This window comes from Lepeophtheirus salmonis, chromosome 4, assembly GCF_016086655.4.
Source record: "Lepeophtheirus salmonis chromosome 4, UVic_Lsal_1.4, whole genome shotgun sequence".
Taxonomy (NCBI): Eukaryota; Metazoa; Arthropoda; class Copepoda; order Siphonostomatoida; family Caligidae; genus Lepeophtheirus; species Lepeophtheirus salmonis.
Genome location: NC_052134.2, coordinates 46,239,698 through 46,311,260, shown reverse-complemented (window position 1 = coordinate 46,311,260; position 71,563 = coordinate 46,239,698). Strand labels below are relative to the sequence as shown.

General features: G+C 30.0%; 1 protein-coding gene and 1 long non-coding RNA gene across 3 annotated transcripts; one reads left to right on the top strand and one right to left on the bottom strand.

The window, feature by feature from the left end:
* Positions 1–23,137: 23,137 nt before the first annotated feature.
* Positions 23,138–50,017, bottom strand: LOC121116068 (protein Wnt-5b). The gene is made up of 6 exons (XM_040710284.2): positions 49,750–50,017; positions 32,979–33,238; positions 31,089–31,272; positions 30,902–31,010; positions 23,723–23,825; positions 23,138–23,638 (listed from the first exon to the last, which is right to left on the bottom strand). The coding sequence occupies exons 1-6, from the start codon at positions 49,869–49,871 to the stop codon at positions 23,283–23,285; spliced, it is 1,134 nt and encodes a 377-aa protein (XP_040566218.1). The 5' UTR covers positions 49,872–50,017; the 3' UTR covers positions 23,138–23,282.
* LOC139905078 (uncharacterized) lies at positions 41,166–41,952 on the top strand. 2 transcript variants are annotated; one of them, XR_011779556.1, is made up of 3 exons: positions 41,166–41,237; positions 41,331–41,468; positions 41,529–41,952. It is a non-coding gene; the product is annotated as an uncharacterized lncRNA (long non-coding RNA). The 2 variants fall into 2 exon arrangements; XR_011779555.1 differs by having other exon boundaries at positions 41,331–41,474.
* Positions 50,018–71,563: the final 21,546 nt, after the last annotated feature.

Genomic DNA, 71,563 nt, shown 5'->3' with positions numbered 1-71,563 from the left:
TCTCAATCCTCCCTTGCTTTGGTGCTTTATGTAATCTTTGACATTTTATGACTGATAGTGACGAAAAAAATGATTATTGAAAGCTTATATTGTAATATTCTAAATGATTCAACATTTTGAATAGCTCCTGCAAGTTTAATGATTTTAGGACACTGTGCCGAATGACCACTTTGGCGAACGTAAAGTTGGCCAAAATACTACTTTGCCAAAATAATAAAAAATATATTTAATGATGATTCAATACTGTGTGATTATGAATTCCACTAATGTAACTCCAATTTTAAAAGATTATTTATTTATTTGATACGAATTGCAATTAATAAATGTTCATTAATTAATTAATTATTAACTCTAATTCCATCATTCTCAAGTTCTTTTTTTGTCTTTGAACGATAAACATACACTACTTAGGATCTTAGGATACAGTAGTCCTTGCAAAAAGCAATATGATAAATATTCATCCAAAAATCAAAACATTGACAAAAGACAACAAAATATACTGTATATTTTTGTGTTAGCGGGGTAACGCCGTGATTTATTGGACAATCGTCATTAGTTTAGTTACAATGGTTCTATCACATGGGCGGAAAAGTCCCGTGCTTCAAACATAGATGACGCTATTTTCTTTAAATGACTTCATTAAAAGTTTGCAGAAACCTTCAAATGTCAACTGTCAAAATTTGTTAATTTGAAACTCCTGTCCAAAGTCAGTCTACTTTTTTGTGTTAGTTATGCCTTTGGCTGTGAAGTACTCCTCTATGAAGGTTACAATAGTAATGTTCTTTTAATATGTTAGAAAGCAAAAATTTAGCTGAACATTGCTCCTGTTTTAGTCTAATTTTGCCAATGGATATGCCCACCAGCTCCATTTCAGTTGAAATAGTAAGAAAAATCAAATTTCAAGTTCTTTAGCCATATTTTTATGATTCTACAAAAACAAGTTTGGTCATCTTTAATTTCAACATTTAGAACAGGTAGACCTTGATTTTTTTTTTTATAAGTTTATTGATATCCAACTTCAGTCTAGAGATATGGAGGGAAAGAGTTGTAGCCCATCTAAGAGCCAATTTGTCAATCTCAAAGATAATGGACAAGGGGAAGTGCTCCAGAGCATTTATTTATAAAGTCAAGGCTATGGTCAAGTCCGGAAATGTCCTTCAGAGGGAAAAAAAAAGTTGTGGTGGACAAAATATAAAACGTACAGAACCTAAATTGGTCGAGATCAAGGCCACAATCCATGAGAACCCCGAAATATCTATGGCCAACTTGGGAAAGGCCACAGGGTTGCCCAAGATGACTATAATTGATGCAATAAGGGGCCTTGGGGTCAAAAGCTACACTAGAGAGATTGGCAGCTTATTACCAAGGCTATCATAGAAAATAGAGTGACCACAGGAAAAAGACTTCTGAACTGGATAAGTACATTTCTCACGTTGTGTGCATCTTCAGTGATAATAAGTTTTGAACTGTTGACTAGGCCAGAAATGCAGAAAAAAATTGCTATTTGGCCACAAGTCCCAATGAGGTTCCCCCTATTAATGAAACAAAGCTGGGGTCGTGATGTGGTGTGTAGTGGCATATGATGGCAAGGTAATTCCTCCGTACTGCTTCCCAAAGGGTCTCATAATCAACACGGAGCAGTATTTGAAGGTCATGAACGAGGTCATAAAGCCTTGGCTGGACCAAACCTATCCTTGGGAGGTTACGTTTAGCAACAAGATTCACCACAAAGCTGCTAAAACTCAAAAGTGGCGTGAGATGAATTTGGACGATTTTTGGCCTTCGTCAATATGGCCACCTTCTTCTCCAGATTGTTCGTGTTTGGACAATGGGATTTAGAAAAATGTAGAGAGAAAAAGCTTGACACACTCATCATGCAAGTGTTAAAGCTCTAAAGGCCTCTGTTGAAGATGTGTGGGCTAACATCTCGAAGGAGTATGTTTTCAACCTTCTAGTCCTTACTGTTCTTAAATAAAACGTTCATATCAGTTACGTATATATTTGTCACGATTTGCTCGACCTCACTGTATAATTCTTGTTTTTTTTTGACCATGTGTCTGTTTGGGAAAATAGGTTGCGGCAAAAAGGCTTTTAGAAAAGTTTGTGCGCACGCAATTTAGTACATACAATAATTAGAAAAAAACAACAACACACACACAACAATTTTCTTCGTTACGCTGATACATTTACTTATATATTGGCTAACTTTTGGTCTTAGAACAAATCATATAACTAAATTTAAGTTTGGCCCGTTATGAATATAAAAATAATGTAGTATAATTAATTAATTCTTGTAATATAGCTGATGTTTATAATCTTTTTGTCTTATGAGGGCTGGGGAATATGGAAAAGTGAGGTAAAATAATACGGCCTAGAGCTTTTTTTTTTTTTTACGTAATAAATCTTTTCTTTAACTCTTCTAACTCTGTTACTTGCATATCTTTACTTTAATTTAATGCATACAAATGATATACTTATTTGCAATAACTTTTAACTTTGACGATTTATAGTTCTGATTGAATTTTTAGGGTGTAATCTACATATATATACCTAATTTTCTTAATAATATATGTGTGAAATTATGGTTTCCCCAAAAGTGCATCGGGTTGGTTTTTTACACAACATACACGGACAAAAAAAAAAAAGGTAGAACTTGCTTCAATATTCTACATAATTAGTTTTAAAGTTATAATTTGGGATGATAATCTTGTCTAAATTGCGGTGAACGTACATATTAAAAAAAATTGTATCTTTTCGTAAGAGTAAATGATATGAATACTTGTTTATTAATTATTCATCTCTATTTTAAAAAGGCTAACGTATTTGCAAACAAGGAGTATTATAGTTGATGATGTAAATCACTGGTCGTCAATGCCTGCTTTGCCTTCCGACATCGAGTGGAAACTGCTATTCAGGCTGAAGTCATTTAATTGTAGATAAAAATAAAACATCAACATACCTTTAATTTAGATCTAGTTTCAGCTCTCTAGCACTATATTTAAGCCATATCCAAACGTCTGAAGTCAGTCTTTGTTTATCTTCGAAGCCCTGTAGATATTAAGGAGGTAGGAATTATTATAATGATAAAAATTCACATGCTAAAGTAATTTTAAGATTAATTATCGATTCGTTTTGAAGACACAGGAAATTGATATACAACCAAAGTCCTTCAATTAAAAGAGGAAAGTAAGGTCGTAAAATAATCATATTTTAATGGAGGAAGATCTAGATTAGAAGGACCTATATTTTGAAAAGAATGATATTTTTTTGTTCGCCACGGGATTTTGATATACCTTTGAACAATAATAAGAAAACTTTTTTATTTTATTATTTTTAGTTTCATCTTAAAGGCTGCGTGAATTTCACAATGAAGATGCTATAATAGTTTAATCAATTTTTTTAGTAAAATTTTTCCCGAAGAAAGTTGAAAAAAATACATAGTTTATTTTTTTTTTTTTTTAAAAGTTATCATTTTGTATCGTCGTCGTATAAGTAAGGAGATAATTTTCTCCTGCATTTTTAATCGAATTGCATTTCATCTTCCAATGTATCCTAGGAAACATATCCAAATCCACACAGTACATCTAAATCTTTCCTTCTCTGAACGTTAGAAATTATCTGCCCAGAAGAATGTGCTTCATTTTCAAGTGTATTGTGAGTCATCTTTAAAAAAGTTCGACAAAAGATTATTCTTTAACACTAGACTTCCCCCTATAAACTAATTATATATAATTGGTGATAATTATATATATCTTTCCTGTGCATTTCTCTAGTTTAATGCATTTATTCTACTTAATTAAAGTATCGTCGACTTTGATGAATGGAGTCGGTTCTACGTAGTGATGAAAATTGTGTGGATTTTGGGTATGTTAAAAAAAGAAATCGAAGATCAACATAGTAACCTTGACAATTTGAAGAGTGTTTTGGATGAAGCAGCTTAGCTGTCATGATATTTCTTAAGATCAGCTAAAATCAGCTGTCACAAGAGAAGGAAATAATAAAGGACATATGCAATAATTGTCGATCCCCAATTCTACTCTGAGTCCAACCAGTACTTGCAATTATAACTCTGCAAAAATCCTTAAGGTCTACCCCGTCTTTTATTATGACACACACGAATGCTCTTTTAGTTTTTGAAAATAATTGAATCTAGCAGAAAAGAAAGTTCACTACTCAGGAGTTAAATAATAATTTCAATAGCTTAGCAAAAGAAAATGCATTCCTCAGATTACCTAGACACGATTTACAAGTTCTATCATTGTATGTACTATGTAGTGATGTAAAGGATCTTTAAATAGCAGTTACGGATTCAATGTGGTTATTTGCTATAAGTATTTTTAGCAAATCATGATCTCAATTTCAGATGTTCTGATCTGGTTCCAAAAAGCTTTTTTGATTAGGTTGAATATTCGGTTCTTTCTTACCCTTTTTTCTTGTAAAAATAGTCAAGGGGAAGAGACAGGCTCATCACTATTGTTATACCGAGTGTTCAATTGAAATCTGAACTCTGACTAATTCAATAATTAATGAAGGCTGAGCAATTAAAATTAATTCATATTCCAATATACTAAAGCGCCAAAACAAATAGTTACAAAATAAAAAAAAAACCTTAGCTCGAGAAAATGACAGTTGAACGTTATGGACGAATTTCCATTAGTCATCTCCTGGGCTGGACCACCGTCTACTCTGTCAGCAAGTCCAAATCGTTGGAGAGAATGAAAAGGTATGTCAAAAAAAGCCAAACTGGATCTGGAGGAGTTACAGAAAATAGCCAAGGCCAATCCCCTTAAGGCTTGGGGACCCATATAAGACATCTTGGGATTTCACATCAGATTGACAAGAGGGCTATAAAAAAGTGGATGGAAAGAACCTTGTGAGTGTAAAGAGGCCACTTTTGACACCAGTAGTGAAAGAAACACGTCTCCTCCGTTGCAAGACTCTTTTTGAATGAGTCTTTGAGTTCTTTTGAACTCTTTTTTGACACTTTTGGTTCCCCACATCCCTGATGCAAATCCCCTCTACTGAACCTTTTGGGTCCATGTCGAGGAGAAGAGCTGCAGAGTCCATAATCCAAACACTGAGCCCCTCAAAGTCACTGCCATCCCGTATCGGGACGCCATGCCAGAGGACTACATACGCAGCGGGTACCAGGCCTTCCACTGGTACCTGGATGCCACCATTTCCACTAAGGGCGACTACATGAATGATGAAGAGAGCTCAGACATTATAATATTAATTTTGTTGAAATTCTATGGTTAATTAATACATTACATCTTGTTGAAGTTTAAAATTCAGTGTTCATATTTTAATGGACCATTCGGTAGGGGAGTTAGACGTTCCAAAGAGGACTGTAAAGTTTTTCCTTAATAAAGTAATTTGTTATTTTTCTTAAATTTGGGCGCCACCTGGTAGAGGATGTTTGTGCTGGTTCCCTCTGGTCTGATAGAAGAAGAGCACATAATAGATTAATAATGACACCTTATTATTTTTCGTTGGTGATTACAAATTTAAAAATACACGAATCGTTTCATTTTGCAAGAACTTATTCTTTTCCTCATGATGAAAAAAGGTTGGGGAGAAACCCGCTTTTATAAGTCTAGCTATTTGCAAACCGGTTTGGATCCGTGATTTGTGACATATCTAATATGTACTGAGGAAGTCAAATGAGGACATGAGAGTTTCCAGACATATATGTACGCATAAGGAAATTAGTTTTAAGCCATCAGTAAAAGGTCAATGGTATAGATTTTATTTTCAAATGGTTTTTTCTTCTGCTAAGAGCTTTTATGAAGGGAAGAGATAAGGCCTCTCAGTACTAGGTACACACTTGTAGTATTTATTTTGTTGTCTTTTTAATGGGTTTATGACTTGACTCTGAGGGAAGAAGAGTCGGTTCATATCTACAATAAATGGTTCGAAAATTGACTTTGTAGATCTTTTAAATACTTAATTATTTTGCCAGTATGATTAGTATAGTCCAGAGGTCTGCAACCACCGGGAGCTCGACTAATGTTTTGAGAAAAGTGTTTTCCTCTCGTTTTGCTATCTTTCGAAATATAAAATTATATTTCAATTGTTTGGTACTCCTTACGAAACAGATGTGGAGTAAGAGTCAGAAGAATATCAGTTGGAATTAATTGACTTGCAATTTAATGAATCTTTGAAATTTCATTTCGAATCCACCTGACGATCACCTGGATAATGTTTTGCTCCTGTCATGGACAAATATTTCGCCGGGTATAGAAAAAATATCAAAAAATTAGCAGAAACAAGTCTCTCATTAAAAATAATTAGTATTTTCCTACTTTTTTTTTCTTTGTAAAATATAAATTTTTCTTTTAAATTGTGTTAATATTTCATTTCTTTATTATAATACCTGTACTAAAAAATAAGGGTATTGCTTATATAAAATTATATTGAATACTAGTTTTCTCTAAACATCCAGAAAATCAATAACAGGTTTATCCACCACCACTCTGCAGCGATAGCTGTTTGGTCCTCTGCCATGATACTACATAGCTATTTGGTCTCTACTCTCCAAAAGGTTGCCGATCCCTTGGATAGTTTAACAAAGTTAAATAATCTTCATAAATACATATAATATGTGATTCTTAAATTATTAGTTTTTGAAATGTTGGGGGAGGTAAAGTTAAAAAAAAAAAAGATAAAAAATGAAGAAACATTAGGTTTGAGCCATATTGATCAATTTTTAGAAGTTGTGCATCGTCCTTTAAGTATATTAATTCCACGTTTTTGCTTTGAAATAAATAACATTCTTACCTAAAAATAGACAATATTAGTCAAAGCTATTGATGTACCGCGAGCTGAATTTTGCTTTATGTGTATTTTCGAGTTTCTAAAAAGAAAGTCGATGAATTACGAGCTTAGCTTGTTACTCTTCTGAATTCTTGTTACTCATCCTAAACCAATCAAATCATTTTATACTGATCCTAAAAATATTGATAGAATTGGTAGTTTGAACCGAAACTCTAAAAAAAAAAAGAATTGGGCTAATCTAGCTGCAGGAAGAAAGAAAGAGACAAGAAGCAAAACAATAATACAATAATTTGAAATCGTATTGTAATTGTTCAATTCAAATCAAAGATTCTGACGGATTCGTTTTTGTAAATCGGAGCAGTCGTCATGTGGTAGGTGGATTACAGATAGAGATGGATGAATGATCATGTTTACTGCCTACCTATGCGAGTAGTATGCATTGCCAACAGATGAGTTGTGAACATGTTAGTAAGTTTCTTATCAAATAGAACAGTTCAAAAGCAAGTTTTCCTCGAGTGAATTTCTATCCTGTGTCTCATATTCCATTAGGATTCGTCTCCATCCGAAGATGTCTTGCTATGGATTGCTCTCAAGCAGAGTTTCTTTTAATGACCACCAACTAGAGCGGATTTAAAAGGATGTGAATCATTTTGTTCATACCTTTTATATGCCCTCATGTCAAACTGCATAGTGAACATAACAATCATAGCAATAAGAACTGTGGAACTATATCATAAGGACCTTCACACTGCCTCAGGTGTCCACAAGGTTTCCCCAAATTTCCCCGTGAGATTAAATTCCCAAAGTTTCTCCGTCGAGGTGACTTCTGACTAGATATTTTTAATTAGTTGATTTCTTTTTGTTAAAATTGATTTACCTGACCCGGATTTTTAAATGGTATCTTTTTATTATTACGAATTATGCCTATAGTTTAAATCAAATAGTAACACAATACAAAATTTAAAGTAAATAAAAATATATCTATATTTTTTTCATACGTTTATGGATCCTTTCTTCCCAGTCGTGAACTCTATAGGCGTAGTACTATCACGAAGAACAGGAGCTGTTGGTGCTTCTAGGAGAGGAGGGTCACAAAATTGGGGTGGAGGAAGAGGTACTAAATCAATTATATTGAGGGAATCGTTGTGGAAGGACATTTTGAGCTTTATATATTATATACGAGTGTTTTTCGTACTTATAATTAAATAATTATTTCAACAGCTAAACTAATTGTTGTTATTGTATCCATAAAATTATTCCGTGTAGGATAATTTGCCATGAACATTTTTGTTAATATTGAGCGATTTACTTAAATGATAAATACAACTTCTTTTAAAAGATAATTTAATTTTAAATATGCCAGAATTTGTTATATTATACAAAGGAATCTTAATGAAACTTTTGAATTTTTTTTAAATTGAATCTTCTCAATCCCTTTACAAATATATAATTTCTATTAAAAATATGTTATTTTCAAATAACTAGAGGTTACAAAAATGACATTGGAAGACTAAAACTTTTCAAATATATATTTCATCAATACATAACAGAAAAATAAAAAAAACGTTACCCCTAGTACATACGTTAAGATAAAAAATTAGAAACTTAAGAATATTAAATAAAAATCAAAAAATAAGCGTAAATGTGAAAATAAAAACTAATAAGGACTGATTTGTTCAAATTCATTATTTATTTTCAGTTCTTTTAATTTTACTATGGAAGAATAGAATCTCAAGCCAATCTATTGTTTTATATATCCGGATACATAGACTCTTCCATCATTAAGAAAATTAAAGATAAAATTTTTGATTTCTGAGAAATCAATCTATTGTTTTTAAGATATCCGGATACATAGACTCTTCCATCATTAAGTTTTTTCAAAATTAAAGATTGCAAACCTTTTTGATTTCTGAGAAATCAATAACACACGGTGTGTGAATTTTCTGGCGAAGATCGAGATCTCATCGAAACTTATGAAGATAATGTTAATAGAGGTTATCTTAAAAGGGCTTCAGATTTATTATTATATTTAACTACGTTACATGCTAGTCAGCTTAAAATAATAATACATTTTCATAATAATATAGGTATAAATCAAAGAAAAGCAGGATAAAATATAAATAGTTAGCTTTTAATTTTGAACCACTGTATTAATGATTATTATATTATCTGTATTAATGTCATTAATGAGAATTTTTAAAATAAATAATAATTAAATATAAGAACTGTTATGGGAAACATTTATGAATAATTTTTTTTAGTGTGGAGATCCTATATCTTCATGGGGGATATATTCCAATATGATGATAAGCAATAAAGTTTTTTTTTTTTTTTTGAATGATTGAGACTAACTAAGTTTCAAAATTGCAAGTGTACAGGTTTAAGTGGTCACTTATAATTTGGTAACACATAATCACTTAGTACTCAATAATTCTCAAACTCTATTTATGCAGAATAGCAGCAAAATACATATATGTATTGCAGACACAAGTATCTAGAAAAAAGGGTGCATATTCATTGAGAATCTGAGATTGACTTCTACTTTTTTTTCCTAGGGATTTATGCATTATTTACATCAAGGAAACTGAAGGATTCATAACAATTATATATTTTTCTCAGAATAAAATGACGAAACAAAAGGTCAACTTTGGAAGGAACAAGATTCAAGAATTTCAACGAAGGAGCTGTGGATGAGAAATGAAACTCTTTTTTCCTCACTGGGTAATTTATTCGGAAACTATTTCTTATTGTGGAACTCTCCAGTTCTAAATAACTATTTATATGTAATATCAGAATAGAATATGCATAGTAGACCAAAATATCGAGAAAAGAGAAGCACATTATCTTTACGAGTCGCGAATTATCTTGCATTTGTTTTCCAATGACAAAAGAGACTCAGTAGTAATAAAGAAGTATACGATGATTCCATAGAGGATCTGGAGGAATTTATGTATAGGACAATGATTAACGAGAACCAAAGTCACTATCACAGACCTTGACATGGAGAGGCACTTGCAAAATCAACGATCTTTCCATTAAAGGATACAAGATCCACCGACCAAGTGAAGCACATGTTCAAGGGATCTCACCTTAAAAATTAGTTTAACTTATTTGAATCGTGGTCATAAGGGTTTATATAACCACACGTCATTATTTTATTATAGTCTGGTTATAACTTATAGGTTTTTAGTGGCACTGATGCTTATCAAAATGAATATATATTAATTAGAATATTTATAGAAAAATAAAAGTTTTTAGACAGCTTGGTGATTCCAAGCAATGTCGAGTACTCCCGCTAGACTTAAAAAAATCAAAGGAAGATTACTTTTAAAACCAACTGGGATTATAAGTACACATTGGAGAAAAGTCAACATATATTCTAAATTTTGCAGAGAAAAACACGGCAGTCTGGGAGGATTTACAGGTTATAATGGGCTCGAAAAAGGCAAACAAAGAATCCCAAGTTTCGACGAGTTCCGAGCTTTTGACAAGTTCCAAATTACACTCAGCTTTTTATAGCCACAAACCGAGTTTTTTGTGTCTTTTTTTATTTATTTAATAGAACTCGAGTACTATTTACGAGTTTTTCTCGTGGTACATCACTAGTCAAAATAGACATTACATTACATTACATAATACATTTTGTGCTAAATAATCACAGTCTAACATTGAATAACGGCCACCGGTTTTTAAGGGGTCATATCCAGCATTCAAATTTTGAATGATTACAAAATATGAATCTTGGTTTTAGAGTTTATTTGTACGAGGTTGTCACTTCTTCCGTTTTCTTGCCTGACCGCTTAATACAGGATGGACTGTAATTTAGATAAATAAACTATCTTTAAAAAAAAATTTCACCCCAAAATGATTATTTTTAAGAAAAAAAGGGAAAAGTTATAATTTACTGCATATAGCGCACTATTTTGTCCTACACATACACACATGTACATATAGTATCTAAACACTTTTTGAAAAGCGTTTTTAAAAGTGTAAAAGTCCATTTTTCCATATTATACATTTCAACCTCAAAAGCAAAAACGTATAATTTAATAAAAAAATATGGACTTTATCACTTTCAAAGAAAGTTAACAGGACGTCTACAGAGGGTGGGCTAGAGGGGCTATAGCCCCTCCCCCAAATTAAGGAAGCTTTGATTTTTACTAGAAAATGTAATATTTGAAATTTAATTTAATTTTTCAATTTTTTTTTCCAAAAAAAAAAATAAAATAAATTTGTGAATAACTATCCATTTTTGATATTTTTCTCTAAAAATGTTTATATTTGATATTTTTTCCCAAAAATATCCTACTTGAATTTTATTTTTAAACTGTTTTTGAACTGTTTTTTTGAAATTATATTACAAAAAAATTAATTTTTTTAAACTTTTGATTTTTCATTTTTTTACCAATTTTTTTTTTTTTCAGAAAAATTAAATTTATTAGAAATAGCCAAAGGTTTTTGATATTTTTTTTGCAAAACAATTAATTTTTTGTAAATAGTTATGGATTTTTGAAATTTATTGAGAATAACTTTGAAATTTTTTAATTTTTTTTCCAAAAAATATAATATTTTGAGATTAGATATGAACTTTGAAACTTTTCTCCAAAAAATTTAATTTTGTTAAAAGCTGTAGATTTGTGAAATTAAAAAAAAAAAAATTCTTTTTCGTATATTTTTAAATAAAAAAATTAATTTGAAAAAAAAAAATCAAAAATAAATAAATATATTATATATATAATCCTGTGGACGCCCCTGGTTTATATCGTTTAGAGTTGGGCCCCAACACTTGCAGTAGCATTACTAAAACACAAAAACGTAATTTTATTGAATTAAGAAAAAATTACTCAAAAAATTTGTGATAAGTTTAAACACTATATGTAGCTATATTTTGTAGTCAATATGTCCTCCTTCACAAGCTATAACAGGTATGAAACGCCGGTGAAACAGATTGGCGGCTCGGGACGACGAAGATCGCGTTCATAATACAAATTTGGATTACAGGTTTGGCGCACATTCTTCTCCAAGACACTCCAAACTGCAAAGTCCATGGGGTTGTGATCAGACCAGGAGGATGGCCACATGCAGGCAGGCCAGAAGTCAGCCATATTGTTGCTCGAGTAGTTTTGATTATTTTTGCTTGTATGGGGATGTAATGAATATTTTGATGTTGGAGGCAGTCTTGATGGAGATGCCAAGGGTTTCTGCAGTCTCTTTGGCACTGACACCTGCTCAAAAAGATTGCACACGTTGCCTCTTTTGTTGTTGCTCCGACCTTTTTACACTTATACAGATGGGGGTTAAAACAAAACTTATTTATTTTTGTTTCAACTGTCGCTTGATTGGTTAATGAAACATCGTAATAAAAATAATGAGGATAAAATCGTAATTAAATGGTAGTGCAAATTTTGGGTCCCTAGTCTTTACTTTTTGAAAAAAATAATTTAAGGACTTTACGAATGTATAGGATGGGGGTTAAAGGATTTAATATTTTGCCACAGTGAATGAATCAGTCAAACAAAGCCAAATAAAAATATCTTCATTATGAATTTTGTCTCATCCATTAACGTCAACCATAGAAATGTCAAATACATGGCTTGTGACATGATTTATATGTACGTAGGTTTATAAGATTTTACAAGCTTTTGACTCCTTAGCTCATTTCCCTTTACATAACGTGCCATTTGCCACTCCTACAAAATGTAGGACCATCGCATACCAAATATATATTTGTAATATTTACTATGACTTTCTTTATTTGCACCATCTAGCGTCTATGAGTGTAATCTCTATTAGCATTGTGTAAGTTGGCCATCTTTGGAAAAGGTACACACAACCAAATTTTGTAAGAATAGCATCCCTTGTTTCTATTTGATTCAGGAAAATGATTAGTTATACAAACACGGATCATCAAGAGCTTCCTACTTAGAATGCTGGAGGCTGCTGTTGTGGCACATAGGTATTTCGCGTATTAAGTAAAAAATAATAGCAGGGTGTATGAAAAAAATGGAATTGAATGATATTAGAATAAAAAGATTTGGAGTTTTGTTTTAATAAGTTTTTTGATTAATTTTGAATGTATATTCATTTTTTAAATATCAACAAATATAAAAATTTGGTTTTGTGATATTTACTATTACTACCAGCGACAGCTAACTTGAAAGTGTACTTTTCACACCTGGGTTCACCAAACTTGAGCACTCTAACAGTTTTCTAAGGTACTGATCAACATGACGGTACTTAAACCTTTATCGTCTATCAACAAAAAATAATAATAATAATATAATAAATCTTTATTTAGCTCTATAATTTTTTAAATTTTTTTTAGAAATACATTTTTTAATGACCTTGATAATATCCTGGAACCCTGTATGTTGCACTACGGCCTCTTTGGGAATCACTGACCTGCATCCTAATCTGAATATATATAATACAGTTTGTGTACGTGTGTCTTTTATGGGTGCCCACACTCTTGGGTCTAGGAGTGTGAAACTTTGCATGGGTGCCTCTTTTGAACATGGCAAGGGTTATTCGGGGTTGCTGATTTTTAGGATGTAGGAGGGTCATATATGGGAGGCTTATTCTATAACCGAAGCGCAAAAATTGTTTTTGGAGCTCAATTAGACTAGATAAGGGGTTGAGTTACAAATCAACAAGTGAATGGGGTCTTAAAAATCAACTATCCGATTAAGGACTTTTTTTAAATGTATTTAAATCAAAAAAGTTATGTTCATAATAAAAAATTGGTGAAAGTTGCATTTTTTTTTCTAGCTGCAAAAAAATGGGGTTCCAATGGAAAATTGGATTCGTAGATGAAATAAAGTTTGTAGAAATTTGTCTGAAAATTTGTTTCCATATAAATTTGACGGATAAAAATCGACTTTTAACTTAAATATCTCTCATTTTCTGAATAATTTATAATGTTTCCTTTTTTTTTTCATTTAACGTTAATTGTCCATTTTTAAGAAGAAATGACATAAAACGATGTTTTTTCGCCATAAAATTATCAAACTTAACATATAGTAGCTATATAGTTTTTTACACGAACATTTTATTTCAAAAAATTTGCAATATTTGCGAAAATTAACTGGCTATCAAGGGTTACTTTTTCAGCAACTTTATTCTCCATAACTTGTTTCATTTTGCAGGTACGAAAAAATCTTGGTAGGTTTGTTTTCCTCTTTTTAATGCAAAAAATGCTATTAACTATTTTTTTTTTTGCAATTTTCTTCACAAATTTCGATTGGGCAATTTTTGACAAAATAAAAGATGGAATTATCTTCAAGTCAATTTTATTCATGGATAATTGTTGGTATATTATTTGAAGTTTATAACAAATTTAAAAAAAATCATAATAATACATTTCATCTAATATACAGGAGCTATATTATAATGCCTGTAAGAATCCCGTAACACTTGCCCTCAAGTAATGCCGGGTAACCCTTTGCTAGTATATATATGATTTTTTATAGAATTATTGTACATTCGAAAGTTCAGAATTGCAATGTGTCAACTTACCCGTATGCCAACTAGATTCGCTCTCCTTTATCTTTGCAGATATTTGATTAAATTCACGTATCAATGTTTTTTAACTAATACCGATGTCAAAATGGGACCAACATATAAAATATCCTTTCTGTCCATCAAAATCTATTTTTCTGACGTCTAGTTTTATTATATATCATATCCCAATAACATTGTTACCTCTATTTGATCTTTCAATTTTATTTTTTTTGCTTAACAAAAGCTTTTTTAAAATAAATCAATCCATGTTCAGAACAGTAATAAGGGGAGAAGAAGTAGAAAAATCTACAGCTGATAAAAAAATATAGTTTAACTTTTTATTTTATTGAAGAAATGCTGATATAATATGTATTAAAAATAATTTACTATACGAGGACGGTCCCAGAAGTATCCGACCCAAGAAACAAAATAAAAAACATTTATTTTTCAACATAATGTCCTTTATATTTATACACTCTTAAGTAAATAAAAAAATTCAAAAATGGAATTGTAGAATTTTTTTCTCCCAAAAATTTAAAAACTTCCAAAAAATCTGCTTGTTGCTGTAAAAATTCACTCAACGTTCGATTGAAACTTATTTACACCATTGTTTTTTGATGGAGTGTAAGAAAACACAGCATTCTCATGTACAAATTTTCAAAATTATGTGCTGTACTGCACTATTTGAAATGCCTATAATGTCTACTGGCTCGTGTACTTTCAGTTGACAATCCATCAGTACTGCTTTCTGAAGTCCTCAGCTCATTTGGTCGATCACTGCGATATTTGTCTTGGCTCCTTCAGAGTAGAATCCTGTTCAGCTTTTGATATTGGTTTGGTTGAGGCCTTTCATTTTATTGTATCACATAATGATTACCAAATTTCCTCAATTTTCATTAATTCACTAACAACGATCCCGATTGATGGCTGCCAAACAAATACTAAACAACGCAGTCCTTTCAAACTTAAAAAATATACATTAAAGATTGTTTACTTTCCAATAAAGGGATTTTTTTAAACAACTTCTGCCATCTCTTAGTCAGGCCAGGCACTTCCGGACCGCCTTCATATAATTAAATCTTACATTGTTATTTACATGATGTAGTCAATATGTTAGCTGTTACTTTTGCAAGCGTCATATATTCTTCTCCAAATAATTATGCTATAATAATAAAAAAAATTCTGAACATTATTAATTTGAACTGACGTCACAAATAAATAAACACTGCTACCAAACAAATACAAAAGCTAACATCTAAGATTGGTACATTCCCACCAGTTTAGTTGCACTGTCTGTTCATTTTGACGTCAGTGAAAGCCCTCTATTCATTTGATTTGATTAAAATATCTTTGTTTTTTTTTTAACCTCAAAGGGTTTTACGTATTTTTTCTATTATGGCCATTGTGCGGCCGTGAATATTTTGGTACCTTTTCTCATACCCTATTTCATCATAATTCAAATTCATTTTGTACCTATGTTTCTCAGCGCATCAGTTTAATGATGATAATGTATGAGATGACACATATAACCTTTTGTCCTCTAAATGACCTTCAAAAAACATTTTTCTGGACATATGTACTACAGCATATCATTTTTATTTTAAATTTGTTTGCTCTTTTCTTGTCGACAGAGAGTCAATTCCATGTGTGCTACGTGACTCATAGGTATTTTTTGAAAATTACCATGAGGGATTAAGAGGTATTTTTCATGATTAGAAGGAGGCTGAACATAACAAAGGGGAAAAAATACGTTTCCTCATTATGAAGCTTTGTTTATTCGGTCGATATGTATGACTGCTAAAAGTTATAATTTCCTTTTGAGATCCAAAGAAAGTTCATCCAAGAATAATCCTATTAATGTTTTCGATCGAGAAGTATCACCATCAATATTTGGACATCATTTCAAATTCATTATCGATATTGGTGTTGAGGTTCGTTTACACACAAAATCGATCTTGATCTGTCTCAGAAACAAAACCACTGGATCTGGTTGTCTACCACACATCACAGACAGTCTCAAAATTATGAAGACAATTTTAACATTGCGGAAGCGACCGGATAGCTGCTTTAAATGTTCTTTTTATTATTTATTGTGCAAGTTTTTAGGAACGTAGTAGTTCGGGGTACTACTGCACGCCCATTCATCCTTCGCAGCACTTGATCCTTTCCATAAAAAACTAGATCTCTATACGGGAAAACTCAAGCGCGCCCACTACAAAGGTGGCAGAAGAACTTAGAAAATACTAAAATGACGTCAAATAAGTTCATAAGGTTATTTGTCATAATTTAATATTAAAAAAAAACAAAAAACAACACCAATTATTAAATTCAAGTAGTCGAATGTATAATTAAACCTAAAGAGAGCTGTGATAGGCTTCATATAAACTTTTAATTATGAATTTCACAATCTTGATTTTTTTATGTAGGTATATTTTTGACTATTTAAATCTAATAAATACTTTTCTTCCCATAAAAATATGACAAATGACCTTTTGAACTTATCATATGTTATTGTTGTAATTTCTCAGTTCTTTTACTCCATTTGTAGAGGGTGCACCTTGAGCCTTCGCTTACAGGTTTCCAGTATTATATGTCGCTTCCGTCTCCTTCGAAGTGAAATATTTTAAAAAAGATCGTTTGAAAAAAATAACATACAAAGGCCCTTCATTGTATTTTCTAAAAAAACCCACAAAGATTTGATAAAAACAAAACGAAACATACACCTTCCCTCTCAAATAGTTTTAAAACCAGGGTTGTGGAGTTGGACTCGTTGGAGTAGTATATGTTAGCTAGGATTCGAATGTAGTTGGAGTCGTAGAATTTTACATATTTGGATTTTGGAGTCGAAGTTGCATATTTCTAAATAGTTGGACCTGGAAGAGCTAAAGAATGCTTCAAAAAGAAGAACAGATTCAATCTATGTATCTTAGTATTTGATGACGTCACTTACACTTTTTACACACATTAGGACGATAGATTATCCAGAAATCTTTTTATTCTAAAACATTTATTTTCCCCTCAGGTAAATATTATTTATCTCATAGTTGAATGACTCACGTCTCGTCAATATAATGTACCTAATAATCAATGATGGGCAACTTAACTTATCTTTTTAAATAGTTAAGTTAAAGTTAATTATTATTTTATTTTTTTATAACAAGTTGAATTAAAGTTAATTTCGATTTCTATGAAAATTAACTAGTTAAGTTAAAGTTAATTTAGAGATTTTTTTTTAACTAGCTAAGCTTAAGTTAATTAACTTTACAGTAATTTAAGTTAAATTCACTCACCCAACCTTCGTTAAGTTAAAATTAATTTTGATATTAAAAAATAACCATATCTCCATTGGGGAATTTATCAACGCTTCATAATAAAGATTATTCTGTCTGTCTCTCTGCCTGAAATTTTTTCCATTTCCAATTGAACGATAAAAAAAATACGGATTCAAGTTACTACTAAAATGAATGTCAAAGACTGATAAAATTGTAGATTTTTGATTTCTCTGTAATTTTAAACTATACGTAAAATTATAAAAATATCGAAGACAATATAAGAACAACATTTTCTACGATACTGTAGTATTTCATCTTAGAATAACAAAATAAATTTAATTTCAACTAATTAACTTAATCAAGTTAAGTTAAAATTAAGATAATTCAGCTTAAAAAATTAACAAGTTAAGTTAAAAGTTAATTTTGATAAATTAAAAATTTACTAGTTAAGTTGAATTTAAGATAACGCTGTTGAAATAATTAACTAGTTGAGTTAAAAGTTAATTAACTTTTTAAATGATAAAAGTTAAGTTACGTTGCATTAACTTGCTCAACTCTGCTAGTAAGTGATAACTGATGAGTATACGAATTCTGAAAATTTAATTTATAATTCTCGTTTTCTCTAAGTAAGGAATAACATATTTAATTTAATTATTGTATATATTATTATTTTGGCTTTAAAAGCAATCATTTTAACGTCAGTAAAAATGGCAAGATTAAATATGCTAGTTTAAAGCCAAGATCAACAGTGGTGTTGAAGATGATGAGTGTGGCCAAAATATACGATGGTTAAACTAAATGCACCTTCAAGAGTTTCAAATTTGATAAGACATCTTAGCAGATTACATATGAACTTCTTCAAATTATCAAAGATTTAAGATACATACTGCGTTTACAAAAAGCAAGCATAATCTTTGGGAAGTGATCAACTAGAAATCCGTTCCTTTATGAAGACATCTAATGTTAGTATCAAAATGACCAAAGAAAAAGTTTAAAATCCTCTATTATAAAAATGGTTGTGCAAAATTATATCCCTCTCAGTTTTTTTCGTTGCAAGCTTTTCAAGATTTAAATGCTGAGCCTGCTAGTAAGCATGGAGTGTCTTTAGGCGGAAGTAGTATCAGATCATTAATAATAAAAGAAGCGAGTAAAAAGATCCTAAAAAGCCTAATTCATGAATTTTTTTAAATTGATGCCTGTACAAGAATGAGAATAAATAACTTGGCTTTAAATATTCAATTTCTTAGTATGATAATTTTTTAGACAATACAGAACAGTCAAAGAAACGACAAAAAATAGATGAAGAAACAAACTCTATGAATTTTTCAATGATTTCATTAAAGAAAAAAATTATATGTGGGCCTTTCGGAAATCGAAACTTTTGACTGAAGGTCTACATTAACTATTTGTGATGCCATACCGTGCTATCCAAAAATATTCAACCAGTTGCACGCTGTTTTGGGGTTGCCTCCAACACAGGTCAAAAATTAAATCTTTTTTTTTTTTCAAAATATTACATTTTTTTAGGAAAAAAAAAAAAAAATTCAGAGCTATTAACAAGGAATTAAATTTTTTTTTGAAAAAAAAATAATATCAAAAATCCATATTTATTATCAAAAAATGAAGTTTTTTTTGAAAAAAAAAATCAAAATCCACATCTTAAAAATTAATTGTAAATTTTTTGGGAGAAAATCTCCAGCCCCTTCATCCCATCCCTGAGGACGCCCCTGAATTATGTACCACTTGTAAAAAAATCTTTCAAAATTTCAAGTACCCCCTGAAGTGCCTCCAAGTACTGCTTTAGAGTAAACATTATCCTACCAAACATAAACGTCTAGTAATAGGCTTTTCTCTAAGGCCTAATTGATTGGCCTCTACTGTTTTTACAGTTTGAGTAGAATCTCTTGTAATTTTTCTAAAAAATTACGAATATCCAAAGATAAAAAGTCTTTCAACATACCTTTTGACTATATTTTATCCTTTACTACAATAGAAAAATTAACTATTGTAAGTAAATAAACTAAAAAGCCTCAAGCAATTTCTTTAATATAATAAATTGGAACAAAAGTCCTTTGTACCACCACTTCTCTTTATTGAAAAGCCTTTTCATGAAAAATTCCAGATTAGTCATTGCCTGGATAATAAAGCTTCGATACAATAAATGATTATTATTTGACATGCATCAGGATGAATGTGACTATTGACCTTCTCAAACTATGAGGCACTCCCAATAAGTGGAGCGGGAAATGGTTCTTAACAAGTATCTATATAAAACAGAGCCACTCGCCTTGTCCACCTTCACCCGGGACAAACATGTCCTCTAATCCCATCCTGTTGGGATATTTTTTTATAAATTCATAAAATGATCACTTTAAAAAAAAGTTTTACAAACGACAAGAATCAAATCGGGTCTTTAGTAAATATTCCAAATGTAAATTCTTCTTGATATCCCTAAACTGCTTTAAAAGACTCTGTTTTTTTTGTGACTTTACCCTTCTAAAGTAAGCTGACACTGGTTTTTCCAAGTGTCCTTTTTTTTTTTTGGAAGTAAAAATGACGTCATTAGTGTTGCATTGGTCCAGTCCAGTCATAGGATTTTTTTTTTTAAATGTCGATGGTATATTAAGGATAATAGGATATATGAGATATGTATTCAGAGAATTGCACTTTTCTTGCAAAAATATTAATGTGTACATATCATAATGCAATATAATACGAAAATGTACTATTTTTACTTAGTTATATTATTTAGTCTATTATATAACAGAATAATTAAATAAAGGAAACACACGCTCAATGACGTCACAAGGGATCGATTTTACCTTCCTTTAGGCCCGTGCGGTGCAGTCCTTGGTCCTAAATAAAGACTGACAAAACACTAGTCATCACCCTCACAAGTTTCTTTGTTAGAATGGATGACTAATAAAAGATGTTCCGATGCTCTCTGAATGGCTGCTAATCCAAAAGTTCAAGAAGCACTGATTAGAGGGCCTTTGCTGAAATTTGTGAGTCTCAAATAACAAAAGGGTCCTTATTTATTAAATAGATTTTTTAACACTTTTGTGAATTTTCACCTTAGCATTTACGGTAAAAAAGTATTTCCTAATATAATTTGTGAAAATTACATTCAATGGTATTTTATTGAATAAATTAAATGCTAACACAGAGGATAAATAGATGGGATATTATAGGTAAGCTTCTTAGAAGATATTAAATAAATGACATAAATATTGGAAACAGATATTTCGTGACTTGAATCGTAGTAATACCTGGGATTGTGAGACAATTGATTTGCAAGTGTTTTGAACTCCTAGGGTCCTTTTTTCAATTTGAATAACAATAGAATTTAAAACTAAGTGATTCATTACAAGTTTCTATCCTTTTGTCACTCTGAAAAAATCTTCAGAGGTAGGTCAAAGCTGTAAATCAAGTAAGAAAACGAAGACCACGTGACACTTTTAAAATATTACTCCAAAACTAACTTATCAGGCTCTATAAATTAATCCTTTTAATTGCATTAATCTTTAAAAGAGGAAAAATTGCATACGTTATGAAAGATAACGGTAAAGTCCTATAAAAACGACATTTATTGAGAAAAAAAGATATTAATTAGCCAAAAAGCCTACTCAAGCCAACTGGTGCGTTTTTCTATTTGGTTTATAGCTATATACGAGGTAGGTTTACAATTTGCGCCTATGGGTAAGAGCATCAGGGTCATATGAAACACTTTTTCAAAATCATCTATATTTTTTTAATCTATTATACTCATATACCCAGAACTTTCTTGGTCGATGTACCTTCGTACTGAGCATTAAACATTCTTAGGATGCCCCTTGGAATTTTTGATTGACAAAAAGTTGACTTAAAGGCCCTTTGGAAAAAATAAAATATACATTTTTGATCAAAAATGGCTTTTTAGAAATACACACACCTGCCCGGTCTATGGGAGGTAAGCCCCTACAGTATCCATCTTGTATATTTTGAAATTTTTGTATTCGAGGTCCTGTATATTTTAAAATTGGGACTTTTCTAAACTATCAAGAATATAAGTACTTTTTTAATCTGGAATGCTCATGACTAATTTTGTATATTGGCTACAGATTTGAATTATGTCTCGACTGGGTATCAGAAGATATTAAGGTTAATGATTTTTTTTTGAAAAATTGTCATCTATAGAGATCCCAGGTAGCAAATGTCTCAAATGCAGGATCTCGTGAAATTATGGGACAATATAATAAATGCAAAATATTGCTAAACCTAAGTAACATCTTATATTTTAAATTTATATTTGTGAAAGATTCAAAATTAGTTCATATTTCCTACTTTAGAAGGTGAAGCTATTGTTAAATATCCATTGGCGGTTATAGATACTTCATTTACATCATTTTTTGTCAATGCACATTTTACAACATTAATCCTTATTTATTCGGTCCAGTTCAATCTTAGGACCTATTATTAATACCGTCTGTCCTTAGAACTGTTAGTACTAGAACTGACAAAAAAAGAAGAAATATATTTGAGTGACCTTATCAAGAGCCGAAATTTATAAGTTGTTAGGACTGATATGCAAGACTAAACTGGACCAGGATTGAACTAAGTCTTCAGTCCTAGACAAGCACCGATTCTATATTCTAAGGTACTTGATCAAAAATGATTTTTTTTCATTCCAACATACATAAAAACAAACTTTGGTTTATTAATATAGGTACTATAAAGCCCCCTCCCTCCCCCGAAACAGCTGACAATAAATCATGCAATAACAGCAAACTGAAGTAAAATATACATATCTATATCCATTTTATAAATAAAGCTTTCAGATATTATGTTTTAGGCAATTAAAAGAAAGATTTCCAGGGATATATTGTTTCTCTGGGATTTATCGTTGACACAATATTTCATTTAACGGTTACAATTTAATTTCTTAGATCAAAATATGTTTATGAGATACATCAGGGAGCGCTATATACAATGCATCCTGTATTTATGCTCAATGCTATATGCAAAACACCTGTTAAATTTATTAACATGATTATATTGTTGTTTCTTTGAAAAAAAATATTAATATCATATACATCAGGGAGCAGTATCTACAATATACTCACTCGATGCTACCTACAAAACACATTAATATGACTACTACAATGTTATTTCTATGATGAAAAATAACAGTTTTTCATTCAAACCCATAAAATTATTGAATAATTTTATTTATCTCCGGAATGTATCGTTGGTGTATAACCTCAAAAAATCCAGAGAACCTGGAATCCCGAAAGATAAACCATAGAAAACACTGATTATACGAAAATTGTTCAGCTTCTTGTGGCAAGATACGTAGATAACTTTGATCAAAGTGTAATAAATTTAATCTTTATAACTGAACGTTAATCTTTGTTTATCCGTTTAGGATTACTGGTACTTTTCTGATTAGGATGTTAATCGTAATCCAAAACATTATTTTACATATTTTTGGAACTGAAAGGACTCTATTTTACACTTTTTTTTTCTTTGAATTTTGATATTGGAAAATAAACACGAACGAATCTTTACACTCATTTTCCATTTTTTTTTATTAATTTTCTTTCAAATGATTTTGTTTTAATTTGACATTCAGAGTAATTATAAAATAATAATGATGATAATTAATGATTCATATATAGGTATATATAGATATATATTTGTAAATTATAATAATAATTATTATTATGAAGACATTAACAGCCTTCGACTCCACTCTTATTTACACACTGTAAGCTCAACTCTTTTGAAACAACTTTCACATTCGACATAGCAACACCAATGGAATTTACATTTACATCGCTCTTTGATCCGAGTTCGTAGGGTCGTGTAGCCTCGTCGACAACACATTTGTTGACAACCATCTGGTCCTTTTGAGTTTTTGTTACATCTTCGGCTCTGAGTGCCCAGGGATCCTGTTGTGGAGTTGGGATGACAATAATTCGGGGATTGATCAATGAAGATTAAATCGTTGGCGGTAGGAATGATTCCGGACCTTTTACGAACTTTTAGTCTACCCTGTCTCGTGGACCGGACCTTGGTTGCTATTTTGTACTTGTCTTGTAAGTAGTCGCCTATTTAGAGAGTTAAAGAAAGGGACAAATCAATCATTGTTTTTACAACCAATAATGTTTTTTTTTTTTTTTTTAATTACTTACCCACTTTTCTAAATGGTGATAACTGTTGCCAGCAGGTTATCAAGGAACAGGAACCACTAACGCCGTGACATTTACAAGTCACTTTCATGTTTCTGATGACCGCCTGCAAATAAAAGAAAATAAAATTATTAGTAAAATAATATGGAAGGTCATTCAATGATAATTAATTAATCATTTCAATCCGAACTTGCAAGTCTCATTTAATAATATATTCAATATTTATTTAATTGTTAGAAATTGTTCAAAATTAACATGAGGCACTTAGAAAAGGCTGATCACAAAATACGTTTTTATTTCGGTGATGTAACGCTGTGAGTACTATCGACATAATAAATAATACCCTTGTGAATATTAACCGCCTGTTATATAGTAATAATTATCCAATTCACTATAGCCATAGGGGCCTACAATATTTATAATCGCCTATCAAGCACCTTTATCAAAAGGTTGGCCACTAGACTCTTTTGAGTACTAATATTGACTTCTAAACAGATGTGGGGGTATTTAAGTTTGTAGAATCGACTTGAACTCAAGTCTGTATTTGAAAGATTTGGGACTTGACTTGAACTAGGTTTTATAAACCTATGATTATGACTAATTTATACTGAACTCAAGAAAAACTTTCAGACTCAAATCAACAATCATGAACTTGAGAGAAATCTAAAGACTCGCCAGGTACTGGATAAAAATATTATAGGACTTGGATTTGTTACCAAAGACTCAAAAATCAATTCGAGACTCGATACTAAAGACATTGAATCCTAGATAGACTTACAATATCTGTAACCTCTGTCAATAGTTCATGTATATATATATAATGATAATTTCATTTATGAGATCAACAAGAGTTTGTCCAAAATAAGATCCGACTCCCTTTGAAGAAGTCGTTCAAAATGGAATATTCAAATATTCGGTAGTTTTGTTTTATGTTATTAATGATATGTTTTAATGATCAGAATAAATTCCGTAACGACGAAATACGGATTAGTGAGAGGAGGCAGGAGCAGGTGGCTTGTGTCTCAGGACACAAACAAGATGGCATTTGAGTATAATTAGGAATTATTCATAATGAAGTATACAATATACATGTGTATATAGATATAAGAAGCAGTATAACCCCCTTTAACGAGATCTTCTATTATTCTTATTAACATTTATATGGATGTTAAGACTTTAGTAACGTTTCTATTAGTGTTTAGACTCGGTTTCAAAATAAGTTTTTTCCCCATTCAGCTTTAAGTAATTTTTTCTGTACCAATTTGGATATATATAGATAAATAATACAGTGAAATTCAAATCATAGATTGGTATGGAAAGTGTAAGCCTGAAATTTTTTGTCTAAAAAAAAAAAAAGATCGGAAATTAAAAACCTTATTTTTCTCTTTTTTTTAAAGATATTATTTCCCATCTATTTTTGAACAGATTATTAGTTCATTAGCTATCCAGGACTTGTCTGGGGGTCTGTTAAAATGATGGTGGTAAAAAAATTCCGCACAAAATCGTTTGGGTAAAATCATTTCGTGGTAAAATCGTAGTGTACATTATTAGGATGTTGTAAGGGGTCCTTGATGCACAAAGAAGCCATGATGGTGGGATTTGACCTAATTTTGGGGCCAGTAATTCAATTATACAAGTTGTGAGTCTAACGTTTTTTTCTGCTACCATTTTAACACAATCATTTTACAGTGAACCGATTAAAACGAATTTATACCTAATTAGATTAAATTTCAATGTTGTCAGACTAGTCTAGGATTTATATACTAGTTTCTACAGAGAGTTTCTAATAGGAGGGTTACCTGTATTTAAAAAAAAATCCAATTTTTCTTTTCGTTGATCCACTCAAGTTAATCATCATTGTAAAAAAAATACCTTACACAAATCATAACAATACATAATCCAATTACGTAAAGCACAGAAAATAACAAGGATATGATTTTCAAAAAAAGAAAAGAAAGTATATATATATAAATGCTAATAATCTTGTTATTTTTGTTGTCAATATTTAATGACTTGGAAGAAAGGGATTTTTTGTTGTTGTTCAAATACTGCTGATTCATTAATAATTGGAGATATATATATATGAAAAATTCACATGAGCTTCAACAAAAGCAGCTGAAAGAATGAGAAATGTCGGGGAAAAATATTTTAAATAAAGATGTATACATATATATATATACCTATATACTTAAATACCAAAAGGAACATCAATAAATGCAGTTAATTTAAGACTTCCCTTCCTGGGTGGCCGGTCAACTCATTAATCTTTTTATTTATTACCAAAAGGAAAAAAAAAACATATAAAAAAATATATTTAAAATAAAATTGTTAAAATTACATTCCAGATTTATCCCACAAAATAATTGTGTAAAATGAATTAGAGTATTGAATTTCGGTCAATAAATCTAAGACAGATGTGAAATTATTATTATTTTAATAATAATTATGTTCAAATTTGTTCTGCGCCGGTCTTTTAGTAAAATTCGATCTACAAAAAAATCAGCCTTAACCCTGTTTAACGTCACTTTTGTTTTAAAAAGTATATTTGAAGGGAAAAATCAGTTAAGTCTCAAGCAATAAAATCCTTCTCGCACCGAATCTTAATACTTACAAATATATAAACAAAAAAACAAAAAATAATAGAATTTTTACTTAATATATAAATTGAGGAATATTGAAAACCAAAATTTCTATCTTAATATTGATCAAATTAAAAAAAAACAAAAAACCGGGTAAACATATATTACATAAGAGTAAAGATAGGGTGGATCCAAATTTTCTCGGATCTGGGTTGGTTATGATCTTTAGTTGTAAATATTTGAGTAAATTTTCGGATAACTAGACTTTCAGATCTAGATCCCAACCAAAATATGACGGATACATGCATCGAACTTATGAACATTTTAACCAAATTTTGGACTTAAATAACATTTGACTCGGTTAATGTTACATTTTTCGGATTACGGATGTCAAGACAATGAATTAAGCAAAGTCAATACCATTAAAGCATAATTGGGTATTCTGGGTTACTAGAATACTATGGCTATTAGAAGGATAATGATGCGATGTAACTGTCTATGTAGAATTCGATTCAAGTACTGATAAATATATTTATAAATGCTATAATCTATATAGATATTATATACCGGATTAAGTATTAAACAATATTATAAGCTTTTTAAAATCTCTAAAAGTTCAAGTATCTGAAGCCTGTACGGATCCTGGATCTCGTAAGGTACTTTATTTTGTTATACTGTATTTCGAGTAATTCGGATTAGGATCCAAGACCCATCTTATCTTTATTAAGCAATACTCGAAGCTTTTTTGAAGATCCAGAAAACCCCTTGGATCTTTTTTAATATCCATAAAAAGTTCGAGTACCCAACGCCTATTCCGGTCTCCGATTTCGTATCTTTTCAGATAATAAAAGTTCCCTACTGCTCAATTTGTCTTGAAATGTAACAATAAGATACATTTCTTAATTCCTATTCATTTGAATATAATTTTCATATAAATGACCATAATTATTGGAGCTAAGAATAAATTCATCAAAATAATCCAAATAAAAATTAAAAAAGGTTAGATTAGAAATACGAAAAATAATAACTTATTTTATGTTGGTTTCCTATGCATATAAAATGACTTATAATTATTTGCTTCCTATAATTTTATTGGGATATTAGTATTTATTGATGATTCTGTTATTAATTGTACATATTTTTTTCAATTTCCTCTTCTGAAGATGCACGATTCTTTGCATGACAAATCCTCATAAAAACCATCAAATTAAAAGGGGGAACCGAAGGAATTATTATGCTCTTTGAGTCATGATTATACTATCTTTAATTAAATAGTCAGGAGTTACACAAAGTATATTAGTGTTGATATTAAGTCTGAGACCAAATTTTTTTCTCGTTTCCTTTTTAACGGTTAAACTACGTCAAATTTGTATACTACATAACAATGTATAAGGTTAATTTTAAACTCACAAAAACTATTTCATCTCTGATATTTTAAATTAAGCTGTCTGAAATATTAAAATTAATCTGTTAAAATTATACTTTTTTTCAATTGTTTATTAATTATCCTTATTATCTAATAATGAATTTTACAAATTGTTAAAACCATTTGGTAGAAAAATATGTTACGCCCTTCTTAAATAAATATTTATATTAACTATGGAACTTTTTACTTTGTTCAATACTCAAAATCATTTAAAAGAAGAACTAAACAAACTAAAGTCCTGAAATATTAAAACAAACATAGCACATATTCATTCAAGCAAATTTCAAAATGTAGAATGATTTATGATCAGGGCAGGACAATAACGCTAGCCCGTTGGATAGTAAAAAAACCAGTCGAATTGTGCAGGGTGGCCAGTATCTAGCCCGTTTTGCTACTTAAAGCTGTAATGTAAATACTGTATATACACTGGCAATTTTGGGTTCAAATCATAAGTATTATCTTGTGTCAAAGTATCAAACGTCGAATAGACATTGACAACTAATATTGTGGCTGATTTTTACATGAAATATTTTAATAAAGGACACATTTTATAAAATTTCACTTCCAGTGTAGCTTAGAATTGTAATTTGACCAAAACTGACATTTCTAAGAGTCGATCACTCTTTAAATTTCAATTACGGAACCAACTGATCTATATAACATATTCCATTAAGCGCTTTGCATAGAAGTTTCCTTCGAATCCAAGCCAATCAAATATCTCAGAATACATATATACCAAGTACATAAATAGTTGAAATTTAGTGGTATTCTGGCTCGTAAAAAAATTACATAATACGAAATCGAAAAAAAAAATCGGTCTCGGATCGAGTCTCCGCACTATTACTCTGTATTTTTCTCTATAGGAATCATGATTTTTATATATAAAATATGTTTTAAACTAATTATAGAGTAGATTATATTTATATAACTTTTTATCTTATTTGATCATAAAATAGAGGGGAAAAAAACTAATATATATACATATATATAAAAACTAGACACGAAAGAAGTGTAACCCTCTAGTTAGACAATGCTGCTGATGATAATTAATTAATAATTTAGGGAGCATCAACCAAAGTGATGTACCTATACACATAGTGTGTTACTTATTGATATGCGGCTCCGTCACGCAATGGGAAGAGAGTTTGCGTGACTTACTTTTATATCTACTCGTCAAAGAAGAAGTATGTAATCTTATACCTATGTACAATACATGCGTGATATACCTATGTATGGTCTTTGCAACCTTCAATAGCTAACAAAATTGCCTTAGTAGTACAGGCTTATTAATAATAATACTCACAAAAATGTATAATTAAAGAGATATTACGAAAAAGTAATGCGATTTTCTACATTTCATTTATGTACATATATGTCAAAAGGAAAATTGTTAAAAAAATATGAATTTCATTTTTTTCTAGTTAAAAATGATGTAGTCATATATAGAGCTCTAAGATGAAATCCAGGCCCTCTTTGGGTCGCCTTAGAACCAAATGTACTCGCCATATCATTTAAAAAAAAAACCCCGCGTAATATATGTACAGACAAAGCACATTCATTTATTCTAATTTCGTCACAATAAAAGAATTATACTCGGAAGTGCTGGAATTCAGTTCACAGAAGTAGATCGGAGATGTACCGTAGTTATGGGTCTATTTAATAATACAGAACAAAACAGCAACCCTGACCTCTCAAACACTATTAGGCTTACAATGCGTTACATCCAGGACACTAGGAAGAAGCTGAAGGATTCGAAGAACCCCTGGATGACTATTTCGAGGTCGCCGAGGTCAGAGGAGGACTCCAGGAAAGTTAGGGACGTGGAGCTCAGCGACAAGGTGCGCACCATCATTGATTGGTCCCCCACAAGGTCCTTCGTCTCAATGGGAATGGTTGTGTGGAGCAAGACTCTGCATCCTGCCATATGCACAACAAGTATCTTGCCTGGCTAAAGCAGAACTGCGACGATCTCGTGACCAAGGACCAGTGACCTCCTAGCAGCCCCTATCTTAATCTGATGGATTATTATGTCTGGGGCTACCTTGAGGTACACAATAATACACTCCTCCACGCAACTAAGACAAGTCTGTTGCCTGCCATCTAGGAACACTTTGCATCCATGCCCATAGATCGTTATTAAGGCCTTCAGAGGTCGTAGCATGTATATATAATATCGTATCATGGCTGAGGGCAATTATTTCAAATAAAAAGATTAAAAATTATGAATTTTATCCTGTTTTTCATAAATACAATCATTTTCGAGCCCTGTTTGCATAATTAGTGTCGGTCCGTATATATTTGTTGCAAAAATAGATTGAATACTATTTGTTTTTTGTCTTTATTTATTTCCCTTTTTGGTGGAGGAAGGCTTGAGAGATACAAAAAATATATCATTGTGTGAATTATTATCTCAAAACTTATCTAATTGAAAATGATTTTCCACATCCATAATACGCGTACAAGTAAATAACGTGAATAAGAATGGACACCTTATTTATAATAACTTTGTATCTAATAATGATCTTCAAACCTCAACAATTTTTATTTTGAAAATAAGAGGTTTTGTGATGTAATTTTTTTTTTCTTTGGAGGAGGAAAAATAACACGAAGAAATATACTTTTAATCAAGTATATAATTTTCGTCCTTCCAAAATTCAATTTATTCTGGGACAATTTCGTAAACACACACTTATTATGACAGGGAATATTGTTGATGTTTGAAGATTATAATTATAATTAGAGATAGGATTTCTCTAAGAGCGCAAGTAGAATGTGGGAGTGAGAGATATTATACTACAGAATTAAAACCATTGTTAACATTAGCTGCCTCTTCGATGATTTTGAAGAGAGAAAAATGAATTATTAGAGTCAAAAGAAGAGAACCTTCTACATTTAAAATAGCATAAGTGGAGGGAAACTATTAAGATTATATTTAAATCCATATATGTATTATAATGAATTTTCAAAACAATTTACACCAAACATTGGCGATAATTCTTCTTTTAAAGAGATATGTTAATACTCCCACAGTTGATTCAATAATGAAAACAAGAGAAGAAAGAGCACACGCATCAACCTCTTTGCCTTTTCTAATCAAATTAGCTTTGTGTTTTCTTTAGATTTTCATTAAAATATACAAATTTATTCTAAAAATATTATTTTTAAAATGCAACTTACTCTTCTTCCAGCTTCATTATTATGAAGGTTCATAAGCTGACGAGCATGATCATCTCCTCCTCTCTCATGATTGACCTCTCTTTCGCGGATGTCAATAAAGTTTTTTTGAGAATCTGAAAAAGGATGAAACGAAAAAGAGAGATTAAAAAGTGAAGAGGGAACATCTTATAGAAGAAACTGAATTACTTACTTGTAGCCATAGTTGATATTATCCCCACAGCCACCCCAGATCCACTCCTTTTTCAACTCATTCGGCCTCGATGCATCAGAACATCCACAGGAAGAGAGTTGACCGTCTCGACAACCTCGAGATATACTGTATACAACCCCAGCGGAGGCTATGGCATTTGCAAACGCTGCTTCTTTTGAAGCTGAAAAAAGGTATAAAAAAACGTCATTTTATATATAAACTAATGATAAATAAAAATGTGTTTTTAAGGACAGTTTGTTTGGAGAAAATATACAATAACTAAATATTCAGTAAATTTTTTACTCCTCAAAAATGAACCTTTGAAATCTCAGTAATGATATGAATAAAGGAATACTTTATGCATGTAATGGATACCCTTTTCCCTCTTGCTATTGACCAACTTAAGGCTATTTTTTCTATTTTTCATTTAGTAGAATAGTTATAAAATGAAAGCGATAATTGAATTAAAACAATCGTGTAATGAATGTCTTCAAAATCCCACTTTGGTCACTTTAGTAATAATTATAAAAATAAAATTACTAATTTGCCAAGATTTTGAGACATCTTTTGAAACTGTAGATTCATTGCTGTATTGAGAACATACAATGGAAGAAATTGATATTTGATTTCTTGACGATTTTGTATGTTTTACAAATAATAAAGATTTTATATAAAAATGAGGTCCGAAGACTAACTAGGTCACTCCATAATCTTTTTGTGCTTCTTCTTGAGCTACTCCTTTGCTGCCTTGGTCGTATGTTTTGGGTCATTATCGAGCTGGAAGACCCGTTACAGGGCCCATTTCGAGTGCCTTGTCCTAAGGGAAGGAGGCTGTCCCCCAAGATTTCCCTATAAATGGCCCAGTCCACCCTCTCTTCGAAGTCGTACTTTCTCCTTAGCAGAAAACACCTGCAAAACAGAATGTCTCCAGCCCCATGCTCAAGGATAGGGATAGGGTTACTGGGTTATACTACCCATTTCTCTTTCTCCAAACGCTTTTTTGTTTAATATACTATGATGTATCTTACATATCAAATAAACAAACAATTAAGTCTGTTCTTTTCATTGTAAGTGGGCAAACTTACAAAATCGTCAAGGAATCAAATAGTTTTTTTTCCTCTGTAGGTATTTTATTGATGGTTAGTAGACAACGTCTGCAATATTAACCAAGTTTTTATTTTCTGGCCCATAAACGATCAAATAATGCAAGAACAAAAAAATGGCTACACTTGCTTCGACTGAGTTTTTAAGGTTAAGTTTTTTCAAGACTTTTGATTCCGTTTTGTGAATAGGGTTTTTATAAGAACTATTTAAGCTAGAATATTATCAAGATAAATATTGATAATAATCTACAATTTTGTCCAATTACCGATTTTTATCGCTTCGTGTATCGACAAATAGAATTAATTGAAATATAACCTGTTGGTTTGTAAAAATGAAACTCAATAAATGACATGGTAAACCTGACAATTTGAAGAATATTTGTGATAATAACAGAAAAAGTGTCATGAATTTTTATTAGATTAGCTGCCAGCAAGGAAATAAACACAAATACTACTCTGTATCTAGAAAGGACAAATACAACATATGTATGTCGATCCTTCATTCTACTCTGAGTCCAATGAGGACCTACACTTAAAACTCCCAACCAATCATGAGTGTTTATTTCCATCATTCATGAGCACACGCACTATAGTGATTACTTTTTATATATACTTTCTTCAAGAACTACAGAATAATGACAACAGCTCTGAAAAGTAAAAAAACCTCTTCATATTGCTTAGTTAACAACAATCTCTCACACATTAAGGTCATATTTTATACAATTCTATTTATAAAGTCCAAGTAAAAATCTAGCCAATGTACCTAATAGAAATGAATACTTACGTATATTGAGAACAGGGCCCAGAACCGTCGTATCATCAACCGTTGAGCAATTCCATTTGTTATGTCGGAACTGAAACTGACACTCTGAGATCCCGGTTCGTGCACCTCGCCCCACGTGCATCATATGATCTGTATAGAGCATGCATAGCTTTCTTTGACCCATGGTGAGGCCTGTGATCTGATTACAGAGTGGAGATGTGCTCCCGAGGAGTAGAAGATCTGACTGTTGGAGAAGACTTCCTCCTTGCATGCCCAGAGCCCTGAAACATAACAAATAGATTGTATATAAGTATATTCGTAAAAGACCTCCCGTAACGGGAGAAGAAGAAAAGATGCAGGCAGACACTGCTACATATAATGAGTAGGTCGAATCTTTTGTTTAGTGTGAAGTGATGATAATTAGTGCTTATATGATGGGTAAAAAAAAAAGTAAAAGATCGCACCTTAATTAGGTTTGGGTCTATCCTTACGGCGATCATTTTCAAGTTCGTGACTTTGCCAGCGGCCATATTTAATTTTTATTTCTTTCATTCTTTTTTCTGTTAGTAAAATATTAATTGTAACCATTTAACAAATTATTGTTGTAATATTATTATTATAAATAAAATAATTTTTGACAGAAATTTGGTGGAAAATCAATTTGTTTTGATGTTGAAGTGGTTTTTTGTTTTGTTTTTTTGAGTCTTTATCTCTCTAAGTTGCTTTGTTTCATTTACAAAAGTCAAAAACCATGCATTTATGTAGATAGATAATGGAACATGTATTTAAGAAAGAAAGGCACTGTGCAGTGGGTTTAGGAGGCCCTTTAGGGGCATTTCATTATCTATGAATTAAATTACAGGGAATTACAAGTGGCCTTTTTCCTATCTCTCTCTCCAACATCTCCGCATGGGAAAATTATTTCTGTTTAATTAATTTTTGTTCTTCAGAGAATAGTTTAATTCGTTGACAGTTATTTTCAAACTTTCAATATTTGACTAATGTACTCACAACACCATTATAAAATAATAAAATTCTCTTATGAAAAACAAAAAAAAATCTTTTTTTATGGCGGTCATATAATTTTTTATTATTGCTCAAAAGTTTTTTTTATATATTTTTACGTTGTTTTTTTTCATCAGGTTTTATTTATACATATATTATTAAAAGGCCAAAATATAACAATGGCATTAATTATTATTTTAAAAATAATTGTAAATTTTGAATTAGACTGTTTTTAAGGGTCCCTTATTTTACGAGGAAGGAAATTCCTCAAAATCTTTTAAAATGTATATTTATAATTAAATTTTTCGTCAAATGAACGAACATTTTTTCACAGAGTACATGAAAATATAATTAGTTCATAGTTGAATTATTGTATTCTTGGAGTACGATCTATATCAATATATTTTTATTGTCCGTGTATTCAACAGATGATCTAACCATTGTGCCGTAAATTTGTATTGTCTTTTTATTGTTAACACTTTCAAAAAACAAAACAAGATTCCTTATGCAGATTAACTTTTTTACTAAAAGGGACATTTCCTTTGTAACGACGTTTCATCAGAAACTCGTACAGAATGCATGTTTTAAAACGTCACGTTATTACGTTGGGGGAACATTACCTTTGCAAGAGTGTTATATGATTAAGAACCATTGCTTCAAGATATACAGTAGTTAAGTTTAATATAATATATCCGTGATGTAATTCAAAAAGCTCAATAATACCATATAAAACATTTTCATTATAGGGCAGCATTGTTGATGTTAGTCATATTTTAGAGTTTTGCAATATGTTTTATAAACATAAAATAAAATTTTATTATTATTAAAATCAAGGGTGAACTAATGCTGTCTTTGAATGTCAAAATGGGTTCGATAGATAAAAGGGCTTAAATCTTTACTGTCTATCAAAGATCTTTATTATATATCAGATCCTAATATTATGTATTAAACATATGTTAATACATTGTTATACAATATTATTTTCACAATATAGAGAATAAACTGACTATTACATCTGTAAGGATAACATATTTCTCTGTAATTATCCGACTTTTTTCGTACCTAATTGATCCAAAGCAAAATTAATAGTAAAAATGTAGCCTTGTCATAAGAATTTTGAGTACGTATTATTTTCATTTCAAGCAAATTAAATTAAATTCAATACCAATGTGGTACGTGAAAATAAAAACAATCTTTAACAAAAATCAAGAATATCAGAAAACCCAAATTATTTTTTTTACTTCATATATGTATATTTACTGAAATACTGCTCAAAATTTCATAGACATACTTGAGCCAATTATAGGCTTATTATACAAATTTCTGTGATGAATTAAGATATCCAAAAATTTTATCTATTGTTGGAAACCTTTGTTTGATTTAATAGTCTAATATTGGCTCCCATATGGCCTATCAACAAAATCACTCAATTTTTCGTTCTTTTAATGTGACAAACTATTTGCCTCGCATCCAAAGGGTTAATAAGGGCAATTAATTGATTGAGATTAAGGATAATTCATCGAAGAATAAAAATGTAATCCACACTTAATTTTTAGAAAATTTATTCTAGGGTGTTTTTGTGTTGACACATCACAAATGTGTGTGTTTTTTTTTTCATTGTTTCATTTAACAACCGTTAAATGTCGTTTTATTATGATTTCTAGATAGTTTATACATTTTTTTAAACAAAAATATCCACTATGGGCCCCCAATATGGCGTTTCCTTCAATCTCTATGCAATTTCTGACTCTATCACTAATTTTACATATTTTTATGCGATTTTTCGCCCCTTTTTATTACATAAACCATTCCCGAAATTATTTATTTATTATATTTTTCCTTAAAAAAATATTTCTGACATATTTTTAATTCATTTTTCAAAATATTATTTACTATTATTAGTTTTTTTAAGAGATCCTTCACCTTGGTATTTTTATCTCCAAGTTCTATCTAAAACAATTATTGCTTTTTCTATGTTATCTTATAAATTTTAAAAGATAAATAACTCCTTTGGTAATCGATAAGGACAAAAAAAAAAAATATATATAGCCAGTTTTACGGCCTTTTATAGATAAAATATATTACTTTTAAGAAATTTGTTTTTTTCCTTCACATTGATTATATTTTCATATCACATAATGTTAGCTAGCATTAAAATCGAACTCAGCTTGAATTTCAATGCATGCATATATATATAAACATTCCATGGATATTTTTACCTTTTAGAAGACTTTAAAAAAAAAAATCAAATGATCCCAATTACTTTTTTAAAATTACAGGTAGTTGTAAGCCTTTTAAAAAACAACTTTACAAAGTACCTAGACGTTATATTATATTCAATTAAATGTCTCACATCTTGCTTATAACAAATGTCTTCCTTTATAACAATTTATAAAAGGATCTCATCATCCAACAAGTCAGTTGTTACATATTCTGTTGTTGCCTCTAGTTTTACCTTCTGAAGGTACTATGAAATTACGTTGAACTACAGAAAATGAATGAAATTAGAATTCTCAAAGTCATTGCAGATTTAGAAAAAACACATTTATTTCTGAAATCTTTCAATCCACTAAAAAATATAATCTAAAAGTGCTTTGTACTCGAGGACTTTGTGAGATAAATTCACTTATATGTGATATTTTTTTACTTATTAAAATACAGGAAACGGGAACATTGCTTCCTTTAATATATTATATGGCAATCAAACTACAGAAGTTGTGTCGGGTTGGGCATAATTCTTTATAGAGGCAATATTTTAAAGATTTCTTAGAAATACAGTCTGTTGCTGTCATGAGTTTGCCATCGAAAATGAATATTAAATTTATTTTTATTTAACTTTTGAGTTTTTTAGAGTGATTTATGAAAAATGGTTCATAATTTCAATTTCTATTATACAAAAAGCCATTTTTTTCAAATTTTCCTAATTTGCAGTTTGCGAAATAACTCCATGGATAATTACAGTAAAGAGCTAAAACTGATGTTCTCAGGCCAGATGTCATGCAATAACTTTATACTACTACTGTTGGCTCAAATCGGATTTATTTTGGAATAACCACCACTTTTGAGACCTATGCAAAAACCCCGTAACTAATTATTTTATCACCAAATTATCTAAAATAATGAATTAAGATATTTTTCTTATTAAATTTGTAATATTTTTGTATTATATTAATGTTCGTTACATTAAGTATAAACTAGGAGTCGAACACTTTTTAATTAAAGGAAGTTGACTTTAAAGCGATTATTGAGTCTGTTAATTGCATATTTTGATGTTCATTGACGGGGTTTTTAGAATTTAACAGACTTTTGGAAGGTTTTTGAAGAAGTTATTTTGAAGGTTTTTAAACTGCTCATTTCTGCGTATTTAAGACCATAATATTATGTATATTAATCATTCTTCTATGGATATTTGTGTGTGGTCTCTCTCCTTCTCTGCGTATACATATACACTCGCACGTACAACTCTTTTAAATGTATCATTCAAGAAGAAGAAAACTTGGAAGGGAAAATTACGAAGGAAATTAGCTTAAATATCCTAATAAAATGCGTAGGCAATTCAGGTTAAAAAAAAACACATAAAATCTCTCTGTAAATAATAACAATAGAAGCTCGTAAACCGAAATTATTTTTAATTTATAAAACGTGCATTGAAGAATTCCCTTTAGGTTGGCTCAAAGTACACTCCATATCTTGAATACGCAGTCTTTTTCTCTTCATTTTTTGACCAACTTAAGGCTATCTGTTACTTGTAGAAAAAAATCCAATAATTGTTTAATGAATGCTTAAGAATTAAAATAACTTTTAATAGTTGATCTATTTATCTAGTGTCTTCATTATAACAATTAGTGAATACAGTTATGTAAATTTCATAAGAAATTCTTTACACAATAATTGTTTTAATTCAGTGTTTTCTTTCATATTGGTCAAAAAAAATGGAATAAAAAAAAAAGGTTATATTTCCTGAGAATAATTTTAATTGTTGTCTGACGTTCATTACAAAATTGTTTTTAATTAATTTTTTCTACATTCAAATAGTAGGGGTTGGACACAGTTTAATTCATACAGAAGGAAGTACTTATGAATTATACAACTTTTACCTAGATATTAATTAAATACATTTATTTATTATTGATAAGTTTTGAGGTCGAACACTTTATATATATATATATATAAAAGAAGCCTATAATGCCTATAATTTATACTGATTTTCGTTATATTAAGTTTACTATTAATATCCTGGAGGGTCAAAAAAGTAGAATTTAAAGTGATTAAAGTATTCCAGTAATATTAAAACAGAAAAAATATCCTTTAGTTGGTCAAAAAAAGTAAGGGGAAAAAAGAGTGCATGTTCCATATATAGAATATTTCTTTTTTATGAATATAAGAATATAAACTTATTACTAAGAAAATTAGAAAAGAAAATTCCTGATGAACAAATTATACATTAACATTTTGATAAATGAAGTAAATAAAAAAACTGCATGTATTTGACGAATTTATCAAATAATTATGTTTTTAAATTTCATTTTTTATTTATAAACAAGTGATTATATAAATATTTTTTTAAAGCCCATTTATCCCCAAAACTTGTTTTATATAGCACATGTCCCTCTAAAGAAAAAAAAATCATTTGGATATTCGTAACTTGCTGCCAAAAAAGACAACTCTATGTTCATGGTAGACTACTGAAGGCACGTCAATGCATTAAATAAATATAAAATATTTTTTCAGACAAATTAATTTAGAATATTTGTACGTTGGGCGTCATTTGACAAATTTGTTCAGATTTTTTTTCTTTTATTTAGAAAATGTCTTTTGTTTTAATAGGTGAGAAATAAATTTATATATACTCATAATTTCAACAATAAATACAGTCTTTACATTTTTGACAAATATATAATTTAAATATTTAATAAATTATTATTTATTTATCGTTGTATTTTATTTTTTTAATTACTTTTTAACAAGTTTCTTAATAATTTGATAATATTCGTTTTTCGTTTTCTTATAGTTTTATTTTTTTTTAAAGTTTATAAATATTTTTTTAATAAATTACAGTATTATCTCATTTAAATATATTCTTATAGTATTTTTGTCAGTTACTTTAGATTAGATGGGCTGTCTTTGTTTAATTATTTTTTAATTAATATATAAATAATTATTAGCAAATGTACTTATAATTTGATATTAATTTGTATTTTGAATTTTTCCATTTGTTCAATTATTTCTTAATAAACTTAAAAATAATTTTTTATCAAGTTATAGATAATTTTGTATTGTTTATTATTTTTGGTCGTCGATTTGCTCAATATTTTTTTATGAATCACAGTTTTAACAAATTTATTAATAATATTTGAACAAATTTATAAATAATTTTCAATAAATTTATTAATAGTTTGATATTAATTATTGTTATTGGTTCTCCTATTGTTTAGGTATATTTTTATCATGATTTTTAACAAATTTAGTAATAATTTCTTATCTCCAAGATTTGTATTTGCAAATTAAAAATTGTATCAGCTTTTTTAATAAAATGGTTGTTGCCCACATTAGACCTTATTTCTTAAGACTAGGATAATAAGTATACATAAAAAGACCTCTGTACCGTCACACATACATTCATATACATACATAAAATGAAGAAAGAAAGAGAAATCTTTCTTCATTTCGAAGTGAATGGTTCGAAAAACTCACTACCATAAAGACGTGAATCGGACTTTTTTTATGAACCTCTTTTTTTTGTATTATACATTTACAAATGAAAAAGAATTTCATTCTTTCTTTTTTATTAGTGAATGTCAATAAAAACATTACATGTCCAAGAAACATAAAAAGAAGTCTTAATAAAAGTGCTTTTTTATGATTTGGTGCGGTAGTACATAGACTAGTTAACTAACCAAGCTAGCTACTAGGGGATGATGATAGAGAGCTTACACAGTTAAAACTCTTAGATACCAAACATAAAAATAATAAACCCTTTGATGTTATTAACAATAATATTTTTCATTGTCTGTCATCTATAAAAAGATTTTATGAAGGAAAAAAAAGTTTTTTTTCAGTGATAGCTCCTACAACTTCTTAGTCATCCTCCTTCTCTTCAAAAGTTATGACTCTACTTTAGATAGGAAGAAGAGGGGGCTGGGGGGAGGCTCACAACAAATAGATGAGATTATTGTGTAAGAGCTCTAAGAGATTAATCAAAGCTGATCCCAGAGAGAGTAGAATGGGATTAACTCTCTTTCTCTCGAAGATATATGAACGGAAATATTATATCTTTTCCAAAAATTTTTTTAATAATTTGTCAATTGATAATGTTGTCACCCACGTCACAAGTTGGAAAATGTATATTATGATACAAAATAAACTAGAACACTGCATCTAATGGCTTCAAAACAATGAAATTAAACTGTTGTAAAATTAACAGAAAGTGCGTCTAATTTGGTTTGACATAGCTATATATCTCTAGACTATGCAAATGGGAAACGACAGAGTCGAGACCTTAAGAGATGCAGTAGCATGACTAAATAAAAAAAGTGGACAGTTCATTGGTGTTGGATGTTGTTCAAAATTTTGGAATGTTTTATAGGATTTTTATTTTTATATTTTTATATCATCTGGGATCTTTATACTTTTCTAAGATGACTGACTTTCAGAACGATAACGTCACATGAAAATACTCTATATCTATTTTTATAGATATATTTCGGTTCAAAAAAAATATACATGTATTAAAAACATGTTATAGAATGAAATCTATATTCTATGAATGCCCCATCATTTTACTGGATATATACACATATTGCTCTTCAAACTTCCTTTTCTAGTCAGGGAATATACGAGATCTACGTAGTCATTGATTTGTCTGTATTTTTGGAAATCACATCTCTGGTTACTTATAGTTATATATACATTAAAAGTACAATTCACAAAATTGAATATTCTTTGATGTTTATATATTACTAATAAGAAGAGATAAAAAAATGGTACTGGCTCTAGGGGGCTGTTTAAATAGATAGATAGATAAAAGATAAAATAAAGAGGGGGGTTGATCCACTTTAAATAGGTTATGATATCATTCTTCAAAGGATGGATGATAAGAGGTTTGAAATTCAAGGAATGTACATATTGTATATAAATAAATGTATAAATTCTATTTTTTTTCCGTGAAGTAAAAAGAGATTTGTGTAAAAAGATAAATGTTTAACAAGGAAAATGGACGACAACAACCAGAATAGAGTAAAAAGGAAAATAGCAGCAGCAGATGGAGAGTATTATGTATTGTTTTCCCTAAATGGGGGGGTGTAATAGGTTCTCCCCCTCGAACCAGCGTCTTTTTTTATATTTTAAATAACAATGTCTTGTTTGCAGTTTGTAACACGGAAGAATAAGTACGAACAATCATTCATTCCCCTTGATCGTGAACAACTCTAGGGAATTCAATAATACATTCTTCTCCTTTCAACAATGAAGCAATATACATCTCCAAACCTCTACTTCAAAATTAGTGTACAGGTTGGACTGTAAAACGTGGATTGTTTATTAATGTTAATTTTCTCATTTATATAGTAAGATCAAGTGATTATTCTTTGATATTCAAGCTCAGTCATCCTTTGTACATAAATAAACTAAAATATACAATACGTGTTCTCGTCATTAAGAGTGAGCAAAAAGCCAAGAGGCAGGGATTCTCAGATCTCCAAGATGCTGGAGTTAAGATGGCGAGGATTATGGAAATGGTAAATTTCTCTTGGAGCCTAGTTTTTATGGTGGGCCGTATTAAGAATGATGAAGAAGACTTCTTCAGGAATGCTGGAAGTGGAGGGCATATCTTGTTCAAAACTTAAGGAATTCCCTAGCAACTGAGTAAAAATGAGGGATTTGAATGAACTTTTTCTTTCGGTGCTTAGGTATGACATTCTCATTTTTAGTGACAATCATTAGAATTTATTTTTGTATTTAACAAAACCACACCCCTTCAATTATATATAAACAAGGCCGTTCTTTAAAAATCTCTACTTTTTAACACATTTAACATTACATTCTCTAAGAAAAAGTATAATTTTTATAAAAAAATTGTCAATTTTTGATGACCAAGTAATTAAAACGGGCTCCAATGTTTTAAAAAATATTAATCTTTATATTTGGGTAAATCCTCGCAATATTTAGATAAGATTGAAAAACTATGGTTGTCGAACAAAAAGAATGTAACCTTTTCACAAACATAGTCTGGAGCAAGTTACAACTTCCTCTGATTTCTATACAGACTAAACCAAATGTTTTAATTTGTTTATTTTTGTATAAATACGTAACTAAATTATATTGTTGATAATAAAAAAACAGAATCTCTCTATTTTTTGCAGGAAATGTTGAGAAATATTTTTATAAATGTACCAAATGACATATAAATACACAACTTAGTCAGTACAGAAAGTTAAAATGTTTTTGAATAAATTATATAACTAAATCTGTAATTTACTATTATTTTATTTTAGAAAAGTATTTCTTTTAATTGAAATTGTAAGAATGATACAAAAAATATTTTTTGAAAGGAACATAAAAAAACAAAACTTAATCCCCCTATTTCTAGAATAATGAATTATACAAATCATCCCCCATTGTGTAATACGGAAGTAATTAATCCCCATAAGTATATATTTATGTATAACAATCTTGGGTTTTATAATAAAAGGGTATATTTATGGTCCATTACAAATAATTTACATTTAATTTTTGTATCCAAAATTATTCAGAAAGCAGAGCCAAACCGTCAACGAAAATCGATAACTTTGAAGTTAAATTGTTCTCCTATTATTAATTAACTAATCGAAATTGGTTTATCAATGAAAAATTGAAACTAAAATAGATTTGTTATTAAAAAAGTAAAAAAAATAAAATCGACCTATTATTCAAAAATCAAAATATATCAATAATTATAAATACTAATACCTCATTATTAGTTAAAAAAACTAACAATGGTTAACCCTTTGGCGTACAAATATTCATTTGGGGCATTTTAAGGAAGAAATATTGTATACTCAGTCAAAATGGCTAACCACGATAATAACAGAGTCCCTACCTATATCGTACAAATCAATACGTATTTTGATATTCATAATGCTTGTTTGTAATGGTTCTATCATCAAAGGAATAAGGTACAAGGCGGGTGGTCTTTCTACACCTGACGTAAAAACAATTCGTGTTAACGAGCTGAAACATGGAGATATATTATGTTCTCATGTTGTAATAATGATAGTACAACAATAGCCCATCTACAATGAGGGAAGGAAAATTTGATTTATACCCATTTGTTTGGTTGTAAGCAGCTACGTTGAGGGAGGAGGAAGGTGTAAGCTCATGGATTGAGGGGCAAATATATCTTATTCTTTCTAATGAACTCAAGAAACAGAGGAAGAACAACTCCTTTTTATCATATCCCTTCTATGTATTGTTTATACATTATTTACGAATATAAATCAAAAGTGTCTCGTCTGGTCGGACCACCTTAAAGTACCCATCAATGGAAAGAGAAAAGGATTCATTATTATAAGTAATTATCTTTTAGAAAAATATGGAATTGTTACTGAACTCCCATAGCCAAACCCGCCAAAATTGTACACAAAATAAAAAAAAAAACACTGTTTTGAGAATGACACAATAAATTGATACCCTTAGTAATAGTGACTTGATTTAAGTATGTCACGGAACTAAGAGGTCATATCCAAGTCCCATGCTGCAATTTCATAATATATGAAACTGTATTAAGTATATCCCTGCAATCTTGCCCACTGACAAAAAAAAGAACACAAGGGCATCCGCCGGATTATATATTTTAAGATGGGATTGGTTTGAAATGAAATGTTTTTAAATTTTTTTCCAAAAAATCCATATTTATTCACAAAAACATAAATTTTTAAGAAAAAAAATCAAAAAATTAAATTTTTTTCTTCAAAAATGAATAGTTGTTCACGGAAAATTTTCAAAATTTAAAGCTTTTTATAAAAAATTAAATTTTTTGTAAAAAAATTTCAAATATTTTTTTTGCTCTGCTGCCTTTTTTTAAGAAAATATATCTTTCAAATAGAAATTGCGTAAAATTTTTTCATCCTGACCCAAAAAAAATTCTAGTAAAAAGCAAAAATTCCTTTATTTTGGAGGAGTGGACACGGCCTCTCCAGCCTACCCCAGTGGATTCCCCTGGAATGGTCCATCATTTTAATGATAGGTTTACTTTAATAGTTGAGAGTCATTATATGAACTCACAAATGTTTTTGGGAGAAGTTAAAATGCTGAGTATAAGCCTAAGAATCTCATCCCCACCATTAAGCATGGGTTGGAAACATTATGTTTTGCACTATTTATATGCAAAGGGGGAAATGACACCATTTTTTGCATTTAAGGCAGGATTAATGGGTTTATGTATCTGAAAATCTTGGGTGACAATCTCATTCCCTCAAGGCAGGGCACTGAAAATGTGATGTATAACAACAAAAACATACAACCAACGTATCAAGGGAGTGGATCAAAGAGAAGCGCAATAAGGTCATGGAGTTGTTTAACCAGTCCCTAATACTTCACTCCCATATAAAATGTTTATGAGTGAGTAAACTTACTAAATCGGCAAGCGATCAAGTACTTATTTCTTCGATTATATTTTATTTTTCGTGTTGGAGAATATACTTATTCCAAAATAAAATTAAAACTACAAAAAATCATTTTAAAAATCTGCCAAAAAAAAAAAAATGTTGTACATAATAATCAAATATACAGCAATTTATTGAAGATGATGATTATTTTATTTTTTTCTAAGGGATTTTTAAGGTGAGGCTTCATCTTAGCACATCATTGATAAATTAATACATGGTGCTTGATAAATAATCCTAATTAGATACTAATTAATTAATACTAACGTTGTATATTTTTCTTTAGATTTAAGTTCAAAACGGATTTTTTTTCTTTCCTTCAATTCTTATATCCTTGAAAAATACAATCGAATTTATTATTAAAAAAATCAATTAAAAAAACTGAGAAGGAACATTTTTCCATCCTTCACACAAAAAGCTCATTGAAAACAGGATTTGTACATAAAGAATGACATCAAAATAAGATGTATTCTCAACAGTTCCACCTCGGATGTATGATGAACATTATCTGCTCTGCTCCCAACTAATAACAAAACTATTCATAAAAACGAAGAATCACTGCATTATGAACAATAACAACAAAATCCTCATTTTTCATAAGTGAACTGTCAATAAAATCCATGTTGGATTCATTCATTGGACTTAACTTCTCTTTTATCCTTTGAAAAAGCTAATAGCCAGGAGGAGACATGGACAATTATGGGACATATGTATGTACAAAGGGGAACGAGAGACACAGGATTTTGAAGGACCACACCCAAAGATCATCTTGAGAAAAGAGAGAAAAAACCCTACAAAAATGTACTTTTCATATGAATGTGTTCCGGGGGATGAAAGACATTGTTTGAAACACCCATTATATCTTTGCAATTCTCACCTTTTTCTTTACACACACACAATGGAACCATTGACTTTGATTTTACCTTCAAAATGTTTTTTTTTTACTTCTTTAGCATAAAAGGATTGTTTTGTTTTCTCAAAAAAAATCTAAAAATTCTAACGAACTACAATTAGATTTCTGTAACATTATTGTAACTATGTACAGCTCGTTTTTATCCCATTAGTTACATCCCCCATCACAATTAATTAGACCCTCTTGACCGACATAAACCAAGCCATAATTATCCTAATTACACACTTCTCAATATATGAGTATATATGTGGGTAATTGTACCTTTAGCCATAATGAAGGTACTTAAAATGAGAAAATACTTTGTCGTGCTATAACTCGAAAGGGTCATAACCTGTCTAAAAATATATTGTACATATGTGACCCGTCAACGCAAAAGCAAGCTGTAATAACACTTGAATACTTTTACAAATTCCTATCTACAAATGATTCTTTTTAACTCTTTGAGTGTTCTGTAAATGAAACTTAAAGTAGCCAAAATGTATCCCCAAAATAAAATAATGAGACATTAACAGAATTTATTTGAAAGTATCCTATCGGGGTCTATATAAGTCTCTGAAATCAAACAAAGGTTCTAAACTATAACTAAAATTATTGTATATCTTAATTCATAACAAAAATTTGAATGCAATGTCTATAATTGACTCAAATATGTCTATCAATATTGGGATGTGTGTATTTATGAATTAAAACATAAATTTGGATTTACTCCTTTTCTTGTTTTTTTGTTCAAGTCTGTTTTTATGTTGACGCACAACAGATAAGAAACATTGTTCAAAAATCCCGCCAAAACAAATTTCTACTTTAAATAACAGTAAGTTTTACTTTTTTACAAAATTATTTGAATGATTGTAACAAACATCTCCTCGTCAGCTCCATGGCAATTTTGAAATTTTCATTGACATACGAGTCTTAAAAAACAAAGAGGTTAAGAATTGGTGAAGAAACAGGAAAGCCACTTTAATTTATCCATATTTTATATAGGTTTAATTGCTTTGACTTACGAGCTCATTCCAGGAACGAATTAAACTCGTACGTCATGGTATTACTGAATTATGTTTGTTTCATAACAAGATAATACTTAAAACTTTCAAATTTCACCGGCAGTGGATTGACATTTTGTTTTTTATTAACTACGCACATAAATTTGATAAGAACTTTTAAGAAGAGTTACAATAGACTGACGATGTAGTCTATCCCCGTCATTCAAATAAATTAATAAGTCTACAATATGTGCAAGAAACAATTATACTGCAATGTGTAAACCGTGATAAAGTTTCTACTACTATCTAATCATTTTTAATTCGACAAAGGTATTCATATTAGACAGGATCTCATAATTTTTGCTTAAATTGCTTTTTTGAAACTATTGAATATTAGTTATTATTAAAAAAAAATTTTAATTGCATATCTGATCAATGTTTTTTCTTTCTCATTAATAGAATAATCCATGCCTTTAAAAAAAAACCATGAATATTATGCTTGGAGAAGAAGAAAAAGTCTTCAAGGTTGATCAAGAGATGTCTGTTGTAATGAGAGGAATATTTTTAATTTTTGTTTCATTTACTACAAAACCATTCATGAGGATGTCAGTTCTTGATGATTTGCATGTATTTTTTTGCTTTAATCAGTGGTGCTATTGACAGTTTGGAATTTTGTTGCAAAAAAAAAAAAAACACCACTTATAGGTATATTAAGAAAATAGGTTGTTTTTGCAAAAAGTAAATAAAAAAATAGAACAACAATCAAACCCTAAAGTGAATAACTATTTTTTATTATGAATTTTGTAAGTAATGTTAGCTTAGATAAAAATTGTTTTTTGTTACCTATTTGTTTGGTCATTAAGGTAAGATAATTATTAGAATAATAATAATTATGTGTATGATAAGAGTAAAAACTTTCCCCAGAATGTTTTTGTATTTTTTTTATATATGTATGATGTGTACAAGTTGCGATTTTATACAGGTTGTAACTTGTATAAGCAAATTGTACATGGGCAGCCAAAAAATGAGATGATTGATTTTAAAAGAAGGATTTACAGTACTTGGGATGGAGACAATTTAATAATGGAATATTTAATGGATGATCAATATATTAATGGTGTAACTTTTGACTATTTTAATACAAATGACTAAAATATAATAAAATCATCAAGTTCAAATGCCCACAATAATATTACTCATAAATACATAGTAATAGATTAATGTGTAAGGATAGTATCCATCGGCAAATATTGTTGTTAAATCAAACAATTTAAGAAAAAGAATTTGCAACTTGTACAATTTGATTATACAAGCTGTAATATATATATATATGTATTTATTTACCTATAATGTCTGATGTGAAGGGCCTATTACTACTAAAAAATTATTTTATTCAATACATATGTAATTAGGGAGAATGTCCCATCATTAGCTTATCTTTGTCACACTTTGCATAATTAGATCGTTAATTTGAGGTTAGTTCTAAATGATGTTTCTTATTTAAAGCCCAAGTTTGATATACTATTACAATGAACTAGTATCCATTGATGAACTGATATAAAATTATATAATGAATAATGACTAGTCAAAAATTGGAATTGTATAATTTACTTATGACGTATATTAAAATATGATTCGTTAGTTAAAACAAGTAAACGTGATTGGTTAAACAGTAATATTTAGTTTAAAAAAAAACAATCAATAATTTTTTTGTACATAAATGAAATTTTAATTCACTTATTTAACAAATTATCAATGTATGAATCGGAAAACTATGAACTAACTTTTTTATTGTAAAGAAATGTATATATAATTAGAACCAAATGTTGTACTTATACGATATAAAGAGCATCTAAAAACTCTGTTTCATCCAATAAAAATGTGTACATTTGTGGAAATTTATATAGAAAGTTAGTTCATAATGGACTTTGAGGCATATTTCGTCGGTAAAATCGGTAATTTTTTCTAAATTTCTGATCATTATATTGATTTATGAATTTTTTTATTCAAGATCATGCTCAACAACTATAACGTTATGGAATAGTCCATATATGTTTTATACCTACTATAGGAAGAACAAGAGTTCGATTTATTGTCAAAATATATTTTAATACTTTTTTGAATATATATTTGTTAATTTAATCAATTTTCTGTGTAAATATTTTTTGAATTGATGTTATTTAGTCAGTTTAAAAGTTGCTCATCAAAAGAAGAATTTATATTCATATTGCTTTTTTGTAAGTCTAAAAATTTATATCAAAAATGTTTACTTGATCCCAATGGCTCTTGTTCGTATTTAATTGTATAGAGATTATTCTTTGACTTTAATTATGTTTATTACTAGTAAGTTACAAAAAAAAAATAAAAAAAAATCACAATTATAATCAAATAATAATAACATTTCATTGTTCTTACCCATAGGATATTTTATAACATATCCTAAAGGATCAACTCTCCTACACTCACGTAGAAAAAATCAATTGATTTTGTACGTCAAGACCAAAACCCCTCAAATTTTCTTATAAACATTTTTTCCGCGCCAGTCAATTAGTTAAACACCCAAGAGACTGTCAAAAAGATTTAATTTCTTTGAAGAAAAGAAAAATACTAAAGATTTTCCGCAAAGAATTAATAATTATGTATGTGTAGATAAATGAATTCCGCCAAAAAAAACAAAAAAAAAAACAACAACAAAAAAAATGATATAATTAAAAGTATTTTTTCCCAATTTTTTAAAAATATAATATTTTATCTATAACGTTGATCATAGAGGAGGATATTAATTTATGGAACAGACTGTCAGAGTATTTTTTATTTTGGAGGGTGTAAAATAGTTGAATATGTTTCTACCCATGTTTGGTATGACTTCGTAAAGGTCAATGATAATGGAGGGGGAAAAATGATTTTTCATAATAAAAAATAATAAAATACGTTAAAAAGATGAAAAAAATCATCATCATGAATTGAAAATTGTCCAAAAAAAAAAAAGCCAACGTTTTTCATATCGTAAAAAATAAAAATAAATTTGTATGGCTCAAAAGACGCACATATGAAGGTAGAAGGACAGCATTGGATTCATAGATATTCTACCTATAATCCATCAGTGGTGAGTGAGTGATAACCTATGGCTGTAGGTCCCATGCTGTGCACTTTATATCTTAATACATAAACTACGTAAATCGACACTTTGCTTTATAACAAATAATAGAGAGAAAACAATTTTTAAATAGAATTTAAAAAACATTATTACTTACATCCAATTTCCCAGATTTTTGATCGACTCCACATGGAGGAATAGGAAGCAAAACGTAAAGGCTGTAGGCCAAAGTCTTTTCATCAAACAAGTTGACGAATTATTACTACTACACTGTTTCATAGTCTTGATAAAGGTCCAAATTGGTTAAAACTAATATATATGTATATCTATAAGAGAGCTTCTAAACTGTTTTGTAGGTGGGTTCTATGTGAGATCCTCTCACATGATCACAAAGGATGTCAATGATGCCAACAATCAGATCCGTTTCTTTCTCTCTCTCCTGGTTGATATCACACAAAATGAATATATTTTATAAAAAATTGTCAGAGAAGAATCACGTAAATATCTAATATTTGTTTAAAAAATTGTCAGCGTTGATAATTTTTTCACGACATGATCTCAACTTATTAAATGTATATATATTTATTTAAAAATTCGGGGATTAAAAAAATATATATGAAACTTATTCTGAAGAGACACACACTTTTGCATGGACTGTTTGCCAATGGAATACTGGTGCGCTGCTGACTATCGTTCCTTTATTTTTTTCTTCTTTTTTTTGGTTTTCTTCCCTTCCTTACTATTTGGTTGTTTCTACAACCAAAAAAGAGCGCCCGTTTGTATTATTATTGATGTACGAAGCGGCTTTTATTTGTAGTATTAAGTGTAGTAGTATTAGTATAGAACCATCCTCAGGTATCTTGGTTCACTATGTAACTAATATAATTGTACCTATATGGTACATGGATACTTTTGTAAGTATTGGGAGACGCGCAGAGCGCTGACGGTTCCTACTAAATCCCAATAATTTGTAGAAACAGATTAAGGACGTATTAATAAACAAAATACGATTTATAATTTTGTCAAACTCCGTATCATTTATTGAATTAACATAAAGACAATCTTGATCAAAAATCTAAAAATGATTAAAATGTTCATTTTGGTTTTTCATATTGGATAAGCATACAGCTCATTGACATATTTTGGTCAATTATAGGCTTTTTATTACAATTCTTGTGACAATTTGAAGAACCATATCATGCCTAATATACAGAGGGGGTACTCAAAACTTGCAATGGTATTTAATTACAAAGTTTCAAGCACCAAACGACAGCTAAAAGAAAAATATACAACTTTTGTTTTTATCCGATGTCTTTAAGATTCAAAATATCGGAGGGTCAACAATAGAGGCAACGTGTGTGCCATCACACGTCTCTTGTGTCCTGTCACGAATGAAAGGTTTAATTTGTTCATATATTTAAAATGTCCCACTATGGTTTTTAAAGGTGTAATGATTATAAATTAAGCAAATCTTGTAAACTTAAACCCTTTTACGTGCAATATTCATTTCCATAAACAATCATTGTTTGAAATTATTTATTAACCCAGTCCAATAACTTGACTTCTCAAGGATGTTATGACAATAATAATATAAGCGATATGAGAAGCATAATTTATTAAACCTATAAAAAATTCACATTGACTTTTATAGGAGTAATCGTCAATCTTCAAATTAGACTGCATGAATTGTTTAGTTATTGAAATAGCAGTTTAGTTTAATCATTAATGGGTTTCGTAATATTAATAAAACCAATGGTTTAGTTAAGCTTTTGGTTTTGAGTAGTACATAAATTCTAATAATAAGCATATAGGAAAATGAATATTACACGTGAGATGGTTCAAAATTTGCTTAACTTTGATAAGTATTATAGCTCTATGAACCATTTAATTTGAAATGATGTATATAAAATACGGGCTAAAAAGTCCCGGGCTTTACAAAAAAAAACACTACTTTTTTTGTTCAAAGTTGGCTTTATTAATAATATAACCTGTATCTTTTACCTCAAAGTAGTGCTCAGTTTCATCGATAGCCTCTTCATTGGAGCAAAATTTCTGACTGGGAATTTTAGAAATGCAGATAGCCAGTAGCAAAGTCTGCACCACCTTTGAACAGAGATTTCTCATGGACAAATGCTCATAAAGGGAACACATTCTTTTGATATCTTTACAATGTCAAATAGCTCACGCAACTTCACTTTCAGATAATTCAAAAAGATTTAGTTGTTCTTTTTTTTTTTTTTGCATATTTTCTGTTGTTAGAGCCTCATTTGGACGGTCACTGTGATCTACATAATTGGTGTCTCTTCAGCCATGCTTGAAGTTCGTAAACCAAAGTTAAATTAGTTGTAAATTGTATAGAGCTAAGTCCCCATAAGACTTTTCAAGCCATTTCTTAGCTTGAAGAGTATTTTTTCCCATCAAGAAACAGTATAAAATTTAAACAGGAATTTTTTTGATCCATTGTTTTGAAAATAACAAAACTAATATCATTCATACTTAGTTAAATAACTTACAAACTAACGGACATATTTTCATGAAATTTTGGCAGCTGTCTTCTGAAGGTTGGTATTAACTGGAAAATAGGTGAATCAAAAGAATAGGGGCATCTACATGTGAAGGCTGGTACTATTCAGACCATGTGCTATATATGAAAAAATTAAACCTCTAATAAATATCTCCAAAGCCATTGACCTTTCTTTTTTTTCTATACTGAGATACTGGTTTGATCTAGGGCTGTAGACTACCAGAAATTTCAGGTTGAGTACTAGTCCCGAATCTGACTTGAAACTCAAGACCAAGTTCTGAGTCCGACTTGCAATTCAAGATCAAGCCCAGAGTCTAAAATTAATTTCATTCAAGCCCGGATCTGGCAAGTCACAAACTTGGATAGATATATGTATACCTAAATTGCAATGTGTCACTCAATCTTGATGAACACTACGACAAAAAGATAAAAAAACTCTCTCATACTCTACAAAGTGATCTAAATACAAAAGTAAAAGAAAAACTTAAAACGGAAAGTAATAATTCCTTTGAAGACATAGCAAACCTGCGAGTCCATATCCCTAGTGGGATCTTGTTCTAATGATTAACTTTACTTTAATTGCAATTTGCAGTGCCTCCAAAGGATTAAATATAAATGTAAACCCTACTCAATTTTCTAAATAATCATTCTGCATTACCTTTGTGTTGACAAACCACATAATATTTCAAACACTGAACCATTTTATTTATCGTTTCCCATTTTTTAATTTGTTTTAATGATTAATTACTATATGTAATTTATACAAAAAGTTCCAAAATAGACTCTGAAATCGTATTTTAAAACTTTGTGTTGCAAATAGGTTTTTTAAGTGCACAAAAAAAAAAACATCCCAAAAAACTTCACATACATTTTATCCCAAAGGCTATCACAAATACCTAATGGGAATTATTTTTTAATGATTGCAATAATAATAATATCAATCAGTTTAACTCTAAGGAAGTGAGTTTTTCCCCTCTTTCTTAGCTGAAATATATCCTTGCTATTATTATTGTCTCACATTGATAACCAATAAATGCCAAAAAAGTATATAGGAGTGTTTGTTTCCTATAGAAAATTATATTTGCAAATATTTAACTGCATTGAATCATGTATGAATATCCTTAATGCCCGACCTATTTTGATTTAAAGGAACTTAAAAGGAATATGGCATAGTTCTTTGGTTGAAATTAGTTAGGGTTCTACTTGTCGGCCCTTAATATGGGACTTAAATCCGGCCCTGTCTTACGACACCCCTATTATAGGTCCTTGAAAAACGTCCAAAATTTTAAAATGCCCTCTACAATACATAATTTTCACTAATATTATGTCAAGTACCTCAGTTTACCAGTTGCATTAGTGTAGTAAAACTTTATCCATCTCTAAAGTAAAAAATTAGTTTGTCATTTTTCTTACTTTAGGTATAATTGAAGTATCTATTATTCATATAAATGTTGGATTCTGTATGGTGAAGAGTGATGATGACGTCATTTAACAAAAAATGTTCTATAGGAGAGCTTTTACGTCCGTTTTCGGATGCCCTCTTAATATTTTGTAGGGAACCGGACGAGACGACCAATTTTTGGTTGAACAATGTAGCTCAATAGACAAACACGCTCGGGATAATTTATTCTCTTGAACTCAATATGTGTAGTTTCGCACCCTGGCTGTTTCTAAGAAGGAAATATACACTATGTATATGAACTTCAAAGAAGATTCCCAGGTCATATGGAGTAGTTGCAATACTATAATTTTGACTTAATCAGTGCAACTCCATTTTACCAATTAAAGGAACATTAAAAAATGGACCGTTGCATCCCTAAAACTACGGATATTATAGGCAGATTTATAACTATGAATCAATGGCATCAACAAAACCAGGCCCCTCCCCTTTTTTGTCTATTAAATGTTGGATTTCCTTACACTTGTAAAATTGCACTTTTTGCTGGTTCTCCCTTAATTCGAATGTCAGGGATCCTGGCCTAGCAGACCTGATGAAACTGTAGGTTTTATGGAAAATATTTAAAAAAATGATCCAGATCATTCTTCCGGATGCTGTTTGCTATTTGTATCGGACATTTCATTTGTTGTACTTCAGAGTACACTGACAAATGGTAATTACCATTGGAGGGCCTAACTAATATCGATATCCATATTTTAGGAATATCCTTCGAAAAATAATAATTTTTGAAAGAAAAATACTGAAATGCGCATTAAAAAAAGTCTCTCTGAGATATCATTTTATATTTTGAATGATATCCTTTCAGTTGTGGGTTTTAAGCTGAGCGGGAATTGCTCCTTTTTCACATCTCTAATAATCATATTTATATAATATGTCCTTATTTTGTATCTAAAAATACTCGGGAGGTGGTTGACATGTGGCTTCCTTTTTGAAGGTTTGTGCCTTGTGGCATCCCTACTTAAAATATCATAAAGTAAAGTACTTTTCAAGCCATAAGAACTTTCTACAAGTCGTTTCAATGACATTGCATTGATATATCATTTAAATTCCTTTGCTTAAACGACATATTTCATTTTATTCTTGTCTTCCTCATATTAAAAAAAAACATTAATTGACAAATCAACGTTCACTGCATGAATGAAATCCATGAAACTTGGAGGCTTCGAAATTAGTGTGCTTATTATATAATTTATGAAACACCATAATAACTGTTTTTTTAGAAAGTTACTGAGATTTATTCGCACTCAATTATAGGTAACATCCAAATTAAAATAATAACTGTAATGATAATAATAATAGGTTTTGTAGGCATAAGACCAATGTAAAGGCTTACTTGATAACAAAAAAAAAAAAAAAAAAAAAAAATTCTCATAAATTAATGGACCATTGCTGTAAAATTGCATCTTGGAATTTAGTTGAATATTGAAGGAAAGATCGGGGATAATTGCAAACCAGAAAAATTGTAACAGCTTCCTTATTCTCGAACATCAAATCCTACTTAAATTAATGTGAAATCTGTGAATAAATGTATATATTCTTTGACAACTTTTCTTCGACAAGATGTTGGATAAAAACTGTTTTAGAGGAATAAAAATAGTTTTTGAAGATGATTTCAGCAGATTCTAGATGATGAAAACCTATGTTTTAAATATAAATTAAGTATATATAAACAATAATTACCAATAGACAACTAAAAATTATTTAAGACTTCTTTTTTTTTTCCCTTTTTGACAGTCGATGTGATAATCACGTCTTTTTCGTTTTATAAGACTTGATTTACGTCCAATTCGAATCTGTTCTTAATATATAGTAAGAAACTGGACAATACCTCAAAATTATGGCACTGTTGCATCCCTAAAATTAGGGATGCTATGTGTAGATTTATAACTAAAAATCAATGGCCTCTACATAACCAGGTCACCTTTCTGATTATATATTAAAAAAATAGTTCAATGCTTGATTATTCTGTAAAATTACATGATTATTGGGTATATTACTATGGGCATTTAAACTTTATAATGTGGAACAGAATACTTATATTTTAGTCATTTGTAGTAAAATAGCCAAAAATACATTATTAGTATATCGATCATCCATAGACTTACATATAGTATTTTCCTCATTACAAATCTTCTGTAATTCTGTCATTTCATATGATTCATCTTATTTTGGAGTTGCAATACGAACAATTTGCTTACAAAAGTTATAGCTCATACACAACATATATATATTAAGACATATTCACGACTTCCTATTTACGCATCCAGGTTTCGGCCTGAATGGACGATAACACTATCATAGGAATCGATTTTTATGAATATTTTAAATCTATTTTTAGATTTACACTACTGAGAATATTGTTTTGTAATTTGTGCCTTTATATAATCTTCGCACTAAGTTAGATCAAAATCGACTTTTTGCCTTACTCCTGGGTTCCAACAGACAAACAGACAGAAGCAAGAAAATAACCTCCGTTCAACTTCGTTGATGAAAATAATAACAGCTTATTCATTGGCGTTCTGAACACTAAAAAGGAAACAGAAAAATTAAAAGTCAAAAGCTTACAAAAATACAATGGAGGCTTTTTTAACTTTCACTTAACTTATTCTCTGAAACTTGAATACAATATAAATACAATTCATATATTATCCCAATCGATCCTCAAAGGGACCCAAATGCCTCAGAGACACTCCGTCATGAATATAATCTTTTCATACTATGGTGCCAAAAGCCGGAGGTTTTGAGTATATTTTGAACCCAAGGCTGAAGAATCAATTCCAGTGTCAGATAAATCGAATGCATGACTATTTAAAATCACTTTTTATTGTACTAGTAAGAACAATGTAATGAACAAATTCACTAAAGCAACTAAATTAGTTTTGAGCTGTCATTTCTAAGTTCCATAAAAACCACATATTTTGTAATTTAGTCATGATATTGAAAGTTTTGAGTCTCCATTCTCCAATCAAACTGGAGAATATGAAAGGCTGAATGAGTTAAGTGATAGTTATAGCTGTCTTGTACGGTCTTGTTTGTTGTCTTGTTGGCATTATAGCGCATATAAGTAGGTATGTACATTATATAATCAGTTATTATTAAATAGTTGGTATCATTTTTTTAAATTAACTTGTTTTATAGTCAATAATTATATTATTATTGATAATAATGATTCAAATGCAAAAAAATAACATATAAGTGTATAAATAAGGGTTGGGTTCAGGTCTTCAAATTCCAGACCGGCCTAACATCGTTATAACTTTTTTCGACTGAATGTCTTCGGTAATTGAAAGAAGTTCTGTTTAGATTGGCCAAATAGAAAAATCCCGCCTAGACAGAATGTATAGGTTTGGTCAGCAAAACGTGGACTGTAAAATTAATGTTAATTTATCATTAGCATAGAAAGATTTAATGATTATTTTTTTACATTCCGGCTCATACATATTTTGTGCATGAACAAACTATAATAAACATTTTGTCATCATGAGTGAGAAATAATCCAACAGACATCCCATCTCAGACCTCCGATCCTGAAGTTGAGTTGGCTTGGATTATGGACATGGAAAAGTGCTCCAAGGGCCTGATTTTCAAGGCGGCCAAGAAAAAGAATGATAGAAAGTACGTATTTAGGAAAGCAGGCATTGGAGGGTACAATTCAAAGAGAAGTCCGGAGTTCCTGCAGAACTGGATGAAGAAGATCAAGGAGGACCCTACAAAATCGATGAATCGCATAGCCAATAACTTCTCCGTGCCTGCTAGAAACATCAAGAGGCCTATGAAGGGAGATATGGATTGTCTTAATATACAAGGATTCCACGCCACCTTCTGACAAAGGTTTGTTTCAAATACTGCTTGAACCTAAAAATTTGCTCCAAATTGGTATACAAAAAATCTCTTAAGTCCGACCTGAAAAAAAAAGGTCTCAACACTAAAAAATATATTATACATATATATATAAACAATAAAGTATTATTTCAAAACTATTGCAATATTTATGCAATACAAATTTAAGCGGTGCAGTTCTTCAGAATTTATCAGTAACATTAAAAATAATTATAAATGCATTGAAAATACCGCCTACGATTCTCAGCCTCCTTGACAAATTTTACTTAAAATTATCTACTTTTTATATTATTGAGCGTTTCCATAGGGCGTTATCATTTTGATTATATCTCTATATATATCACAATGAGATCTTTATTGCAGCCATACACTTTTCCTCCCTCAAGAATGACAAAAAAAAAGGCCCAAAATCAGATAGTGTGTAGTAAAAAGCAAATTATTGATTACTTCGTTAAATAGTAGGTATGTTTTCGCAGAGTTCCATGTATCAGAATTCAGAACATTAGTATGGTTAATTGGATCAAAATCTATTGCAAAATATAAGATAAATTATAAGAGCAAATTATGAATACATAATTATAATCCAGTAATGTAATAATATGTATATTGCTCTTAATGAGTTTTGTTTTTTAAATTACGTTCACGATTCTTTTAATCAAATAGTTACCTCTGCAACGAAGTTGAACGTGAGTTATCTTTTGGCCTTTGCTTGTTTGCTTTTTAGTGACCAGGATTACAGAAAAAGTTATAAATCGATTCCAATCAAACTTGGAGCGAAAATTATATTTTTATGGCCACAGTAAGAGGCCATCAGTATTTAAATGGTCAAAGGTTAATGTAACACAAAACTTAAAAAATGCAAAGTCGACTATAACTTTGGAAAAAATTGAAATACATAACTCAATTTAGTTTTAATAAGGTTTCACGCTCTACGAAGTGCCAATTCTAGATATAGTCTGTAATGCGTATTTTAGCACGTTTCTCATTTATCTAACTTATCCAGCAAGTCGAAGCAAGCTGGAAATGAAAAAATATGTATTAATACGGATTTTTTTTGCATTATTTTTACTCGAGTCTCTCATTTTCCGGATAATGTTTTTTTAAATTTCAAAAACCCATTGTAGTCATTAACATATATTGCCAAATTTAAGTCTTTATTTTATTACGTTAAGAAGAAGGATTGAATTTTATGCCAGTCTTACTCTCATATATTCTCAATTTAACTTTATCACCTTTGTGGATTGGGTTGATTTTTTAGAGCCCATGGATTATGATTTTTTGGATTTCCATAACTTGATCCGACCCACAAAAATTATAACTCAGATAACTAGAATGGTCACCAGGTAGAGCGCAAAACCTCCACCTAAAATCAAATTGAATTATATATCTCAGTTTGTTCCAAAGTTAAGGTCTATTATGTTTCTTTTTACGTTTTGTGATTCCATGACCTATCACCTTGACCTCTCAAAATTTAATGCCCACTTACTGGGACTTTATATAATCTTTGTACTAAGTTTGATCTGTAACTTTTTCCGTAATCAGGGTGACTAAAAAACAAACAAACTAACAAACAGAGCAAAAAATAACTTCTGTTCAACTTCATTTGGAGAGGTAACAAGTTATGAAAAAGCTAAATTTTGGTAGAGCTGAGGCTTTGAAGTTCATAAATAGTCAACCCACTCCGTAGGCTTGAAGTCTATTTCCACATCACTTAAATAGATGTAACTCTTTTTTTTCTTCACTTGAAATGAATTCAAAGTTTAATTTAACTAATCCTATATAATTAAATGAAGCTTACATATATTATGAAATAATTATATCGGGGATTTCAGGTAGGTATTAAAATCCCAACATATCACGGGAAAATGGAATCCCAGGAGATAAATACTAGTACACACTGTCATAAGTTTGAGAACTATTGTTGTATTCTTTTTCTAATTTTTAAAACTTATAAATATTATGTTTCCTTAGAGATATTCTTTTTTTTAGAAACTTGTTTATTTTGTTTAATATCTTTGTACTTTCAACAAGGCGTCTCTTGTGATTTATAATGCAAATCCGTGACGTCAGTCACAAGGCTTTATGCAAGAGTAATAAAAACTTCTTTTTTACCCTATTAAACACAACAAACAAAAAATATCTAAGGTAAATACTTGAACTGCATTCAATTTGGATATTGAAGTTTTTTTCCTTCACACCCCTTTTACAGAGTGTCGATTTTTGTTATCCAAAATGCTACTAAATTAATGTACATCCAAATCATATCTACTTCTAATTTTATGTTATGGTTAAATTATGGGTGTAAATACGACCTATGTACGTTACATCAAAATAACATGTAATTTTATAAATATATTTTTGCAACTGGAGTTCGCACACGATTTTTTTTTGTTACCGTAGACTAATTTGACTTAATATGAGAGGCACTTATGTACATTAGGGTAACCTTTTCTTTGCAATATCATACCCCTCTTATTTTTTTAGATAATTTGTAAATATAATTTGAATAAAATTTAATTTTAAATGTGATTTAAGCCAAAAACCTCACTCATAAAAATATTTTTAATCTATATTTTATCTTATATATACAAATGCTGTTATAACTATTTTGATACAAACTTAAGAATTACATAAATACATCATAAAATTAAAATCCTTAGATCCTTTAATAAATCAAATTAGTTGTTGCATAGTCATTTGATCCAATGAGTCTCAGCGATAAACTATATTTTTTAAATAGGATCTCTACAAATCTTGTAATAAATTTTACAAATTGAAATATTTAGATTATGAGAGATAATAAGGTAACATATTAACATTTTTGATTAATTCTCGAAACGGCTTACCTATAAAGAATCTGTGATCCACTTTTGAGTCACGACCCGCCTTTAAATTTTTTTTTTAACGTGCAGTAATAATATTATATCTATTCAATTTTTAGATATATAAATTACATTATGAATGGGAATTGAAGGCAAATTTGGGGTAGGCATACCTCGATAAATAAAAAAACTATGTGTTAGAATATTACAATAATATTCTTTTTATACTGTGGATCAAATAATTATTTTCTAAAAAAAATCCACCCCTCTAAATATAGTCGTGCAAACGTCCCTAGATCCCTTGCTGATTTTGTAAGTTTGCCACTGACAAAGAAAAGAACACTCTATAATTTTAATGGCAGTTTATATTAACAGTGTACAACGTTGGACATATTATGTTTATGGGCTTTTTCTCTGGTAAGGGGAAATGACGATTTTACCGCATCGAATGGAGGATGGACAGGGGCATTCACCTATAAATCTTTTGCGTCAACTTCCTTCTCTCAGGGTAGGGTACTGAAAAGTGTCGTGGAATAGGCCTTCCAGCACGGCAATAACCCGAAACCTACAGACAAACAACAATAATGTGACTTAAGAAGAAGCTCATTAAGGTCATAGAGTGACCTAACTAGTTACCGTCTCTCAATCCAATAGAAAATCCTTACCCGTGGACAAACTTACAAAATGGGGAAGGGTTCAAATATGTAAGTTCTTAGCTGTATATTTATAACAATGGTCTTTAAAGTAGTTTATGCGTGAGATTTTCTTTGATTTTACAATTAAAAAAATTAATAAAATATAAAAGAAGGTATAAGTTATTTATTGATGGTATAGTATTTTGATTTTAAATGAAGTTAAAAAATTAATTACCCTTATTATGTATCACTACTACCTATATAGCTAGGCTGGGGGGGTTCTAATAATTGTTAACAACATATAATTATATATCAATTTATTATTTTATAATGTACCTATGTAATATTCTTGAGGTTTGGGTATTTTTTGATCCAAATTAGGAGTTTCATGCAACGAAAATTAGAGCCGTCGTTTTTATTTTTCACTTCTATTTTTTCGTTCGTTCTTTTTTATTTTTTATTGTGAGAGGTATTTGATGATTTTTGAATAGAACTTTTAAGAAAAGGAAGAAAGGAAAAAAACCCTAACAATACAAATTTACGTATATTTAATAATAAAATAATTCATATTTTTTTATTATATTTTTGTTATTGTTGTTGAAAAATAAATTATTTTATGACAAGAGAGAGTTTGGAAAGATAAAAGGGGATTGACCCAAGATGAGATTTCGAGTATATTCACTAATAATTAATTATTCATTGCAACATTTATGTACCTATAACATGTTTAAGTGTTAATTACTAAACAAATAGTAAACTTCCGGACCTACAATTTACATACAGAGTGAGGACCCAAAACTTGCTGTAGAATGACTAAATTACGAAAACTGGGGTTGTTATGAAGTCAAGAAAATACAAGCAATTTGTTATATGTTCTAATAATATATTTAACAATGTTTTGTAATTAATATTGCCCTCTTTCACAAACAATAGCAGCTTCCACACGCCGCTGAACAGATTGGCAGCTCTTGAGGAGAAGACTGTGTCCATAGCGTACCAGGGTGTCATAGTGACAGCTTGGAGATAATCCAAATTTGGATGAGAGATGCGACATACATTCTTATCTAAGACACCCTAAACTGCAAAGTGTATTGGGTTGATTTCAGGGCCGAAGGAGGGGCACAACATGGCTATCCAGAAGTCAGCCATGTTGTTCCTGCAGAAAGTTATGTTTTTGGTCTTCTAACCTATATGGGGCTGTAATGGACTTCTCAATGTTGTAGGCAGTCCAAATGGAGATGCCAACAATCTCTGCAGCCTTTTCGGGTCTGACACAGTCGTACACGAGATTCCTTGTTTGCTGTAACTTGTTTATTTTTGTTTCAGCTGTCTTTTGGTGTTGTCAAATAAAATATTGAACTAAAAAATAACAGGAGGAAATCGTAATTAAATGCTACTGCAAGTTTTATATTCCCACTTTGTATATATTTGGGTTTCTCATTTCCCAGGAACTTTTTTTTAAAATTTTGTATCCCTGCAAATTTTAGAATAAGAAGAAAATAATACTATTTAAGGTGTAATTTATATTATATTTTATGAAAAAAAAACCTTAATTTCAAGCCATGTATTTGACAAATATCTACAATTAATTCCTATTTTCTAAGTTGGAAGGTGTTTTGACTCCGAGTCTAAATAATTTTGAGTACAATATCCTAGAAATTAGACTCTAATATCCATATCCGGATCTAAATTAATTTTTTAATGCACCTTGGGATTACATGTAAAGTATTTTTTAATTTAGAAGTAGGGATGGGTTCAAGAAATTTGTAGTTAAGTGTCGCTAAGTCCTATAATTTACTAATCATATTTATGTACCTATTAATAGCAACTTTTAAACTATTGACCCTCTCCCCTAAAAAAACAACTCTGCATTATCTTTGTGATCGAATCGGATCTAAATAGTATTCGAATAAATTACTATTTGTCTACTTTTTAGCTGCAATCTTCGGCCTCAGGAAATAGCTATCTGACACCCGGTATTATATATATTTTGTAGTCAAATTGTCAATTTTTGAATTAATATAATTTTAATTCTTTTTGTAATGTTTGTGCTTAATGTAGTTTCAGTGAAATCATGTACTTACAGCCTTTTAATTGTAACTTGTTCGTTGGAAGCTTTCATACATGAAGGGTTTTTATTATTAAGGCCCCTCCCCCTCTCAATTCCAACGGCTCTCTCTTAGCATTTGATTCCAAAAATACTTACTTGTAGAGCTGTTCACAAGTCAAGTTTCGAGTCTATGAGCCTGCTATAATCCGTGCAAGGATGCGGCAAAGTATATTGATACTTGTATTTTTAAGTGCTAACATTTATTATTTATATATATTTAATTATTCATTAAACACTCATACTTGTATTAAAAAATAGTATCTTATAAATACTTAAGAACTTCTAAGTACTTGCAACCAAAAAATGTAAAAAATATTTCAACTATTTTGTTTAAGAACTATAAATATTTTTATCAATTGTAATAAGATGATTAGATCTGTCCTCTCAATTGTGAACGATAAATTGTCTTCCTTGTAAGGAATTTCTAAGCTAACTACCAGTAATTTACTTCCTATCAACATAAATGAATTCATAAAATGGGATCGAGACAAAATAATAAGTAAATTTATTCTTCATTGTACTTAAATACATAGTATGTACTTGTAAATTACTTAAATACCTCAAAAAATAAGCCATATACTTGTACTTAGAATTTTAATGAAGTATTTCTACTTTACTAAAGTATATTTAAATATAATTGATGCTATCTATGGCTAACTGGTTCTTGCTGATCCGTGTTCTAGTATGAGAAATGTATTCTTTCTTGTAATCTGACTCAAGCAAGAAAAATAGTTAAGTACTAATGTATTTTGTCATTTATGTAGACACTGTTTTTCAGGGAGATCCTGTAAAACCAATTTGTAAATGTAGGGATCACGTGATATACCGGCATTTTAACTTATATCGTTGTAAACTATATCTCAAGTGAATCATCAATGACTGCTTTTATGTTTGTTCCCCACACATATAGACTTAACTGGACAGATGGCAAAACAATTCAAGTCCAAAATTATACAGTAGTTTGCCAATTCACCCCAACTTTGAGATGATTTTTTAATAGTAGGAAATTTTTTCTATCAGCATTTAATATAGAAATAAGATGTAAGAAAAGTAGTGAATCGACAGCAGATAAAATAATTTATTATAATTTTAATTAATATTCTTAGTTTTAAAAAAGATGCTTCGTTGAACACAGTCCTTTTATTGAACATTTTTGTCTAGTCCTTTCTAAAACGATAAATAAATTGAGTATAAAATTAGTTAACAATTACGTCATTCAACTCAACTGTTAGAGTATTTTTTATTTTAACCATTGTTCATTGGTTCAGCCAGGACAAGGCAAAAATGTATTCGAAATGTGGGTTTTTTTTATAAATATAAAGAGATAAAGCAATGTTTTATTGAATTCTTAGTTTGACTCAAACAAAACTTTTTTCTTCCTGACGAAATAAAGATGAAACGTCATGAGACGAAAATGGAGCGAAATATAACTAAACATGACAAGACGAAAAATGTGACGAGACAAATGGAAGAATTACTCACACAATATAATTAACTAATACTTTGGATATGTTTACCGTTTAACAAGATATGTAGATATAATTGAGTTCTGTAGATTCGTAATCAGAACGCTAATAGGAAGACAGAATGACAGCTGACAAATAATACATGCATACTTAGTAAATGTTTGACGTAACAGGGAAAAGTATCATTGTAATACCCTTCTTATTCTATCCCGTTGAAACTGCGTCATTGTCTCCTTTATTTCTTGAGCTGCCCCCCCCACAAACTTCCCAACCAATTTCTCCTCTCCCCCTTCTTAGGGGATCCATAATAGATATTCCTTCTTATGCGGGGAACGGTCAAAGTGTGAGTTTTTATAGTCTTACATGTATATATATATATATAAGAAACAGAGGGCTATGATATTATAAATTGTACAGTGTGTCCACATAAGAATGGTCATTTTATCGTAGGGGAGACCAAAAAAGTTGCAATACTATAAATCTTATTATATCTTAATGTGCTAGATTGCATTGAAAGTAAATACTTCACCACCTTTATCAACATATTTATTTCTTATAAACATCCTTTAGTATAATTTTCTTAATTTCTGACTCAAAATCAATGTATTGTAACTGCTACAGCATTCAAATGCAATTTGCACAAAAATAAAGTTGTATCGGTCCATAATATGGGACTTAATAATAGTATGGTTCTTGTAAAAGTCCTAAATTTTAGAGAGCCCCATAAAAGTTGCAATTTTCACTAATATTTGTTATAGTAAAGTACTTCAGTTTACCGATGGAATTATTTTAAATAAAACATTATAATTTGCCCTCATTCGTAATTTGGCCTTAGTTTAGATATTTATTATTCGTATAAAAATTTGTGAATATTGATTGATGATGACGTCAAATATATATATATGATAGTGTCCTTTAGTAATGATGGTTCTATAGGAAAGGCTTTGCGTCTAAAATTAGGATGGTATTGAACGTGATGTCAAAATTTTATCTGATACATCACTAGTAATCAGTACAGACCAGAATAATCTCTAAACAGATTTTAACAATAATAGACATAGGAATATACATTTAGGTATGCTGTTCTAATTTTTGGCGTGTCTGAATCTGACTACCTACGAGTAATTGAGCCACCAAATCAAAAAGTTTTACAAATGTCCTACTCTACCCCTATATATCAAAAAGTGGCTATTCTAATTAGATACTCTGTATTGGGCTTAGATAGGGGCTATTTACAAAGTATCTACGCAAGTTTTCAATTACAAAACCCCTCCCTACCTGCGTGCGTACTTTGTGCAGTGCTAGGTAAATGCGTTTCTAATAAATTAATTCCTGGTAATTTCATTTCCATTTTGAATTTCACTACATCTTGCGGTTTAAGTTTCTAAATTAGTTTGACGTTGTTGTGTAACTCTGTACAAGGAGCAAAACTACCTTTTTGAAGTAAACAAATCTCCTACGTATTTCCCATCCAACTCTTTTCATGTATTTTCTTAAGTTCACTCTTGTATGATTTAAACCAGCTGACTATACGTACTATGAGCTCAAAAAAGGTATTACACATAGGATTTTTATTTTTAGATTAAGTTATATCAATCAGAGGCCTTCGTTTAGAATTTGTGTCATTTCATACTCTGTCGTCATTGATATATATTTTGATAAAATTATCTATTCTGAATTCTAAATTTTGAACGGAATAAATTTACGGGTAATGCAATTAGAGATCACAACTTTGTACACTCAGAGTGGGGATCCACAAAAACTCTCCAAACTCTAAATTCTAGGGGATTGAGTCTGGAGGAGGGCCACATAGGGGTAGGCCAGAAGTAAACCATATTGTTGCGGCATAAGTTTTTGCTCTTATTGGCTGCATGGGAGGGGGTACCATTTTCTCCCTTAGAATAGGTGCTCTTCAGGCATGACAAGGCTGTGTTCTTCAGCACATTATGCTAGTTCTCCGCCCCCTCTCTCGCCAATCTTGAAAAAGTTCATCAAAATCTTTTTCCTGTCACTGACGATGACAACCAGGATCATCACTTGGGCTGTGTGCTTGGTACACAAGATACCCTGAAACTCTACTCTTGTTTCTACAAGTAACCAATAGTATTGCTTATTCACAACAGAGTCCAGCGTGAAGATCGTAGTAAATCTTGAGCCTTGAAGTTACCTTTTTTTTTTGTTGCTTAGACATTTTTACACTTAGTGACATGGAATATTAACAAAACTTGTATAAATTTATTTCAGCTGTCGTTTGATTGTGTAATGCCTCCTCCTACTAAAAAATAAGGAGGAGGATCAAATCGTAATCCAATGCTGTTGCAAACTTTAGGTCCCCACTCAGGTGTCCCTTCGAACAAACTTTGTAATTGTCTTTCACCTGAAAAGTGTTGCAATTTTGTCCCTTTAACACAATACAAAAAAGGGTTAATCCAGTTGGACACTCTGTATCTCGTACTTGGTCACAAAAAACTTTGTAATATTCTTTCACGACACCCTCTTTATGGTTAATTCATTTTTTTCGTTCTCTCTCTTTCTTTTTTCATCTCTTATAAAATATAACAACCCCTTCGTTGTTCCTTCATGGTCTTATTTTTAACTTGATGAAAAAAGAAGGAATACAGGGGGTGCTTTTTATATTTTTAAAGCGAATTTACGACAATTTTATATTATGTAGTATAAATGTATTATATCTTCAGACGCTTTTGTTTTCCCTTTCTCTCTCTCAAACACATATCCCCGGTCGTAAAAACACTCCAACTTTGAAAATAAAGAGATCCTTTTGTAAGATCAAACTACTTACACATATATTTACTCCTGTTGCCAGTTCCTTTCTTCTTAACATTACATTCATTTCTTTAAAAAAAAAAAAGAGTCACAATAGATCTACATATATAAGCCTTTGTTGTTTCACATCTCATGACTTTTCCATGGAATACATAAATTCACACCAGCATTTGCTATAATATATATTTATTATTTTAAAATGTATTTCAAACAGCCTGCAAGTCAATCGTGAGACTTTTTGGATACCTCTGGGTTATTGAGTGGGGTTGAAGATATTTGACGATTTGCAAAAATGACTTAAATAGGTGTATCCCATAAAAAAATAGTACATTTATTGTGAGATGTTGAAAGATATTACATTGAAAAAAAGGGAGTTATACATTTTTTATAAACAAAGTGCGGGCCCAAAACTTACTGTAGCATTTAATTATAATTCTGTCTCGTACTTTTTAATTTAGAGAATTAACCAAACGATAGCTGAAACAAAAATGATAAACTAGTTTTTTTCATTTAATGTCGGAGCAAAAAACAGCCGACGCGTATGGAATCTTCTCCACTCCAGTGTCAGTACCGAGAAAGCTGTCCAGACCGTTGACATTTCTATCCTGACTATCTACAACATCAAGAAGTCTATTAGAGCCATCATAACAGCCTGGTACCCAATGGAAATTCATCGTCAAAAGCTGCCAATCTGTTCACCGTTGTCTCGATGCTATTATTGTCGATGAAGGTGGACATATTGAATACAAAACATAGCTAAATATAGTATATAAACATTTCACAAATTGGTCTTGAGTTGTCTTTTCTTAATCTCCTTAAAAATAATATTTTTAAGGAAATTAATTCAGTTTTGGGTCCCCATTCTCGATGCACATTCAAGAATGTAAAACGTTGAATGATTTAACTGATAGATTTGTTTGTTTTGTGCGGTCTTCTGTATTGTTTTGTAGACATTTTAGTGCATATACGTAGGTATGTACATTATATAATCAGCTATTATTAAATAGTAGATATCATTTCTTTAAATTATCTTGTTTTATCGTCAATAATAATATTATTATTGATAATATTTATTCGAATGTGAAAAAAACATATATTTGTATATATATATATAAATAAGACTTAAGTTCAGGTCTAGAAATCCTGTACCGGTCTAAGACTGGTATTATTTTTCTTACACTGAACTAATTTAGTTTTTTGCAGAAGGTTTGTTAAGATTGGTCAAATAGAAAAATCCCGTCTAGACCAATAGTACAGGCTCTTATGTAATTTTTGTTAGCTGTCGCTTTCCTACTTCTCATCTCCCTCATATTCATTTTTTTAACGTTTACTTGTTGAACACGAACTACCATTTGTTAAGCCGTGAATGATTGGGATAATGGGATAACTGTCAAATTTTATGGTTAAAAAATTACAAATTTTGAAGGTTTTTTAATTAAAAAGTACAATTTTTTGAAGGAGTTTGGAACAATAATATACTTCTAAAAGTGTTTTAAACTTTTATTTCTAGATATTTATTGTTATATTAACTTACAGCTTTGATAAGTGTCTCATATTACCAGTTTTAATAAATACTACAAAAAGGAACTAAACTGGATGAAAAACTGTTCAATGAATTTATAAGGAATTACTTAATGACTCTATAGCTATTAAATACAATTAATATGTATATAAATCCTGACAGGTAGATGGACCAGATGAAGTTTTAATGGTTGATGAGGCATGAAAATGGCCATAAATCAATATAACAAAAAAAAAAAAAAAAAAAAAATAGCAACATAAACGAAGTTTATGTTTTAATTGGATGTGAAAACAATGGCCAATGATTTAAAAGGAGGAGATAAAGGGATTAACAAACTCCTTTGTTTTATTGCTAAAATATTCATAATTGTCTCACTCAACAGAAAATATATTTATGAATACAAATTATGATATGACCATAAAAATCACCTTTGTAAGTCATAAAAACACCTAAAGACACATATTTTCACTGAGTTTTATAGCGTTGTTTCCTTGTTAAGAGATTTTTTCTTTGTGTTTTGGTACATCCTTATCTTAAATGGTGGAAATTATTGATATTTTAATTTTATATATTTCATGGCATCACTTGATTGTACCTAGAAATATTTGAATCCTCAATGGTAGCGTATAGCTAGTTAAAATATGTTTAGCTTTTGAAAAATAGTTTATAGATACTTACTTTTTATATTTAAATCCCTGAGTAAAATAAGATTTATACTAATAACGTCATATAATTTGGCGTGTTTTTTTATAGTTTTCTCAAAACTATAGTGTCTTTGATATACTTTATCTCTATCTATTTTGCTTCTATATATCTCACTTTATGTGAAAAAAATATTAGATCGGTTGTTTAACATGAACACTGCATTCATTTTATCTCGGATAATTCTCTATAATTTCTGATCTATTATTATATAAAATATGACCAATTTTTATCCATCTTGATCAAAATTATTTTTGAATTACAAAACTTATTTCATATGACTATGCCCATAATTCAAGATGTTGCTACTTTTCCATTAAAATATCATTTAATTTAACATTAGTTCATTTATCATAAGGTAAGTTAGAGTGGGGATGAAATATTTAGCTAAAATTTATGTTTAGCTCGAATATGTCCCCTTTAAATCTACTAAGTTTTATGCAGTGACGGCCTTGAATGGTCCCTTCCTCCAGTATGAAAATACTGTCTACGCCACTGATATGTATTACGCAATGGCTAGCTAATATGCAGAGCTGTGACGGGGAATTTTTTTTGTAGGAGGGGTGTTTTTTTTATTTTGAGACCTTTCTGTTCTGAAATTTTATCCATTTTCTGGACATCATTTCATTTTTGAACATCCCCCCCCCCCCTTATCTTTTATCCAAAGTTTTAAAATATAAAATAACTATAGAAAAATATTGTCACACGTTAAGCATTGAAGTATTCAATAATAATATAGTCTTTTATGTTTGAAAGATTATTAGATTTGGCAATATTTTCTCTGGATCTGGCAGAAGTGTCCTTTTTATTAGGTGTTATTAATTTTGTTAAAACTATTTTTAATCCACGTTACTAAAGGATTTTATAGTGCGAAATAAATAATATATTCTGACCAGAGCTATACTTTGGGCATGTATTATAAAATTAGTAGGGTATACGAATTTTACTATTTTGCTACTTCATTCAAATTAGATAGAGATGAATAAGCATGCATTGAATAATGCATTGTGATTAAAACCTTGTAGGTTTTTAATTATTAGTAAATAATATTGCTAAGTAATATTTTATCCTCTTGTTCATTAATTTATTCTTTAGATATATTCGAAACAAGAATACACGGATATGAAAACCCTTCAGAAAGGCAGCTTCTATATTTGAAATATGTGTCAATATTTATGTGTGTTTTGAGAATGTCAAGTCAAGGTGTGAGGTTGATAAGTAAGTTTGAACAGCAATAAACTTTCAGATCCACCTATTTAAAGTACATATTATAATTGTACATTTCCGGAACAATTGTCTCACGCCAAGATCAGGACCATGGCATTGCTTCTTATTTCCCACTTTCCATGACTCATGATTTTTTCCCCTTCGTTTTGTTATCTTATTCGACCCATAAAACTACATTGAACATTTTCAGTTCGAAACAATAAAGAATTCCTTTTCTATTTCTCTTTTTGAAAACCCCTTTATTTCAAACCATTTAAAGCCATTAGGAATAATAATGGTTCTTTGGAAATAGATATATATATATATATATATATATATCTATTGTCAAATGAATGTCGTCTCTTAATTAAAGAAAATACATTCTTTAAGTTGTCCAAGGTAGAAAGAGTGAGTGATAAAAGATGAAAAGATAGACAAAAAAATTAAATAAGGAAACAGAAAGAGAAAATAACCGTACTGGTTTTAAAAATGGTTTGGAAGGGTTGTAAACTAAAGGAAAACATATTTTTCATCACCATTTACTCTTTAATAAGGATTCATTAATTTGAAGAAAGAAAAACCCACAAAACTTTTATTCACTCTTTTTTAAATACTCTAGGGTTCAAGTACCCGACCGAATTCTCCAATACTTTTGTCACATGGCTACCTTGATTGTATCTGGCAACCTTTTTTCCAAAAAGAAACATAAAACAGGCTTGAGATCTGCTTGTGGTTAGTCAAACATGTCAGTCATAGCAATTGCTATTTATCTCTAAATTACTGTCAGACAATCATTGTCATATTATTTCTCGAAATTTTTAAATGAATTAAAATCTTACATAGTATTTTATTCGATACTTGTAAATGATAGCCAAAATTTATTCATAGAAATAATAAAATG

Bases quoted from the DNA above. Each gene is read 5' to 3' on its own strand.
- LOC121116068 (XM_040710284.2), bottom strand. From the start codon at position 49,871: ATGAAACAGTGTAGTAGTAATAATTCGTCAACTTGTTTGATGAAAAGA. The intron at 31,011-31,088 runs AGTAATTCAGTT...TTTTTCAGATTC, and splicing joins ATCAACTATGGCTACAAGTA to TCAAAAAAACTTTATTGACA. The intron at 23,639-23,722 runs GTAAGTAATTAA...CTCTCTAAATAG, and splicing joins ATCACCATTTAGAAAAGTGG to GCGACTACTTACAAGACAAG.